The 72,089-nt window shown below is 41.6% G+C and overlaps 2 protein-coding genes and 1 pseudogene across 2 annotated transcripts; 1 reads left to right on the top strand and 2 right to left on the bottom strand.

Moving 5' to 3' along the window:
* Nucleotides 1-10,310: 10,310 nt before the first annotated feature.
* Nucleotides 10,311-10,419, top strand: LOC148666975 (5S ribosomal RNA; annotated as a pseudogene).
* Nucleotides 10,420-45,889: 35,470 nt separating this feature from the next.
* LOC148666974 (uncharacterized) lies at nt 45,890-51,544 on the bottom strand. The gene is made up of 7 exons (XM_088632931.1): nt 51,532-51,544; nt 51,341-51,481; nt 50,784-50,882; nt 50,249-50,320; nt 48,739-48,825; nt 48,188-48,274; nt 45,890-46,065 (listed from the first exon to the last, which is right to left on the bottom strand). The coding sequence occupies exons 1-7, from the start codon at nt 51,542-51,544 to the stop codon at nt 45,890-45,892; spliced, it is 675 nt and encodes a 224-aa protein (XP_088489057.1).
* A 903-nt stretch (nt 51,545-52,447) lies between these two features.
* On the bottom strand, nt 52,448-63,514 carry LOC148666973 (antigen WC1.1-like). The gene is made up of 6 exons (XM_088632930.1): nt 63,213-63,514; nt 62,383-62,736; nt 60,824-61,138; nt 53,529-53,834; nt 52,582-52,635; nt 52,448-52,461 (listed from the first exon to the last, which is right to left on the bottom strand). The coding sequence occupies exons 1-6, from the start codon at nt 63,370-63,372 to the stop codon at nt 52,448-52,450; spliced, it is 1,203 nt and encodes a 400-aa protein (XP_088489056.1). The 5' UTR covers nt 63,373-63,514.
* Nucleotides 63,515-72,089: the final 8,575 nt, after the last annotated feature.

The following is a 72,089-nucleotide window of genomic DNA, read 5'->3' as shown; positions in this document are numbered from 1 at the left end:
ACACGAAAATTAAGCTGTTTACATCTTCCGCCTGAGAACAGTCACCCGTTGCTACCCAACGCAGAAACATAGCCACTAACTAGCAAAGAGAGGACATTAGCTAGCCAATATGATAAAGAAATAAATGATTATTTTGTTTATTTCTTTTGCACATTTATTTGAACATTTCCATCGATTGTACAAGCACTTGGAAACTGTCCATTCCCTAGTTCATCAAGCATTTACCGGTCTGGCGCCGGTCTGTGTCTTCTAGGATATAATGCCAGCGAACTCTTGTTTTTATGTCCACTATAACTACGCTGGGCAAACGTTCCGAGGTCAAATTCTTCCAGCACGGGGGTACCTTTAAAGCGGAGACGACGGCACCAACATTTTTTGGCGCGCCTTCTCTTTAAAGCCCTGGCCAAATATGAAGACAGTACGTACAGTTATAATTCAAACGGAATTAAAAACTACACATCCCAGTTACCGTGGTGGTGCTTGTGATCATTGCGTTTAACCAACGAAACAGGGCGAAAAATCAGTCACATGACTTTGGGGCAGAGTTTCGAAAGCTTAACCTATCAGCAACAAAGCGAAATTTACACGATAGGCTACTTCAAACTGTCAGTTACACGACTGTGTATGTCGCTTAAGCCACTCCTATTTGGCATTTTAGTTATGGAGGCGAGAAGACGCCCCCCCCCCTCTCTCTGGGTGTCTGATTTGCCGCCATCTTTAACTGTTCGGTGTCCGAATCGGAGTAGCTACGCGTACGAAATAAAGTTAATCCCAACTACAAAACATATATTTTTGTGGTAAGAGGGCACAAAACATCAGTATTTACTGCTATTAATTACTGTACGATTTATAGTTGAAATCTGAGCCTAGATATAAAGTTAAAATCTCGACAAAGCAATGTAGGAAATACAGAGAAAATAAATCCTTTCTGACATCTAAAATCAGTTTCAATCAAGGTCTCTAAAACGAACAAGAAAAAGAGGATTTTCGGAGGGCAATTACGCTGTGTTTATATAGAATAAGTGATTTATGAGCAATCTAATTTCTTGTTCGTTTAAAACAGTGAAATGTCAGCTGCAAAAGATCGCACCAGAAACAGCACTCTCTCTGCCTGTCATAGACGTTCAGGAAAGGCTGAATGAAGTCATGTCAAGTACAATAATTCGGTGATCAATAATAACAGTTGTAGGACAGTATATAAGGAGGATAAGGATTTTGAAGTTGACTCGAAATCTGATAGGTAACCAGTGCAAGGACTTGAAAACAGGTGTAATGCATGCCTGATAGGATTCTTGCTGTCATATTCTGAACATATTGAAGATTGCTCAGTGTGGATTTAATTTCCCCAGTGAACAGGATGTGCATTTATTAATTCTAGAAAAAAAGCCTTTCTTGATTTCTCTAGTTCTAGGTTTCTCTAGTTCCCTGTAAAATAAACTATTATTCCACAATGCAGAGTATTACATGGCCAGTATTTACACATGATATTTGTGATTTAAAGAAATTAACACAAGCAGCTTTTGGAGATTTAAGTGTTGGCTGAGTTATTGCATGATAAAAGACTGGAGATGTTGGCAAGAAGAAGATAATTTGGGGAAAGCTGAGGAATACACTTATAACAAGAACACTTCCTAATGGGGTTAGGCATACTTTTGATGAAGATGATGAAGATAACAGACTATATGTTTACATAGATACTGAAATAAGGATTGTATTTTAGATTATGTGTAGTTGCTGGCATTGAACTGTGTGTTGGATGCACATGAATTGAAGGAATGGGCAAACATAGCTGATGCGGATCCACAGAGCCAGCATATTAAGATGTTTATAATTAGAGACAATTTGTTTAAATAACTAGGTTTGGATACTGATGTGCAAGACAGGTGGAAAGGCTGTTTCCTTAAGCCAGCACTATAAGATATTTTATTCTCAGTGAGATGCTGCCATTTCATAGTGGGTTTCTAACACTGTGTATACTTCCATCCACACAGTGCCTTTACTTCCATCCATTTCTAATCTCTTTATTCAGTACAGAGGATTTGGAGCCTATCCCAGTAAGCAACGGACACAAGGCAGAATACACCCTGGACATAGCGCCAGTCCATCACAGGAGAGACAGACACAAACACACACACACCAGGGCCAGTTTTCCCATAAACCAATTAACTTACCAGTATGTTTTGGAGTGCGAGAGGGAGTCATATCACACATATGGAGAAAAACCATGTAACCCAGAGAGAAACCCCACACACACAGGATGGCAGGAATTGAACCTAGGACCCCAGTGCTGTAAGATAGCAATGCTAACCACTTCGCCACCATTATAAATGGATGGATAGCTTAGTTATCTTTCTAGTTCACAGGTTTGCATGCATAATTTAATTTTGAAAGCCACTGAGACATCATGTACTACTGTTGTATTTATGAAAAATAAACAAAACAAAAAACATACTAACAACTGTGCCATCCTACTCCTTAGTTATTACATTTTATTATTCATAAACAGTTAACATTGTTAGCAAAATATTTTGAATTATATTTAACCCTATTTTTTCTTTAGTTTTGTATTTAACTTATTATATGATAGTCAGACTTAATGTATATTTGAACAATGAAAATATATTTTTACAAGATGCGGGGGAAAGTGCAACAGCTTATTACAGCGCTAAATTTAATATTATTGATTGCTAATAGTTTATGCTAACACCTAACTTTCTTAATTAGATGTATTTAAAACAGTGAACTAAGTGTAACATACTATTCAGAAATACAATCGAAAATAGTTTTGTGGTGTTTGTATGGATGAAACGTTTCTAAAATGTATAATGTAACAAAATTAAAGACGATTAAAATCTGTAATCTTTCCACTTGTAATGTCATTAGACAGAACAACACGTTTCTGGTTTGTATTAATTAGCTAGTATTAGTTGGTAGTTAGTAGTTTTAATTTAATTAGTATTGCAATTCGCACTGATTCCCTTGCGAAGATATGGACTTAAGAATATTCGTGCCTGGTCAAAAAATGGCATTAAGCACTTAAAATTAATATGGTTAATAATAGTAAACTGTAACATGCTGTAACAAGATCGGTTAAACTGCGAAGAAAATGCTTTCAGAGAAAATGTTTCAGGTGTGAAGAACATAGATCTCCAATGCAATTTCAACCAAACCTGTTCCCACACACCCTGCCCCCACTACCATTAGAATATACACAAAGCACTGAAATCTTTCGAGCTAATGATCAGGTGACCCGAGAGAGAGAGAAAGAAACACCAAGGGGTGTGGAACCAGGGAACTATTTACATGGAAAACGGGCGATCTCCCCAGACTGTCCGCCCGTTTCACTGTTACCTGGATACCTCTTTATTTAGAACTCACTAACACTGATTTTTAGTTTAGAAGGATTCAAGTAGGGTTTTAGATGAAAGGCAGCGACCTTAATCAAGCCCAAATCATAATTGAACCCATTCAGAGCCTACATGACATTTTAGCGTTTCATTCTGAGCAGAAGACCCTCACACCTGAAGAAGGCTTGCGTTTTCTCTCTTCTTTTTTAAGCATGTGTACAATGTGTAATACAATTACAATGTGTAATTACAATGCTGAAATACAATTTGAATCGTATGAGGGTGGGGGGGGGAGGGGGAGGTGTCTTTCGCTGGAAATCTCGCCTGCTTCTACTTTACGAGTACAACCCCCTCTCTACCGGAGTGCTGGCTGTGATGAATTAAACCAGTTTCACAGGTTTCAATCACAGACCATGTGACATGGGAGTCAGGAAACTAACACACAGAGCCACCGGATTTGATAACGCTATAAAAACGCTATAAAATAATGTGACTAGGCACAGAACAAGTTTACAGCACAGTACAATAATAAATGCGGACCATGACTTTAGAAGCATAAATTGCCTTACACTCAATTTAAACACAAGCTGTCTTTAGCCCTCTAAGCTGGTTCATACAGAAATGTAGAGATCCAGGTTCAGAACACACAGCTTCATTAGCGAATACATATGCAGGACAACTAGAGAAGACGTTTTACAGAGGATGGATTTTTAGAAACATCCCATCAGTGACATCACTGAAGTCAACTCCTAGGTACTGTAACTGTCGTGTGGATAGTTTCACAAGAATCAGACAAAGGTTTAAGCATCGCTTGTTCTAGATAAAACTGCAAAAAAAAAAACAACAACCCATGATGTACTTCTTTGCGGCTCTGTTTGCCCAAATCATATATTCACAACGTGAAATTTAGAAAATAATATTACGTAACCAAAAACCGCAATATGGAAACATAACCTGTGTAATTGTTGATAGATGATGTACTCGTAACATTTTTACAAGACGAACTACAACATTTAAAAAATGACTTGTATGTACTTGATATCTCTAATCAATCCACGGCGACACTGTTAAAGCAGAGTCCCAGTAAAACGAAACTAAAACGCCCTGTGCATGCCGTTTCGCGCTTCTTATTAGTTGCTCAAAAGTAATTTGACCGTATGAAATGCATAATATAAACCTAGAAACATATACGTGAGCAGTATTTACGTACTGTAGTATCGGTGTTAAGACATACCTCTCAAATACTGTAAATCAAGTTAAAAATATCTCAAGACCGATTCTGGTCATAATGAAACCATGTTTCGTGTATGTTTTCTTTAAAGTACCGAGACCAGCCATATACTGTATGTTTATGTTCCAAAATTAATATCGTTTATGGCCTTCACACGCGTTGCAGTATGCTCCTATTCTTTTTATGCTCAGCTGCTAAGATTTCCCTTCAGTGGTAAAATTAGATATGAATATTCAATACTTAAACGGGCACAGTTAAGACATTAAATATACATATACATACTGTATACAGTACAGTTTTCATACAGTAATATGTTTATGTTCCTAAATCAATCTCTTTTATGAGCATGTGAAAGGCATGGTGAATCGATTCTCAAAAATTACTGTACTTTGCGTGATTGGAAACAAATGTGTGATTGCGAAATGCTGTGGTGTTACTTTTACAAAGACGGTCAATGAAAAAAAGAATGATGACCAAGGCAATACTTTGAGTTTACACTTACAGCTTGTCCAAGGTCATTCATTATTAATACTATTAGTAATGTCTTCGTTAGAGACTTTGATGGCCACAGCTCAAACATGAGAGGTTGAGCTTTATTAGCTCCACCTTGCCGAAATTCCGGATACTATTATTTTGCTTGTCATATTATAGGAGAATTTACGGTAACTAGCAGTATATACCGGTAACTCGCGGTATTTACCGGTAGACTGCGTACAGCGTACCGGAAAATAATGCGGTATCGCCCACGCATTTTGAATGGCTGCATCTGTATGTCCCCCAGCTCTGAGCCCATTGGGCCTGCTGGTGTGACCAGAGCTGCAGCGTCGCCATGCTGGTGGGGGTCAGTTCGGCTTTTCTGTTGGAATGAACAGGGGGGTTACATGATGGTGCTGTCTGTGGTCTGGCTGTCCTGCTGGTCTGGATGAGGGGTGCGTAGTGTGGTGCAGGTTCTTGTCCCATCCTGCTCTTGGTCCAGGTTGGAGGGTTGCACCGATTCTGAGTCTTGTTAGCTGGTATGGATGGGTTTGGGGGTGTTGATACCAGAGTGGTCCGGGGGGGGTGCAGGTGTCTCGGGGGCATTCTTGTTTTTCTGTGAGTTCAGGTTGATTCTGTTGGTTTTGCCACGAATCTCCCTCACGCAGGCAAGTGCTCCCGCATTCCTACGAGCTCTCCCCGTACCAAACGTGCACGTGTCAATCAGTCCTCTGCTTAAACCCTCATCTGCCCCCCGGTCATTGCTCACGATTGAGATTCTCTCCCGGAGCTTACGTACTAACTACACCTTTGCCTTACTACGACTTCTCCCCTGGACCTCGACCCCGCTTTTCCGACTACCGCTTTAGCCACTCGATTTTGTACCTTCGCCAGTTTTACGCTTTCTCGGATCCTGACCCCAGCCTGTCTCTTTGTTTACGCCTCTGCCTTATGAATCCACACCGACGCAACTTCTACGCCTTCCCGGACTCCGACCCCTGCCAGTCCCTCGACTACACTTTCGCCTGTCGATTCTGTGCCTACGCCTGTGCTACGTGTGGAAGACCGAGTCAAAAGGTCAGGACAGTGACTATGCGTGGGAAAGGTTTTCTGTTCGCACCTAAGACCACTGTCTTAGGTGCAAACTAAAGCCTGTGATTCCTCACACCCATTCAACCAGAGAAAATTGAAACAGATTGTAGGATGCCAAATGGCACCCCCCTGTCCTGTTTGTTTGACTTCTGACACTGCCCCTTTCCCTGTATGTTCCTTTGATATGTTAAAGTATTGCCTACTTTTAATGTATAAAAAAGGAAAGTAAAACTTCAGTCCAGTGAGCATGTCTTGAGTGCTAGGGGAAACCCTTTCTCTGTGATATGCTCCCCTTCAGCTGATTGTATTAAAGATCTCTGTTGACAATCTCCCAACCTGAGTGAAGACTGAGTTTTCTTCGACATACGCCTTCCCGGACTCGGACCCCTGCCTGTTTACTCCGACTATGCCTGCGTCTCGCGCCAACCCTACCAAGGGCACCGCATTGGATCCCTATCCTCAGCAGTCAGCCCCTGCGTGACAGGTTCTGAGTGTCTTGGTTACATCCGTTTGTGTGTATAGATGAAAAAGCTATTGAAGAGCACCCCGACACCCCCCACCCATCTCGGTGGAAGTTGCCATGTTCAAAAAATCCTAAAAAGATAATTAAAGTTTCACACAACAAAGCATGACTGTGAAAGGTCAGGAGGCCTGCCTAATGGTGGTGCTGGCCCCACTAGCACCTCTTCCAGCAGCAACCTTAGTTTTTCCCAGGAGGTCTCCCATCCAGGTACTGACCAGGCTCACACCTGCTTCAGTACTGAAGGCTGCTGATTATGACCAGCAGCCATATCACCCTGCAACTCACAACTGGCAACCCACTGAAGCTAAGCAGGTGTGAGCCTGGTCAGTACCTGGATGGTAGACCTCCTGGGAAAAACTAAGGTTCCTTAGTTCCTTAGTGGGGCCAGCAGGGGGCGCTCACCCTGTGGTCCATGTGGGTCCTAATGCCCCAGTATTGTGATACTGACAATATCCCCAAATTTCCCCATTGGCCCTTACCAATCATGGCCTCCTAATAATTCCCCTCTTTGAATTGGCTACATTTCTCTTCTCTCCTCCTCACTGATAGTGGTGAGTGTTCTGGCGCACTATGGCTGCCGTCGCATCATCCAGGTGGATGCTGCACATTGGTGGTGGTGGAGGGGAGTCCCCATTACCTGTAAAGCGCTTTGAGTGGAGTGTCCAGAAAAGCGCTATATAAGTGTAAGCAATTATTATTATTATTATTATTAATGAGCACAACACTTGATTACAGTGAAAAAATCATTAAAAAATAAAGAAATGTTCCACAACTCAAAGCAAGGTTGTATAAGGTTAGGGGAGCTGTCTGATGTGTAAAACACCTGTTTGCAGCACTGTGGCTGTTGTGCTTGAAGAGCTATTGACTCGTGAATAGCACCCTCCTATCACCATGTACGGCCTGTCTAATGGTGCCATATTGAAAACATCATAAAAAAATAAAGAAAAGGGACACAGCCACAGCAAGATTGTATAAGGTTAGGGGGCCTGTCTGGTGTGTAAAACACCTGGTTGCAGCACTGTGGCTGTTGTGCTTGAAGAGCTATTGACTCGTGAATAGCACCCTCCTATCACCATGTACGGCCTGTCTAATGGTGCCATATTGAAAACATCATAAAAAAATAAAGAAAGGGGTCACAGCCACAGCAAGGTTGTATGAGGTTAGGGGGCCTGTCTGGTGTGTAAAACATATGGTTTCAGCAGTGTGGCTGTTGTATTTGAATTGCTATTGTAGCGGCAATGCTTGTTAATAAGACAGAATTAAGTGTTGGTATGCTGTCCTAAAGGAGGCCCCATCTCACCCTCCATCTCTGTGGTGCAGCCACAGAGAAAGTATTCATGCAGGCTGATTTAAGATGTTTTGTTTTGATAAGGAACAAGCTCCCAGACAGGGATGCACTTAGCTAAGCCTGGCTATCATGATCAATGGTCATTCATTGGCGCCTATCAGTCTAGGGAGTGCCGAATGGACATCTGGACTGCATTCCTAAGTGTCAAGAGTAAGTGACTTATATCTCATCTTGACCAACCAATCAGGGACTGGCAGGGCGTGGTAATACCATGTGGGTCTCCAATGCCCGCCAAACTCTCAACCAATCAGCACACATCTGGGTCTTGGTCAAAAAGGGAGCGCAAGCTCAGATCGGGGCTCTCCTTGGCCATTTTCGCGCATCCTCAGAGACAATCACGTGACAACTGCTGTTGTCTGCAAAAGGACTTGGACTTTGTTCTAAGCGCGAGGCCGAGGATCCCGTACGTACTCAGAATTCTACCAACGTGAATGCTCCGCTTGCTCAACGGCAGCCTACAGTTGGACCCTCGTCGACAACCTGAATAGCTTATTCAGAAGCAGCGCTGGACCGGGAACGAACCAGCTTCTTCCCAGGCAAAAGAGTGACTTGTGAGGACTCGCGGTCACATCTGTGCATAGAGACTTTTTACTAGCCAGCCGGACTGCTGGTAGATCCCCTCGGAGCAACGACTGCCCTGCGCGCCGCAGTCAGATTCCTCCGCCCGTCCTACTCCGAGCTGCACCTTGACTGGTTTGCCGGTAGCCAGAGAACGCCGACACAACGCCCATTGGACAACCGCTGCAACAGAGGCTGCAACAGAGCCTGTCAGCTGGTTTGGTGTTCGTGCCGGGAGATTCCAAAACCATACACAGTGGATAAGTAAACCCCATGTTCTACATTGCGGCTCGAGAATTCAATTGTACCTCAACACAAGTTGTTATCAATTTAATTCATGAATAATGTATTTACTTCCGAGTTTAGAGTAACAGTGGGTAATAACACTGATTAGCGATTTGGTAACCGAACGATATATATTGACATATATTCTCTGTTGTGTATCTCTTTGTGTTTGCATCTCTTCGAGATTATATACCTTGTATATTGATAACCCTCACAGTAAGGTCTGCCACTCGTATCCAGGCAGACTAGTATATGTTTGGTGCACAGTTTATATTAATAAATGTATCCCGTGTATTGAACCCGCGTGTGCGCGTTGTTAGTTATTCTGACGATTGATTTTCTAAAAGCCCCAACGAACAACCTCGTGATTACTGCTACAATTAATAATTGTCTCAGTAAACCCATCAAACCACTACAACATTCAGGTACATTCAGCTCCGGCGGGAACGAGTCATTTGTCGGTCTTTTCAAGTGCTGGGAGCCGAGTAATCCTTTGCTTGTATCGTTTCTCCCCGGTGACTAGATCTCAACCTGCGACTCTCGACTGGGCTCACCCATGGCAGCCCAGCAGGTGTGAGCCTAGCCGGCACCCGGATGGGAGATTCCCCCCGGAAAAGCTCAGGTTGCTGCTGCTCCTGCAAGAGGTGTGACTGGGAGTAGGGAGCGCTCACCCTGCGGTCTGTGTGGCTTTCCTGATGGCGACACTCTGCTGCACAAACAGGCGCCGTCCTTCGGGGGAGGCATAAAACCGAGGTCCCGACCCTCCTTGGCCATTAAGAAATCCCAGGGCGTCTCTCAAAAAGAGACGCCGGGGGTGTCACTCTGGTGTTAGTGTTCCCCTTTACCAATCAGTCGGGGTCTCCTCCTAATCCCCGTCTCATATGTAACAATCAATGACGAGGCCCCCCTGTCCCGCGATATTGTACTTGTCTCCTGGCCGCTGGCTGGCGCCGTGAGATTTAGTACTCGCACAAGAGACCGGGGGCAGAGCGCGACCGCGGTCCCCCGCCCCCCACAAAGTGTGCGCTCCAGGTTCCCTCTCGGGGCTCTGCAACACAGCGGAAAGGCAGCGAGAAGGAGCCTCTCGCTCTGACGCCGCAAGGCCACAAGAGGGCGGAGGCGCCGCGCGCCCGGCCGACGTGTTGGACTGGTGCGCTTTATGTGCTGAAATAAACACGCGACAGCCCAGAAATGTTTTGAGTGCTGTGCACTGGAGGTTTTTGTCTTGTGAAGACTTGCCTTGTGCTCCTCCGAGCAGTTTGTTTGTTCTCCTCCAGTGCGGGACAAGCCAACACAAGGGAGCACATTCGCCAACATCCAGGTACGCAATGCGATTTGGAAAGAAGCTCCTTTCCAAAGAGTTGCACACGAACGATCCTTCAGTCCCGCTCGGGGGGCACGGAGCCCCAGCCACACATAGCTTCAAGAAGCGAGTCAGGCGCCATGGCTTTCGCTTGCGGCCACACCACCTTGAGTGTTCCTGATCTCGGAAGCTAAGCAGGGTTGGGCCTGGTTAGTACTTGGATGGGAGACTGCCTGGGAATACGAGGTGCTGCAAGCTTTTGCTCTCTCGGCCAGCAGGGGTCGCCATTGGTACCATAGGCTTTGGGAGGAAAACCTGGAGGATGGAAAGGTGATCTATAGCCTCATCTCTAGAGATGTTTTGTTGCTATGGCATGTGTGTGACCCATATAAAAAAAAACCCGTTTGTAAAACGAATATCGAAGCTGCCTCTAAATCTGCAGATGAAGATGAGTTGATAAACCACTTGTTTTTCGTATAACTATACATATATTCATTTATTACTGATTTCATTCATTGAGCACGGATACAATAGAGGTACAGCCATTCACTGTTTGACATGTCTGCACTGGTACAGAACCTAGCAATCAGAAAATGGGTGCTTTCCAAAAGATCAGCACCGTGTACGAAGGAGCCGCATTAAAACTACTCGAACGTGCAAAATGTGCCGAAACTTCTCGCGTGTGAGACGAGCTGATCATCGCTGCAGGAGGTGGGAGGGTTACTCTGGTAGACAGGGCTGACCTTCGGCAATAGGATTTATACAAGATGATATTTGCACTTTCTGGAGAGGTGATTTTCTCCACTTCAGTAGCCCGATTTCGTCGATTGCGTGGAGAGGGCTGTAGAATGTGGCGCCGCCTTTCCTGCTCCATCCATGACAGGCGTGCCGGTCTCTGGAGAGAGAGCACGGTCCATCAGCGCACTCCAATAAAGGCACTGGAAGCAGCTGAATCGCATTGGCGAAGCTCAGCGCTGGGCCGCTGAGCATGTCTAACCACCGTTTCCGTAGTGTAGTGGTTATCACGTTTGCCTCACACGCGAAAAGTCCCTGGTTTGAAACCAGGCGGAAACAGGCTTCTTTTGTCGCCACGCACAAAAGGGGATTGGGGATTCGCCTAGTGCTGTGATCGAACAGACCCACTCACCTCTTAGTGTGGGGAGTTCTGCACAGTGCATGTCGCAGCGCATCCTGCTTTCACTTCAATGCACGTACTGATGTACCCCAGTCTCCCGCGTGACAGGTGGGGACAGGTGACAGGTCCGCGTGACAGGTCCTATACTAACGAGGAAGACATCGCTCTCTCCGACCCCCAGCATCGTGTCCCGACCCACCGTGCTGGAAGCCGACGCGTGCTGTGATTCCTTTACGGAGCAGAAATGACAACCGAGGAGCCGAGAGATCATTTCAGCATTTCGCGTCTGAACAGAAAACACAAACAACCAACTCGGAATGACTTGCCTTTGACGCTTCTCAAAGCGTTCTTTGTGCATCGAACTGACCCACTCACCTCTTAGTGTGGCGGGATCTGCACAGTGCATGTCGCAGCGCTCCCTGCTTTCACTTCAATGTGCTTCCTGATGTCGAGTCGTGTGCCGTGCGGAGGCTCTGAAAGCGAGAGCAATGAAAAGGTGCACGACGCTGTGAAAGAAAACAGAGAAGTGAAAGGCAGTCCTTTCTCTAAGGAGGAGAAAGAAAAGCTACTAAACGTCGGGGAATCGAACCCCGGTCTCCCGCATGACAAGCAGGGATACTTGCCACTATACTAACAAGGAAGACAGTGCACGCTCCGACCCCCGGCATCGTGTCCCGACCCAGCTTGCTGGAAGGCGACGCGTGCTGTGATTCCTTTACGGAGCAGAAATGACAACCGAGGAGCCGAGAGATCATTTCAGCATTTCGCGTCTGAACGGAAAACACAAACGACCAACTCGGAATGACTTGCCTTTGATGCTTTTCAAAGCGTTCTTTGTGCACGACGACTGCGCTGCCTAGCAGATACAAATGGGTTGTACAACTTTGAACTCGCAAATGGAAGAGGGCTAAGCCCCCTCTCTTTTAGCCCAGGTTCGATCTGTCTCCCAGAATCACCAGGGCGTGCACACACACACACACCCGTGCCGTTGAAGTGCTCTGCTTCATTTCTAAGGGCAACTCAACATTCACTCCTACCCCGAGTGCAGAAAAGACAGCATCCACAGCAACAACAGCTCAGGTCTCTGCACAGGAGCTAAGCTGCCCCCATCTCCTCTGCTCTGCGGCTCCTGCGGAGTGGAGTCCTGCCTGGAGCCGTGTTTGCAGGCGGCGGCTCCCCGCGCCCTGTCTGTGCGTCGTGTCCAAGAGCTCCTGGGAGGAAGAGAGAGCCCTCCCACTCGGGGGCTTTTCCACGGTCTGTGTGAGGAGAGGCGGGTGTGTCCAGTAGCTTATCGAGCGGAAGCCTGGGGCGGCGGAGAGCTGTGATCGTGCAGACCTTGAGGTGTCACCTCTTTGTCTGCTTTCCCGCCCCCCCTCCGCCCAAGCTCTGCTCCAAAGTAGCCCGGCAACCCCTCACACCTGCATGTGTCACAACCTAAGGTGTGGTCATGAGACACCCATGGGGTGTCGTTCTGTTCTTGCTAATTGTTTCCTGCCCGTCGCAGGCAGAAGTCCATGCGAGGAAGATGCGCTGGACAGAGCTCAGAGGGCGCAGCTGGGTGGCTTTCCTTCTGAGAGACGTTCCTACAACACTCTCCCGCTACTCTTGGTGCGCTCATGCCGCAACACAGGAAGGCTGGAGCAGGTGGCTGTGGGCTTTGCGCACCGCCGAAATAGCTCAGTTGGGAGAGTGTTAGACTGAAGATCAAAAGGTCCCTGGTTTGATCCCTGGTTTTGGCATTTTGTTTCATCGCGCCCTTTGTTCCTCTCTCCAGCACCCCCTGCCTAAAGTGACGCGTCCCTTTCTCAGCCCGAAACGCAAGCGAGACACCAGCAGCGGTCCCTGCAGGTTTCCGTAGTGTAGCGGCTATCACGTTCGCCTAACACGCGAAAAGTCCCCGGTTCGAGACCGGGCAGAAAAAGCCTTGTTTTGCACGCTCTTGTACTTCACAGAGGTCTTGAGCGACCGGTCATTTGTTCCCAATGTATTTCCGGTGCCTTCGTGCACTCTTGTACCAAACGCACGTTCCTTCTGTACACGGAGCCGATCATTTGCAATTGGGCTGTGCCGACAGACCAGGACGAGCTCTGTCGGCTCAAAAGCAGCGCAGGACCTGCAAGAACAACAGAAAGATTAGCATCCAGCGGGGGCCTCTTAGTGAGCCCAAGATCTCATCAAGAATCGGCTCCAGCAACAGGGCTGGGCGCATTGTTCCATTCTCCGCCCACTCTCGGTGTAAACAAGTCCCTCCTGGTCTCTGCTTGAAATGCACTTTCCTGCGTTTGCTTTGGTGTAACTTCACATTCGCCCTGCATGGGCGAATGTGAAGAAGATCCTTAGTAAGTCATTGAAGAAAACCGAGAAGAGGTCTGAGTGGCCTCTGTCGTTCATCAACGATCCAGTCAGGCAGTACTCCTCTGTAAAGCGCCGTTCGCTCACATCGATTGGCTTTTTTTTGCCTTCATTTGTGCAAGTAGTAAAAGCAGACGCCCTTATTCTGCCGTGACCCAGATTCGAACCGGGGTTGTTGCGGCCACAACGCAAAGTACTGACCACTATACGATCACGGCGAGTTACCATTACACATGTGGCAGGGCGGAAAGGGCTGTGCTCTCTTCGTGTGACATAATTCGGAAAAGTCCCGACGTTGCATTTCAACTGAGCCCCAGTATACATCGACCCTTCGACACTCTGAGTGACAACTCTCTTGCGTGTTTTCTCATATTTATGTAGTTTGCTTGCATGATACCCGGAACAGCAGGGTTGTGTGCTCCCATATGGTCTAGCGGTTAGGATTCCTGGTTTTCACCCAGGAGGCCCGGGTTCGATTCCTATGGGAATGTGTCAGTTTTGCCTCCTGCTTTGCCCTGACATCCCTCTCTCTCCACCTCTCTCCCTCTCCCTCGCCCGCCACCTCTCTCCTTCTCTCTACCGCTCTACCTCTCCCTACCCCTCCCTGCTCTCTCTCTCTCACTCTGGAGTTAATTTTCCAGACAGAAATCCGGCTCTGTCCCTCCTGTGGAAGTTGGTGATGCAGGATGAGAGCCCCTAAGCGAGAGCACTGCAGCAGCAGGTTCTGTGGTCTGTTTCAAATCCGCCCGCGATGAGACACCGAGGAGAAATGAAGAGCCCCAGTAGCGCTAGAAAATCACCCGGGAAAGAGACTTTCAATTTAGGAAAAAAAGTCATTAGTAACGGACATAATATGTTTGTTTTGTTTTTTTAATCGCTGCCATGTGTGACTAAGCTCATATGACTAAGAGTTGCCCCTTTTGTCTAGATCTGGTAACCTGCTCGTCACTGGTGGGCCAGATTGTGTCCCCCATCACTATACTGGGGCAATAGGACCCACACAAACCGCAGGGTGAGCACCCCCTGCTGGCCCCACAGAGAGGGAGAGGTAGAGGTAGGGAGAGAGGTAGGGAGGGGAAAAGGGAGAGGTAGGGAGAGAGGTAGAGAGAGGGAGAGGTAGAGGTAGGGAGAGAGAGGAGGAGTACAAATTCAAGCAGAGGCCTGAGTGGAGCACTGTCGTATGGCCCTGACATCAATCCCTCAACTCTCTGCATAAAGCAGTATCTTATGGCCATGACATCCCACCCCCACCACTCTCAGTGGAAAGCACTGTCGTATAACCATGACATCCCACCTCCACCGCTCTCTGCGAAAAGCAGTATCTTCAGGCCCTGACATCCCACCCCCGCCACTCTCTGCGTAAAGAAGTATCGTCAGGCCCTTACATCCCACCCCCGCCACTCTCTACGTAAAGAAGTGTCGTATGGCCTTGACACCCACCCCTCCACTCTCTGCATAAAATATTGTCGTCAAGCCCTGACATCCCACCCCCGCCACTATCTGCGTAAAGCAGTACCTTCAGGCCCTGACATCCCACCCCCGCAACTCGCTGTGTAAAGCAATGTCGCTTGGCCCTGACATCCCACCCCCTCCACTCTCAGCATAAAGCAGTGTCTTACGGCCCTGACATCCCACCCCTGTCACTCTCTGCCTAAAGAAGTGTCGTATGGCCCTGACACCCACCCCTCCACTCTCTGCGTTAAGCTGTGTTGTCATGCCCTGACATCCCACCCTCGCCACTCTCTGTATAAAGCAGTATCGTCAGGCCCTGACATCCCACTCCTGCCACTCTCTGCGTAAAGCAGTATCGTCAGGCCCTGACATCCCACCCCTGTCACTCTCTGCGTTAAGCTGTGTTGTCAGGCCCTGACATCCCACCCTCGCCACTCTCTGTATAAAGCAGTGTCATATGGCCCTGAAATCCCAACCCCGCCACTCTCTGTGTAAAGCAGTGTCATATGGCCCTAACATCCCACCCCCACCACTCTCTGTGTAAAGCAGTGTCATATGGCCCTGACATCCCACCCCCACCACTCTCTGTGTAAAGCACTGTCGTATGGCCCTGACATCACACCCCCACCACTCTCTGCGGAAAGCACTGTCGTATAGCCCTGACACCCACCCCTCTAATCATTGAATAAAGCAGTGTCGTCAAGCCCCGACATCCCACCCCCGCCACTCTCTACGTAAAGAAGTTTCATAAGGCCCTGACATCCCACCCCCACCACTAACTGCGTAAAGTAGTATCGTCAGGCCCTGACATCCCACCCCTGCCACTCTCTACGTCAAGCACTGTCGTATAGCCCTGACACCCACCCCTCCACTCTCTGCATAAAGCAGTGTCGTCAAGCCCTGACATCCCACCCCCGCCACTCTCTATGTAAAGAAGTGTCGTATGGCCCTGACACCCACCCCTCCACTCTCTGCGTTAAGCTGTGTTGTCAGGCCCTGACACCCCACCTCCGCCATTCTCTGTGTAAACAGTGTCATATGGCCCTGACATCCGACCCCCACAACTCTCTGTGGAAAGCACTGTCATATAGCCCTGACACCCACCCCTCCACTCTTTGAATAAAGCAGTGTCATCAAGACCTGACATCCCACCCCCGCCACTGTCTACGTAAAGAAGTGTCGTATGGCCCTGACACCCACCCCCACCACTCTCTGCGGAAAGCACAGTCATATAGCCCTGACACCCACCCCTCCATTCTTTGCATAAAGCAGTGACGTCAAGCCCTGACATCCCACCCCTGCCACTCTCTACGTAAAGAAGTGTCGTATGGCCCTGAAATCCCACCTCCACCACTAACTGCGTAAAGTAGTATCGTCAGGCCCTGACATCCAACTCCCGCCACTCTCTGCGCAAAGAAGTGTCGTATGGCCCTGACACCCACCCGTCCACTCTGTGCTTAAAGCAGTGACGTCAAGCCTTGACATTTCACCCCCTGCACTCTCTGCGTAAAGCACTGTCGTATGGCCCTGACATCCCACCCCTGCCACTATCTTCGTAAAGCAGTATCGTCAGGCCCTGACATCCCACCCCTGCCACTCCCTGCGTAAAGAAGTGTCGTATGGCTCTGACATCACACCCCCACCACTCTCTGCGGAAAGCAATGTCGTATAGCCCTGACACCCACCCCTCTACTATCTGAAGAAAGCAGTGTCGTCAAGCCCTGACATCCCTCCCCCGCCACTCTCTGTATAAAGCAGTGTCATATGGCCCTGACACCAATCCCTCCACTCTCTACATAAAGCAGTGTCTTATGGCCCTGAAACCCTCCCCTCCACTCTCTGCATAAAGCAGTGTCGTCAAGCCCTGACATCCCTCCCCCGTCACTCTCTGTGTAAAGCACTGTCGTATAGCCCTGACATCCCATGCCCACCACTCTCTGTGTAAAGCAGTGTCATATGGCCCTGACATCCCACCCCCACCACTCTCTATGTAAAGCACTGTTGTCTCGCCCTGACATCACACCCCCACCACTCTCTGCGGAAAGCACTGTCGTATAGCCCTGACATCCCACGCCCACCACTCTCTGTGTAAAGCACTGTCATATGGCCCTGACATCACACCCCCACCACTAACTGCGTAAAGCACTGTCGTATAGCCCTGACATCCCACGCCCACCACTCTCTGTGTAAAGCAGTGTCATATGGCCCTGACATCACACCCCCACCACTCTCTGCGGAAAGCATTGTCATATAGCCCTGACACCCACCCCTCCATTCTTTGTATAAAGCAGTGTCGTCAAGCCCTGACATCCCACCCCCGCCACTCTCTACGTAAAGAAGTGTCGTACGGCCCTGACATTCCACCCCCACCACTAACTGCGTAAAGTAGTAATGTCAGGCCCTGACATCCCAATCCCGCCACTCTCTGCGTAAAGAAGTGTCGTATGGCCCTGAAACCCACCCGTCCATTCTGTGCTTAAAGCAGTGACGTCAAGTCCTGACATTCCAGCCCCTCCACTCTCTGCGTAAAGCACAGTCATATAGCCCTGACACCCACCCCTCCATTCTTTGCATAAAGCAGTGTCGTCAAGCCCTGACATCCCACCCCCGCCACTCTCTACGTAAAGAAGTGTCGTATGCCACTGACATCCCATCCCCACCACTAATTGTGTAAAGTAGTATCGTCAGGCCCTGACATCCCACTCCCGCCACTCTCTGCGTAAAGAAGTGTCGTATGTCGTATGTTCAGGTGAGGTGAGGTGCGACACACTGGAGCCCCGACGCTGCTAATGCGGAGCACTTGTTGAACTGGCATTGAAAGGACGTGTGCGCACGGAGCGAGCCTTCCCTGTGGCGGAGCGTGGAAACTTTCTCCCCGCGCTGCAGGAGTTGTGTGCGCTGCAGCGGTGCCGAGAGAACAGCACAGAAGGCAGCAGGCTCTGGAGAGCGGGTAAGAGACGGAGCCTTGTGGGCAGGCGAGCAGGCCCGTTTTTTGGAAATTGCTGAAAAGGCTCCAGTGTTTGTTCGGTGTGTGGCAGGCGCACGACGCGAGCTTGCGTAGTGATCTGCCGGTCTGGTGTTATGCAAATGAGGCCGAATTGCATCCCGGGACATGCTGCGAATGCGCAATGGCGACTGCAGATGTGTAGGAAGCGGCTCGCCCGTTTTCTCGTTTTGCCCACCCTTTTGAGTGTTAGTGTGGCGTGTGAGTGTGCGAAAGAGTGGGCCCAGCAGGAGGCGGTGGTGTGCGGGGCGAGGAGCTGGCCTAGGCTGCGCGCTTTGTGCTGTGGGTGCGGGCCGCTTGCAGGGGCTTGTACAGCTCATACTTACCTGGCAGGGGAGATACCTTGATCAGTCTGTAGGTGGAGTAGTTGGATTGTTTTCTTGTTTTGTGGGAGCAGTGTTTGTGCTGCAGTTTACGAAATGGCAACTTTTTGATCCCACAAGAATGCTGTGCGTTTTGAGCTTTTGGATGACCTCTTCATGGATCGTATGCAGTTCAGCAGAAAAGTGTTGCAGAAGGAAATTGGCTTTGAACCTCGGCACTTGGATTTCATCTTCGCTCTCCCAGGTCAGAAAGCATTTGAGGTTGTTTTTGCTGCCTATTCTCTGTTTGAACAATGTGTGGATGTGTTTGAGGCAAAAAGAGGGAAAGTTCCTGCCCTTGAGAAGATCAACTTGCAGCCTCTGACACAGAGAGAGAGGAAAACGGTGCATGTTGTTATGTTCTCGGAACTGGCAAAGACGGAGGACATTCACACCTGGCTTAACCAGTACTGCACCGTCCACCATGGAACTGAGGTTAGAGATGTTGACGGTATAAAAACAGGAGCAAGGAAATTCGAGGTTCGCTTGCTACCGGACAATGTAAATGGAGGCTTAAGGCACCTGCCCTCTACAATCCGGCTGGGATTTTTTTTATGTGGGACAACCAAAGGGGTGTCGGCGCTGTGGTGCTGTGGGACACCTGGCATCGTCCTGCACTGTGAAATGCTGCAAGACCTGTGGCAAACAGGGACATTTAGCCTCTGACTGTTCAATGCTGCCAAAGTGCAATTTATGTGGCTCGGAAGGACACGTTTTTAAGAACTGCCCTCACGCCTACGCCAATAAACTCAAAATGAGAAAGGATGAGGCAGTGCTTGTTTCAGCCAAACCGGCCGGAAAATCCAAAGCAAACAACAAGTCAAACAAAGAACCCTTGTTGGACAAAGACTCTCAGCCTCCAGCCAGGATCAGTCCTGCTGTGGCTCCGGGGCCGGTGGAAGAGAGATCCACTAAGCCCCCACAACCGCAGACTGCACCAGACAAGCACGAGGGTTTGAAAACCCCCAAGAACAGCGAGGACCCCTCCCCCACTCCTGCTCCTCAGAACGAGGGCCAGTGTGGGGCCCCCCGGTGGAGCGGGTCCAGCGAGGATACCCAGGATTCAGCGGAGCTGCTTTTCTCAGACTCTGCAAGTGCTACAGATGTCCTCCTCTCCTCCATCCAGTCCATCACGGAGGATCTGCAGCAGCTGGTGGGTGAGGGGGAAGAGGAGACTGGTGCATCGGCTGCACCCCTTTCCCCTCAGTGCTCCCAGGAGCTGGACTTGAGGAAAAGGAAAAATGACTCTTTCTCCCCGAGCGAGGAGGAAGGAGAGCATGGTGATGGGGACAGCTGGAACCCCTCCACCCCTCCCTCTACCCCCTTCCTTGAAATGGACTCCGTGAACGCTTTTACTGCTGCCACCCTGATGAAGGCTCATTCAGAGGATGGCTGGCAGGAAATTGGTAAGAAGAAAAAGAAAAAGAAGAAGGTAACAGGTGAGACAGAAGAGAAATGTGTTTTGTAAAGACTGGTTCCACTTTCTTATGTAATATGGCTCTAAACAGAATTTCTCTTAACACCAGAGGTATCAATGACAGAGTTAAATGCCAGTCTGTCTTTGATTACCTCCAGCAGAGAGAGGGAGATGTGTTGATGTTGCAGGAGTGTGCTTTAGCCTATCAAGAGAGGTATAAAAGCTTTGAAGATAGGTGGGATAAAGGGCCTTCTGTTTGGTCAGGGGACAATAACAACAGAGCCTCTGGCGTGGCCATTCTTTTCAAAGGATGAGCTTTAAAATTGAAAAGTATTCAGAGGGTCATAGATGGCAGGTTGCTGTGTGTGGATGTGGAATGGGGGACCGTTAACCTGCGGCTAATCAATGTGTATTGCCCTACTGACGTGGGAGGAAGGGTGGAGCTACTCAAGGCACTCTCTCCCCTATTGTTATGTAGCACAGACGTGATAATGGGAGGGGATTTTAATTGTATCTTAGAGCACACAGACAGGCAGTCTAGCTCTCCGATAAAATTGGATTCCAGCTCACTGGCCCTGCAAAACTTAGTTCAAGACTTTAAACCCTCAGACACATATAGATGTATATATCCCACAACAGCAGGATATACATGGTCAGGGAGGAATAGCAGCTCCAGAATTGACTATTGCTTTGTCTCAGAGAGAGTGAAAGTTGTTGGGGTCACTCTTCAGCCTGTCTTCTTCTCAGATCATCAGGCTTTAGGGTGTAGAGTGGAACTCCAGGGCGGGACTGTCTTTGGCCCAGGCCTCTGGAAACTCAACACAAAGCTGCTAGAGAACGAGGGGGTAGTATCCCGCTACAAGGAGAAACTATCACAGTGGCTGTCCTTGCAGTGTCTGTACGGGTCAGTAGGAGAGTGGTGGGAGGAGGTGAAGGTGAGGACAAAGGCCTTTTTCATGGCTGAGGGAAGGAAGGCTGCTGCCAGACGGAGAGGAGTGCTAGCCAGGAAACAGAGGCAGCTGCAGCGTCTCTACACGATGCTGCACAGTGGCTTCGATGTGCTCGAGGATATCACCCTTTTAAAAAAGGACATCCGGAGCATAGCCGAAGAAAGTAGTCGAGGAGTGCTGTTAAGAAGGAGAGTGCAGTTCTTGGAAGAAAATGAGAAGTGTACTCGCTTCTTTTTCAGGAAAGTGGTAGGCTCCAAGTCTGTCATGGAAAGTGTAGTTGATGAGGAGGGACGAGAGAGAACAGAGCCGAGTGCTATCCTCTCCTGCACCGAGGCCTTCTACTCAAGACTGTACAGCTCTACAGAGGTAAAGGATGAAGAATTTCATTTTTTTACCTCAAAGCTAGAAAACATTTTGAGTGAAGAAGATAGGGAAGTACTTGAGAGGGATTTGACAGTAGAAGAGCTGAGACAAGCTATGGAGAGCTTACAGAAGGGGAAAACTCCGGGTGCTGACAGGCTCCCTAAAGAATTTTATTGCACCTTTTGGGATCTGCTTCAGGATTCGCTACTGCTCCTATTCGAGGAAAGCTATAAGACAGAAGTGCTGCCTGACTCCTTAAGAGAAGGCAGTATCTCTCTCTTCTTTAAGAAAGGAGCAAAGAATGACATAAAGAACTGGAGACCCCTCAGCCTATTAGGGGTGGACACTAAGATCCTGTCCAAAGCCCTTTTCCTGCGCCTACAAAATGTAGTGGCCTCACTGGTAGGGAAAGAACAGACTTGTGGGATAGCAGGACGCCTGATGAGCGACAACCTAGCCTTGTTGAGGGATGTCTGTCTGTACTCAGAGGATCGCTCCCTCCCTCTGTGCATTTAAGGTGTAGACCTAGAAAAGGCCTTTGACCGCCTAAACCAGCAGTACTTAACATCGGTACTTGAGCACATGAAGTTTGGCCCCATCATGAGAAAGTGGATTAACCTGCTGTACACAGGTAGCAACAGCAGAGTAATGGTTAATGGCAATAGATCACGCCCCTTTGAAGTCTGTTTAGGGGTGAGGCAGGGCTGCCCATTATCCCCCTTGTTATTTGTTTTGGCTATAGAGCCCTTGGCTTGTGCCTTGCGCCAGGATCAGGCCATTAATGGGATACAGATGCAGCCATTCAAAGTGCGCGGTACAGACACGTACCGCGGGTAATTGGCTGCGGTATCGCGTATCATGACGCAAGATGACGCGGTACGTGATTGGTTGACCGACAGGGGCACTCGTGGTCCGTTGGTCTGTCGTAGAAAGACTTATTGTAAACGTCTTTACTGTGCCCGTTGTAGATATTGAATTTTACCACTGAAGGGAAATCTTAGTAGCTGAGCATAAAAAGAATAGGAGCATACTGCAACGCGTGTGAAGGCCATAAACGATATTAATTTTGGAACATAAACATACAGTATATGGCTGGTCTCGGTACTTTAAAGAAAACATACACGAAACATGGTTTCATTATGACCAGAATCGGTCTTGAGATATTTTTAACTTGATTTACAGTATTTGAGAGGTATGTCTTAACACCGATACTACAGTACGTAAATACTGCTCACGTATATGTTTCTAGGTTTATATTATGCATTTCATACGGTCAAATTACTTTTGAGCAACTAATAAGAAGCGCGAAACGGCATGCACAGGGCGTTTTAGTTTCGTTTTACTGGGACTCTGCTTTAACAGTGTCGCCGTGGATTGATTAGAGATATCAAGTACATACAAGTCATTTTTTAAATGTTGTAGTTCGTCTTGTAAAAATGTTACGAGTACATCATCTATCAACATTTCACTGTTTTAAACGAACAAGAAATTAGATTGCTCATAAATCACTTATTCTATATAAATACAGCGTAATTGCCCTCCGAAAATCCTCTTTTTCTTGTTCGTTTTAGAGACCTTGATCGAAATGGATTATATAATTATACGAATTACACGAATATAATTATATCTTATTAATTTCTTGAGATACGCAATTCTTTTAATACAGTCTTTGCTGTGCTCTAGAGGATCCTTGTGATATTTCGAGCTCTGGTTGAATGATAAGTGTCGCAGTTTAAATCATTTTCGCAGTTAGAAATTATGGAACGCTCTGTTAAAAGCAAGGGAGTTTTTATGTCCGTTGCAGTTGTTTTGCAACATGAATATAATTATATCGTTATTAATTTATTGAGATACGCGATTCCATATTATATTCCCTTTTAATCAAATTCTAAAAGTATGCTTGTTGACTCCGGTATCGCGTTAGTTAAAGACTTCGATGCTTAAAATGTTTAGGGAGAAATGGAATACTGGTGTGTATGTTTTCTTTAAAGTACCGAGACCAGCCATATACTGTATGTTTAAGTTCCAAAATTAATATCGTTTATGGACTTCACACGCGTTGCAGTATGCTCCTATTCTTTTTATGCTCAGGCACTAAGATTTCCCTTCTGCTTTGTGTAAGGATGGTATCAAAAGCAATCTTAAGTGGTGAGAAAGCTGTGCTCAATGTATTTAAGGGACTTTCGAAACTCTGCCCCAAAGTCATGTGACTGATTTTTCACCCTGTTTCGTTGGTTAAACGCAATGATAACAAGCACCACCATGGTAACTGAGATGTGTAGTTTTTAATTCCGTTTGAATTATAACTGTACGTACTGTCTTCATATTTGGCCAGGGCTTTAAAGAGAAGGCGCGCCAAAAAATTTTGGTGCCATCGTCTCCGCTTTAAAGGTACCCCCGTGCTGGAAGAATTTGACCTCGGAACGTTTGCCCAGCGTACTGTTAAACCAATGCATTAGCATGTTAAAGCGATTCTATTGAGGGAGTAGCCCAGCTACCACTTATCACTGTACTTCCTACTTTGAATGCCTGTGAAACCGGTTTAATTCGTCACAGCCAGCACTCCGGGAGAGAGGGGGTTGAGTACAGTAGTGGAAGCTGGCGAGATTTCCAGCGAAAGACACCTCCCCCTCAAAAACCCAGTAAGCAGTAATGCTTTAAGTTGAAAATCGAGGTAGATTTTCAGGATGATAAAGAGGGTAAACTGGGATGGGAGGAGGGTTTGGTTTTGCATAAGGGTTTTGCATAAGGGGCAGAAGATTTCCCTTCTGCTTTGTGTAAGGGAATTGAGTGTAAGTAAAATTACCTTACACTCAATTTAAACACAAGCTGTCTTTCTGTATGAACCTCTAAGCTGGTTCATACAGAAAATGTAGAAATGCATTAGCTTGATTATGATTAAAAAACACATAATTAAACACGCGTTTGCGATTTAAATCAGAACACGATTTAAATCAATATAAATGTTTATATTGTAACGCATACTGTCCAGCCTCCATTTCTCTATAAAAATTTACTCTGTTGCACACACACACACAATAGAAGCAGGAACCGCTGTCAGAAAGGAAGAAGGTGACTATTCATTGTTATCAAAAATGACTTAGAATCGATCATGTTGCGATATTTTGAAATATAAAAGTCAATTGATTGTCCATAATATCGCTATTCTATTTTTTCGAAGAAATGTTTGTTAAAAGAAAAGTCCAGCACCAGCTGGATTCGAACACACAACCTGTGCCTTGTTAGTCATACACCTAGACCAGTAGGCTACAAGACAACTCGCATGAACAGGGAGGCGAAACAGCCTTACACAGCCCTGTCGCAGTACACGAATATAATCATACCGTTATTAAATTTTTTAGATACGCGATTCCATATTATATTCCCTTTTAATCAAATTCTAAAAGTATGCTTGTTGACTCCGGTATCAAGTTAGTTAAAGACTTCGAAGCTTAAAATGTTTAGGGAGAAATGGAATACTGGTGTGTATTTTTTTCTTTAAAGTACCAAGACCAGCTATATACTGTATGTTTATGTTCCAAAATTAATATCGTTTATGGCCTTCACACGCGTTGCAGTATGCTCCTATTCTTTTTATGCTCAGCTACTAAGATTTCCCTTCAGTGGTAAAATTAGATATTAATATTCAATACTTAAACGGGCACAGTTAAGACATTAAATATACATATACATACTGTATATAGTACAGTTTGCATATGGTAATATGTTTATGTTCCTGAATCAATCTTTTTTATGAGCATGTGAAAGGCATGGTGAATCACTGTACTTTGCATGATTGGAAACAAATGCGTGATTGCGAAATGCTGTGGTGTTACTTTTACAAAGACGGTCAATGAAAAAAAGAATGTTGACCAGGGCAATACTTTGAGTTTACACTTACAGCTTGTCCAAGGTCATTCATTATTAATACTATTAGTAATATCTTCGTTAAAGACTGATGGCCACAGCTCAAACATGAGAGGTTGAGCTTTATTAGCTCCACCTTGCGTAAATTCCGGATACTATTATTTTGCTTGTCGTATTATAGGAGAATTTACGGTAACTAGCGGTATTTACCAGTAACTCGCGGTATTTACTGGTAGCTTGCGGTAGACTGCGTACAGCGTACCGGAAAATAATGCGGTATCACCCGCGCATTTTGAATGGCTGCATCTGTACCAGTGCCTGGAAGTGGGGGAGGAGAGGTAAAGACATCTCTATACATGGATGACGTCACCCTGCTCCTCTCTGACAATGCCTCAATTAGCAGAGCTCTGCAGTGCTGTGATCGGTTCTCTTTGGCTTCCTCCGCAAAAATGAACAAATCTAAGAGTGAGATTTTTTATCAGAACTGGAGGGAGCCAAAAGAAGGACATGATCTCAGGCTGCAAGAGAGGAGAATTAAGGTCCTGGGGGTGTATTTTGGAGAAGAGATGGGAACAGTAAATTGGCAGAACAAATTGCCAATCTTAAACAAAAAACTGATGCAATGGAAGGACCGAGACCTAACCATGACAGGGAAGGTGCTGGTCATCAAAGCCGAGCTTTTGGCTGTCTTGAATTTTCTGGTTTCTACCTTCCCAATCCCACACCGTGTTGCGGCGGTGCTGAGGAGATGTTTCAATTTCTATGGGGTGGGAAGCAGGAAAGACTCAGAAGGGAAATAATGTACAGGCCGCTACCCTCAGGGGGGAAGTCTGTCCCAGATATTGCTATGAAGCTGCTGTGCATTTTCCTGGCCTCTGTGCTGAGAGGCTTTGCAACAGCACCTGCAGCGCGTACCTGGACTTATTTTTCCAGGCTCTGGGTAGGTAGGGAGGTGTTCAGAGTGTGGGGTGTCAGACCCAAGCTGGATGTCCCACTCTCTGACAAATGCCCTGCAATTTATGGGACAGTTAAAAGTTTTCTAAGATCTCACCCAATTGGCCATATTCCCCTCTGAGATGTCAGCGTCCAAAAACTGGAAGATTTCGTTGCACCCCAGAACAATAGGCAGACCCCTGTGGGCATTTTAACATCAGCCCAAACAAGGAAGGTGTGGAAACACACATCCTCTAAGTTTCTGTGCAACATTCACAGAGATTTAGCCTGGAGTGTCGTCCACCAGTGCTTACTGGTACAAACTTTCTTGTACCGTAGGGTCCTCACCCCCAGCCCTCGCTGCATTAGGGTGGGCTGCGGCGAGGAGGAGACTGTGACCCATCTTCTGTGGTCCTGCTTTTTTGCTAAGGCCTTCTGGGCACAGTTTGAAGATTGGTTGCAAGCTCTCTCGCCCCAATTTACCCTGACCGCTGCTTTCGTCATATACGGCATCTATCCTGTCAAACTTCCTCCTGACGTGTTTGACATGATCTGAGCCGAGGTGAACAGTGGGAAAGACGCCTTGTGGAGTGTGAGGAACATGGGGGTTTTCAAAGGCATCGAGGTCCCAGTCAAGGCAGCAAGTAGCTTGGCCCTGTTCATCACCCGAGAGAACTATTACCTCAGAGATCTGTGGAGAGAAGTGAGGGAGGAAGCAGAAAATCTGTGGGAAATAGACAGCATTGGACAATATCTCAAGAAGCTGTGAAAAACATTTTCATGTTTAAGTAAAGAATGTGTTTTGCACCAGAACAGGAGGAATTGTTGCTATGTGATTATTATTGCGTCAAAACGTAATAAGATGTAATCATATATACTGTTTTAAGTATGTATATTAAAGTAAAGCTTTCTATTTTGTGATTCCCTGTATTTTTGTGAAAAGAAAATAAAGTACTTAAAAATAGAATCGGTTTACCCAGGTTGAGGCTCGGCCATTGCACTCCAGCTGTCCTGAACCCTCAGATTCCCCAAATGTGGGAATCTCGACCGCATAATTTCTGCTCCAGGGGAACTGCGTTAACGATCTCCCCTGATCATCGTGCTGCACAACAATAGATCAGAGACATGGGCGTTTGCTGTCAAGGAGCGCTGCCACAGTGGTGTTTTGGAGATGCAAGCGCAGCAAACTCCGCACAGAGCCAGGAACGAGCGTGCAACGCAACAGGAGAAAGGGCGCTACAGGGGATCCCTAACCCGGTTGGGTTAGCCGTGGAGAGCTGCTGCTGTGCTTTGATGTCTGAGATCTGTGGAAAACAACCTCAATACAATTCTGAAAAACGCGGCTCCCAGAATGCCAGCTGAACAAGTCTACACAGCGGAAGCGCTGTGTCTCCTTTCAGCTGGCGATGAACCTTTACTCGATCCTTTGCGGACTTGTAAAACTGGCGACATATATATAAGTTCAGGTGGATAGCTGCATCAGCATGCGTAGGCTGCAAAGGAACAAGTTATAGGTTTATTCCATGCCGAAAAAAAGAAGAAAGAAAACACAACGTTTCGGCCGTGGAGCCTTCTTCAGGTGTGAGAGAGACAAGTCAGTAGGCAAAGGTAATGTAGCAGGAGAACAAAAGCTGGGAGAGGGGAGGAGTGAGAGGTGGGAGCAGGGGACAGAAAGAGAGGCCAATCAAGAGGTGTGAAGTCAGAATAGGTGTAGAGAAGTGTGAAATGAAACTTCCAATGAATGGAGAAAATTTAGAAGAAGAGTAGTCCGTCGTTAAGAGAAGGGGGAAGGGGTGATCCTAGCTGCAGGATAAGTTTGGTTTCGGTAGTCTTTCTGATGTATGAGTTCGGAAAACTGTCTTTGAGAACACAGACTGAGAGATTAGAGTGGCCATGGCCATCAGAGGTGAAATGAGAAACAATGGGCTTGGAGAGATCTTTAATCTTCACAGCCCTGACGTGTTCTCTGAAGCTGTCTACGAGTATCCTTCCTGTTTCTCCAATGTAGATGACTGGGCATTTACTGCAAGAGATACAGTAAATAAGGCTGCTGGAGGTACAAGATGCCATCTGGGTGATCCAGAATTGTCCTGAGGGGCCTTGTGTGGTGTTGGATGTGTACTTGCAGGTGATACAGTGAGTTCTGTTGCAAGGGAAAGTGCCTGGTGTGGATGGTTGTTGAGGGTGGTCAAGGGAGCTGTGAACAAGGAGGTTAAGCAGATTAGGTAGTCGGCGATATGAGATGATGGGGCGATCAGAAAAGAGGGCCCCAATGAACGGATCATCCTATAGGATGGAAAAGTTGTCGTTAATAGTCCTGGGGATAGGAAGTGTGTTATGGTGGTAGGGAAGCACCAAAGGAATGCAGTTGTTATGGCGGGAGTTCCTGATAGGGTTGATGGTCCGGGGGGTGTTTTTGGCTCGGGCAAGGGCCCTGTCAATCACACCGCTGGGGTATCCCCTGTTGATGAAAAAGGAGTACATTTTGAGAGCTTGGTTCTCGAAGTCAATGTGGTCGCTGCATAATCGTCATAGCCTAAGGAACTGTGAAAAAGGGAGAGAGTTTATAGTGTGGTTGGGGTGAAATGAGCTATACAGGAAGTAGCTGTGTGAATCCGTGGGTTTGTAATAAACAGAAGTGGAGAGTCGGGGGTAGTTGATGGAGAAGTTGATGTCTAGAAATGGAAGAGCAGTGGAATATATGTTAACCGTATATTTGAGGGACGGGTGGAAGTTGGTGAAATGATGCAGAAAGAACTCAATAATAATAACAACCGTTATAATAATAATAACCGTTTGTAATAATCTTCTATATAAGAAGATTGAGAAGTGTGTCACTAAGTAGGCTTGAACCACCAACCTTTTAGTTAATACTGTAAAGGTCTATTGTGACATTCCACCATATTTTCCTTAAGTTTAATATAAATGTAAAGGTAAATGCTGTGCAATAAATTGTCATTTTGTTGTAATTTTAAACAATATTCTAGCAGAGTATGCAAGGGGAAAATACAAGACAACTGTATAAGAGGCTGGTATCTGAATACAATTGACAATCAATATTAAACCATAATTTGTACAATATTATTGTCGGTATCCCTCAATATTGATGATCAGTTCAAGGATTTTTCAAAGAAGCAACAGCAATAGCAGATGATTTTGGTTTTGAACACCTCAGTAATCCATTTGTCCTTGAAAGAAGAAAAGACAGGTATGTTCTTAGCTTCATGATGATCCTCTTCTGGATCCAAAAGAAACGTGTAAATTTGATTGTTTCTGTAGTAATTTGGACATAGTTATAACTTCCATGGAAGAGAGATATCATCAGAGTCATGCAATCGAAACTTTCAACTTTTTGTATGGTATTGGACATATTAAAATATAAAATAAACAGTTTTCTAAAGGAAGATCTCATAAAGTAATGCCAGGACCTACATTTACCGCTCAGTACAGATAACACTGCTTGACATTGATGGAGTAGAAATGTATGAAGTATTGACAGCTTTATCTGAATCAATATGTATTAAAACACCTCCTATAAAAGTGTTAGAATTAAAAGCAAGTAATATTTTCCACCCCCAAACGCTACTATTACATTACACATTATGTGTACATTACCAGTTTCGGTAGTTTCTGTTGGGCGCAATTTTTCAAACTGAAACTTATTTAAGATGCACCATGTCTGAAAATCGTAAATCAGGACTAGTATTACTATCAACTGAAAGTACTACAGAAGAAAATCAAAACCTTTGAAAAAAGCTCTTGGAAATTGATCTTCTTCAATAATGTGTCGCCTTAAGGCAAATTTTAAATCAGCTGAAAAATGCTGTAAAATGAGGGGGCATTTCAGGCCAGTGGATTTGGATTTGGGTTACAAGAACCACTAAACCGCGACTCGTTATACTTATAACTTCACGTTAAATGACAAAATTGAGAGTTAAGCCAGCTGAACAGGTTTTCTTACAACTTTTGTCCTGAGTCAGTTTTGGAATACAATTTCTGAACGCTACACTATACAACATAGGCAGCCAAAAGTCTCCAAAACAAAATTTACAGATAGAAGAAAATTCTTATATTGTCTTATAGAACCCTTGGGACACAAAAACCAACACTGAGTGTAAAAAGTGTTTAAGTACTTTCTTTTTTAATATATACGCACTGAGCATTGGTGGTTCAGTGGTAGAATTCTTGCACACATGGGAGGCCTGGGTTTGATTCTTGGGCAATGCAGTGAGTTTTGCAGTTAGCAGCTACATCACCTTCCAACCCACAACTGACAACCCACTGAAGCAACACTGGTCAGTACCTGGATGGGCGAGACCTGCTGGAAAAAACAAAGCTCAATTTTTTTTTCTAACAAAATTCCATTTTTATGTCCAGACGAGGAGACTATCAGTCCAACTTTAAGCCCCCCTAAATCCTCTGAGGTGTGTCTGTCTGCTAGCATGTATTTTGTAAAGATTTTTCTTTAAGACAGAGAGGGACTTTGAAAAGGGTTTCAGACGCTGCCATGCGCACCATGTTATATTGTAGCAAGAATGTGGCGGTAGCAGCACTTGCTGTAGTCGGGACGGAGTGCTCAAGGCGATGAACTAGAAACATATTGGGGTCTCCCCATGTGGGTTTGAATCTCACTTATTATAGTGACCTTCTTATGTCATCGTGTTTCTGCACAAAAAAAGATAAAATGCTCTTTCCTTTTTCCTGGTACTTTTAAAATGCTAAATCACTTGGACCCAAAGCCTTGGCAATAAGTCCTTCAGTGTCCACAAATGACATTTCGCAGATGGAAGCAGATAACGATGCTCTTTCCATCCTCATGTCTTGTGCCCTACTTCCAGCCTTTGAAAACCTAATTAGTAAAGCTGAAAGAACCGACTCCATAGGTGTTGGTCGTGCACAAAGAGGAGCTGTGATTACAGAAGAGGAGGAGTGAGAATGGTGCAGATGGAAACCTGTTTTCTTGCGCTCCTCTGGAAGAAATTAAAATAAAAGCTGAAACCCGAAACAGCAGTAGCCATGAGAGGAAATGCCTCCAAGCAACAAGCAAGCACCCCTTGTTCGTATAGTGGTGAATATCCCCGCCTGTCATGTGGGAGAACAGGGTTTCATTCCCCAATAAGAAGACTGGTAGCTTTTCTCCCATCAGATTCCATCTCTCATGCAGTGTGAGAAAGCTTACGTAATATTCCTTTCCTGTCATTTTCTGACGACTATTTTAAAGGGGCACCTTGTCAACTCCTAAATGCTTTTTATCAAAATCTACATATGTGTCTGATTAATTTAGCTTTTTCTTACAAAAAAGTTAATTATTAATAACAATCTCCAGTGAACAAAGAAAGTGCCAAAACTGTGAGTTCTTGAATCAGCTACATGGGTATCTGTTCAGTAGTGGTCAGGATATATATATATACGAGAAACCAGGAGGTATCACTTCACTCCTATGAAGCACACAGGATAGGATAGGGACGTAACAGGAAAGGAACGGGACATTTTGTGTGTTTGTGCATATGTCAACGCATTATCTACATCGTACTGCCTTTCTCATTTGCATGACACCAGAAAGACCACAGAGCAAGCTATTCCTCACGAGTGAGATTCAAACCAACGCCTCCAGGGTGACACCATTATAAAAAGCTTTGGAAAATGTGTTGGCTTTTATAATTCATCTTCTTTGTGGAGTGAATGTTGTATTTGAGATAAAAGCAAAGATGCTCACTAAGGTATTGATAACACAGGTTCTGGCTATGCAGGAACTATGAATCATATTCATATGAGGTCATCAGAAAATAATATTTAATTGCACTTAGTTTATGAGGCTGTTAAAGTGTATATATATTGCTTATCCTGTCTGGTTTAAAAAATAAATAAAAAAGCTGCACTGAAAAAGAATGTTAAAAAACATAAAAAAATGGAATTATTAGTAAGGGTGCCAAAATAGATTTTTTTATCAAGAGAGATTCATACAATATCTCCAATTCCTTATTATTTACCCTTTATTGCATAAATATTTCTTGTATTTAATAAAATTTAGATTGTGCAACAAAGACTTTGAGCTTTTTGATAGAATTTAATCAGATGTCTCTTTTTCTTAAGAGTTACAGTTAAGAATCCTAATCTGTTTTATACACATTTCTTGCTTTACATGGTAAGTTAAAAGATGTTACACAATTAAAAGCCTATCCAATGAGAACAGTCTTAATTGGAAATTAAACAGGACTTAACATTCCAAGACTATAAAGGAATAAAGAATTCAATTTAGACTTACATTTTATTATACACATAAAGTAAACTGCATGACTAGAACTAATTCTGTTCTCATCAACTATAAGTAAGAGTAATTATAGTCAACTTTTAGATGACTAGACTAAATCAAAAGTGGGCGACTACAAAGTGACTAATAGACATTTTAGGAACAAGTAAAGGTTTATTCCTCTGAAAAGAGAACAAAGAAAACACAATATGTCGGCTGTGCAACCTTTTACGGATGTCACATGCTGATGCAGCTACCTACTTCAACTAAAAGACATTTCAGTTGACAAGACTAAGACTATGATAAATTAAAAACTGGTGACTAAATTGGTGTGTTTTAAAGTCCCCTGACAAGATAAAACTCTTCCCACTCTGACTGTAGCTGAATGATCTCTCGCCTGTGTGACTGCACTGGTGGACAATGAATGTCTCCTGTGTGAGTGCGCTGGTGGGCTATTAAGGTACATGAGTCACTAAAACACTTCCCACACTGACTGCAGATGAAAGGTCTCTCTGCTGTATGAATAAGGGCGGTGTGTTGGCAATATGGCTAAGGATCTGGGCCTGTGGGTGCCGGTTCAAATCCCGAAGCTGACTGAGGAATCCTACTCCATTGGACACATGAGCAAGGCCCCAAACCCCAACTGCTCCAGGGGTGCTGTACAAATGGCTCCCCCTGCGCTCTGACCCCAAGCTTCTCCCTCTATCTGTGGGCCTCATGGTGTGCAACCTGTGAAAAGACAAATTCTTAATACAAGAAATTGTATATGGCCAATAAAGTGATCTTAATCTGGGGGCTGTTCAGGTGATTCAGTCACTAAAACTATCCCTACGCTGACTGCAGCTGAACGGTCTCTCTCCTGTGTGAGTGCGCTGGTGGGCTCTTAAGGTACTTGACTGACTAAAGCTCTTCCCACATTGACTGCAGATGAATGTTCTGTCTCCTGTGTGAATGTGCTGGTGGCTTTTTAAGTTGCATAACTGACTAAAACTCTTTCCACACTGACTGCAGCTGAATGGTCTCTCTCCTGTGTGAATACGCTGGTGGTCTTTTAAGTGGCTTAATCGACTAAAACTCTTCCCACACTGACTGCAGCTGAATGGTCTCTCTCCTGTGTGAATATGCTGGTGGGCTCTTAAGGTACTTGACTGACTAAAATTCTTCCCACACTGACCGCAGCAGAATGGTCTCTCTCCTGTGTGAATATGCTGGTGGGCTCTTAAGGTACTTGACTGATTAAAATTCTTCCCACACTGACTGCAGCTGAATGGTCTCTCTCCTGTGTGAATGTGCTGGTGTCTTTTTAAGTTGCATAACTGACTAAAACTTGTCCCACACTGACTGCAGCTGAATGGTCTCTCTCCTGTGTGAATGTGCTGGTGTGATTGTAAGTGGCTTTTCAAACTAAAACTCTTCCCACACTGACTGCAGCTGAACGGTCTCTCTCCTGTGTGAAGGTGCTGGTAGGGTTTTGAAATGCTAGACTGACAGAAACGCTGCTCCTCCCTGTGCCATAATATCAGTTTGTCCACTCCATCTGAGCAAGGCCTTGATTCTTCCTCATTCTCTGATTGTGCTGGGGTCTCTTATTTTGCAAATGCTCCATGGAATGGTCTTGCTCTGTGTGCTGAAACTGAGATTTGTTTTCTCCAGCCTGTCCTTCAGTGTGCTGCTCAGCAGTGTGAATCATCGGGGGCTCCTTCTCCAGCTCTCTGAGACTAAAACCATCCAGTTCATTCAGTTGTTCCTCTCTTTGCCCAAGAACAGACATACTCTCCAGTTCATTAAAACTTTTTAACAATTTGCTCAGTAACCAGATTACTAAACCTGTGTGTAAAGTCATCAGATACTAAGGGATCATATGATTGTTTTAGACTCTGCAGTGACAGTCTCTCCACTTGAACAGAACAGGGCCTATTTATTATCAAGCTCTGTAGGAGCTGCCGTTGCTCCTCCCTGTACTGACCCTTCTCTGTGTGCTGTGACTCAGTACTGTTCTCTTCACAAGGTACATCAGTCTGCTGCTGGTCACTGAGTTTCTCTTTCCCTTCTACAGCAGTGAGCGCTGTCTCCTGCATCAGACTGGAGCCCCACTCCTCCTCACTGTGCTGCTGTTCAAGAGGAGCCCTTTCCCCAGCGTCAGAGAGAGCACTGGTCTCTGAGCCTGTAAATACAGGACAAGAGAACAAGACCTTTATAATAATAATAAACTTTATTTTATATAGCACCTTTAAAGGTGACTTCTCAAAGCACTTTACAGAAGGCAAACAACAAAAAATACACAATATAAGCACGATGAGAATACAGTTAGACGAGTCAGTAGATGGTGGTAGTAAGTACAGTAGGGACAGAGGGGTAAAAAACAGATAAAGGCTCTTCTGAAGAAGAAGGTTTTGAGTCCGGATTTGAAGGAGCTTAGAGAAAGTGACTCTCTGATATCCTTGAGAATAAAAGTTCCAGAGCATGGGGCAAAACAGGAGAAGGCCATGTCACCAATAGAGTGTAGAAGGACTGGGGGAAAATAGTTGAACACAATTAGAAGAGCGAAGCTTGTGAGGTGGAGAGTAGGGTGATAACTCAGACAGGTACTGAGGTGCTAAGCCATGGAGAGCCTTATAGGTGAGCAGGAGGATTGTTAAGTTGACATGAAACTTGACAGGAAGCCAGTGTAAGGACTCCAGGATAGGAGAAATGTGAACACTTGCACTAGACAAACTGGACATTACAGCATATTACACTGCACTGACAGAGAGGTGTAAATACAGACACACTGACTGGACACTGTAGCATATTAGCACTGCACTGTACTGTAAGGGGATACTACAGACAGACTGACTGGACACTACAGTACATTAACAATGCACTGAGAGAGGGGGTTTTATACAGACATGGACAAACTGGAAATTACAGCATATTAACACTGCACTGACAGAGAGGGGTAAATACAGACACACTGACTGGACACTACAGTACTGTAACACCACACTGAGACAGAGGCATTTATACAGCCATGCACAAACTTGAAATGACAGTACATTAACACTGCTCAGAGAGGGGGGGTAAATACAGACAGACTGACTGGACACTACAGTACATTAACACTGCACTGAGACAGAGGCATTTATACAGACATGGACAAACTTGAAATGACAGTACATTAACACTGCTCAGAAGGAGGGGGATAAATACAGACAGACTGACTGGACACTACAGTACATTAACACTGTACTGAGGGAGAGAGGTGAATACAGACAGACTGACTGGACACTACAGTACATTAACAATGCACTGAGAGAGGGGGTTTTATACAGACATGGACAAACTGGAAATTAAAGCATATTAACACTGCTCTGACAGAGAGTGGTAAATACAGACACACTGACTGGACACTACAGTACTTTAACACCACACTGAGACAGAGGCATTTATACAGCCACGCACAAACTTAAAATGACAGTACATTAACACTGCTCAGAGAGGGGGGTAAATATAGACAGACTGACTGGACACTACAGTACTTTAACACTGCACTGAGAGAGAGAGAGGTGAATACAGACAGACTGACTCGACACTACAGTACATTAACAATGCACTGAGACAGAGGCATTTATACAGCCACGCACAAACTTGAAATGACAGTACATTAACACTGTTCAGAGAGGGGGGGTAAATACAGACAGACTGACTGGACACTACAGTACTTTAACACCACACTGAGACAGAGGCATTTATACAGCCACGCACAAACTTGAAATGACAGTACATTAACACTGCTCAGAGAGGGGGGTAAATATAGACAGACTGACTGGACACTACAGTACTTTAACACTGCACTGAGAGAGAGAGAGGTGAATACAGACAGACTGACTCGACACTACAGTACATTAACAATGCACTGAGACAGAGGCATTTATACAGCCACGCACAAACTTGAAATGACAGTACATTAACACTGCACTGAGTGAGAGGTTAATACAGACATGCTGACTAGACACTACAGTACTTTAAAACTACACAGAGAGGCGGATTAATACATACGCACTGACTGGACACTACAGTATATTAACACTATACTGAGAGAGAGGGTTAAATACATACACACTAACTAGACACTACAGCACATAGACACTGCACTGAGAGAGAGGGGTGATGCCCCACACAGACTGGACACTAGAGTACATTAACACTACACTGAGGGGTTAATACAGACACACTGGATTAATATTCCAGAGGAGTTAATACAGACAGACCCTGGAGGACGGTAATACTTAAACCAATCAAAACATTTTTTATATACACAATCATTAGTATACATATAAAAATTTAGACGAATACAACGTAAATACAATATTTATAAATGTTGTTTCCTAATGACGTTGGATTACAAATTGATTCAGTGAAACAATTGTTGAATCTGAACGAGGCGTTTTCAGCACCGTAACTGGACAAAACAGCTCAGTTTCCAATAAAGAATCCCGTTGCTACATCACACAAGTCTTTCCCACTTCAGTCTGCATCTCTCCACTATATTCTCACCAGTGAGGAAAGTACTGATAATGAGAATGTTTACTATTCTGGGATGTTTTCTTTTAAATAAATTTTGTTATTTAAAAAATCTCACCAGTGCGGAAGTTACAGACACTGGTTTTAAACACACACACACACTCTGACTCCATACAAGTCACCACACTGACCTGACAGCTCCAGTTTCGTGTCCATTTCTTCTTTTATTTCTGCAGTGACTTCACAGAGAAGCGTGTGTCCAACACGATCTGTCTGTCCCCGATCTCCTCCTGCTCCCAAATCCTTCTCCCACAGCTGCAATCTCCACTTCAGGCTCTCGTTTTCCTTCTTCAGCTGCGCCATTTCACTCCCGACACTGTCCTCCACACACTGTGTGATTTTAAACACGGCCCGTCTCACCAGGATCTGGGAGACGCTGCGGAGCTTGTCTTCAAACTCGTTCTCAGAGTCAGACATCCTGTTTCCAAAAACTTCTGACACTTCATACACGATCGATTTGAGCAAAACCTGCATGAAAGAGTCAAGCTGGGTTTGCAGATTTAACAAGCACTCCGCCATCCTTCTTCAGAGTCAGTCAGAAACAAAGGCTGACTTGCGGTTTAAACAGAACAACTTCTTTATTTGTATTCTAAACAGATCCTGTTGTCAGGGATGTACTCTGTTCAAGCATAAACATAGCCGACAAAATGCTACGTTTGCAAAAACTGAAGTTCAAAAGTTTAAAAAACAACTTTCTTCTTTATTTAAAGAAAATCATTCAATCACCTACACTTGGATGAAGTGGATGAAATACATCCAGGGTCGCGCAGTATAATGACGTCATTCGTTAGCGAGGCCGCGACTTCAAAATAATCTAGAAGCGGAGCTGAGAAAGAGGAGTTTCTGCAGCCGGATATAAACTTCACTGCACCTCCTAGCGCCACCTAGTCAAGAGGAGTGAATCACCTGCGACTTGCACCGTTCGTAAGTGTAAATTTTGTGAAATGGAACAGATTTATTGTTTTTCCCTTCCACAACGAAACGTCTCCCTATGCAGGTTTTTGGTTAAAGAAAAAAAAATGCTGTCATATTCTTTCCAGCTGGCAGTATTTATTCTGCACCACAAGATAGATTTGTATTTCATATTTCGCAAATTGTATGAATTTCTCGAAAAACACGTTGTTCCAAGAAAGGAAAGAAATACTTCCATTTAACAAAATCAAGCCATATGTGATTGTCCTTAATGATACATTCTGTATGACAAGACAGGAAGAAAGGCACCTCAGGATTTTGGACACAGGATCTCTTGTTTACTTTTTAACAGTTGAAATATGATCGATGAAAATTGTTGAACTGCTTTTTGTCATAAATACACAAGCTCTTTACGTCATGTGTTGGAAATAAACTGCATTAAATTCGCTAAAGCAACAAAACGTAAGCGCCACAAAGAAGACAAACTTTTGCGTTTATGGTGCAATGTGTCTTTAAAATGACTTCAAACGCAATTTGTTTTTCTCTGTGGCTCTAAGGCTTTCTTATTTAGCCGTTCTGTTTTTGTTTTACATATTGTTTTTTACATATTGTAAAATCATACGAACCATAAAAATTTCAATTGTAAACAATTGACCATTCATAATTCTGAATTTTAAACCCTTGCAGTATATCCTTTGTCGTAGTATTTGTGAATATTGCAGAGCTCCTTTTCAAAAACTGTCAGCAATATTGTTAAGGTGTTTTTTTTTTTACATTTTGTTACATATTGTAACGCATACGGCCTCTATTGCTTGCGAGAGCTGAGCTGGTTTACCAGAGCGGTGACGTCACCGCCCTTCCCTGTGAATAGCAAGGACCGCAGCCGCAGGGTTGATGGGAGATTTCCCTTTGGCTCAAGAGGCTGGGTCCCTGTTCGAGTCCCCGACGGTGGGGTGGGGGGGCTTTTCATGTCTTTTTAAATCATTTGTAATCTCTAAATCACCCAGGTGGTCTGGGTACAACTCCTGGTATAGGAGCGTGTCTATGTTGCCTTTTGGATTTCAAAAGAGCAGCTCAGTGCAGAAGTAAAACAGCATGCAGAGTGCAAAAACATGTAATAATAGCGATCGCTTTGGTGTGTTAAGAGAGATACATTGTGCGAGGAGGGGAGTTGTGACTGGCAGACAGTGTTGACCTTCGAAAAAAGGACTCGTCTCGGTAAATATGTTTCCACATCCTGAAGAGGAGGTTATCCCCATTTCTCTAGTCAGAACTCCTCTATTGCTAGAGAGCTGTAGAATGTGGAGTCTCCAATCCTGCTCTGAGAGTAGGATGTACTGTCGTTTCCGTAGCGCGGTGGTTATCACATTCACCTCAGAAACTACTGTATAAAAAATAGAGAGGAACTAAGCTACCAATAATGGTTGCGATAATGAACAATGTTTTGCTCAAGCAATTTCATACTATAATGTGGCACGTATTAACTGCGTTTATCTGCCCTAGTGTCTGGTGAAAATACGTTGAGAGCAGAGTCCTTGATTCATCTACTAAAGCAGGGAAAGAGATTTGCTTCTTGATAATCTTTAGCTGGACCAAATACATGCATTGCCATTTAGTGCTAGGTACCATTAAGGTGATTAAAGATGAGCGGGACCTTGTGTAAGAGAGTGACATGGCTGGAAACCATGACGCTGAGATTAAGAGTTGCATGCTCTACCGATTGAGTTAGTCAGACGCTGACGCCTGAGTGGCTCTGCTGTCGTCACTTTGAAGAGGTAGCTGGCTTATAATTATGTGGTGATCAGAATTCTAGTGTCTCTCTCGGTGTGGTGTGTTGACTATTCAAAACAGAGCAAATGTCAGTAGTCATTGAAATTAATGGTTGTAATCAAAAGATAGGGGTGTACCCCGGCGTCCTGGTCAAATTTCCCATCGGCCTTTATCAATCATGGCCTCTTAACAATCCCCTTCTATAAATTGGCTTCATTACTCTGCTCTCCTCCCCCACTGATAGCTGATGTGTGGTGAGCGTTCTGGTGCACTATGGCTGCCGTTGCATCATCCAGGTGGATGCTGCACATTGATGGTGGTGGAGGGGAGTCCCCATTACCTGTAAAGCGCTTTGAGTGTCCAGAAAAGCGCTATATAAGTGTAAGCAATTATTATTATAATTAAAAGTGCTTAATTCTTTCACACAGTAACAGATACGCATATAACATGGGAAGGTCCTCATTGTGTTTTCTGTGTCCGATACTGGCAAAACACCAAGAGGCAGCAGGCAATACGAGAAATAAATTGTAAATACCGAAAGTATTACCCGGGTCAACCTGGTGAAATCGAGGAATACTAACCGCTAGACCATACGGGAGCATGCAGCCTCGCTATTTCGTGCATAATGCAAGCAAAGTGTAATTTCTGTCTCTACAGCGCGCTTGTTAGAGAGCTAGCTGGCACCCAGAGCGCTGCAGGGTCTACTTACTGAGACTGACAGTACAAGTTGAAGTACAATGTCAGGATTTTCTGGTTTTCTGTTGAAATGAGATGAGGAGATCACAGCCGTTTCTACGCAGGAATGAGACAGCATGTGTACAGTATTTCGGAAATCTTAGTTACGTGCAGAAATAATAAAACCGTAAATATTTTTTGTACGACATACCTTTAAATAGGTGTAACTGAATATCAATGGTGTAGTGAAAGATTTAAAGCACACTTGATAAAAAGTGATATACTAACTCAGCATAATTAAATACGGTAAACAAATAAGTTTAAAATGAATAATAAATTATTAATTTTTTTATCATGGGTGGTGTTTGTGTTTCATGCAATTTATATTAAAAACAATCATTGAGAAATATGTTCAAAAGACAATATTTTTATAAAAATATATTTTTTAAAAGTCAGCAGAATGCACAAAACAATAAAATTATGTAACAGAAAATGCTCACAATTTGTAAAAACATATTCACAAATACTAATACAAAGTATAAATATTCTGTGGGTTTAAAATTCAGGATTATGAATGCTCAATTGCTTACACCGGGTGTTTGTCTTCTATACCTGAACCGATAGAAACACCTATTTCTCTACAAGACATAGAAATAAAGAAGAGTGAGCAACTTTATCCCAGTCCCACTGCCTGATTCCTACGCAGATGACTTAGTAAAACAGAGCACTTTTGCTGGAACATCATTTAATCATAGGATTTGATCGCTTGAAGATGGGCACACAAAATGTTTTTTTCCAAAGCTTTTCATACTGTCATTCCATGACCCCATTCCAGCTTCACACAGCAAAAAGTCTCACCTTAACGCAATTTTGTAGAATTTGGTTTACTGTCATAAAACCAGTAAATGTGCTAATTGTCAGAAAAAAATTAACTTAGGCACATAGAAAAAAATTATACAATAAAGTTTCAATTAACAATAGCTCTCCTCTTGTACTGTAGAAAGAAAAAGGAAAATATTAAGACACATTGTGAAGCGCGACACTTAGGCTTGTTTAATTAAAAGAAAAAAGGGTTGAAGCAGGCTGAAGTGGAAATCTAATAAGTAAATTGATTCTTAAAATGTAGAGAGCTATGCAAAAAATATATTGGTGCTTTTAGAAAATGTATTTCAAGGATGTAACTGCTGTGCTACAGTACGTGCAGATTTTTAGAAAACAGTGCGTCAACAAAGTACACTGTTTAGGTTACTTTAGAAGACAATGTATCAAAACAATATATGCTGTCTGGGTCATTAGAATTAGCTGAAAGTAACTGATAAGCTTTGAATAACAAATCTAGTGCTTCTTCTCTCGCTCTATGATGTAATCTGTTTTGTCTTAGGGAAAGGGGAAGTTTTGAAGGGACAAAGCACTGAGCTTTTTTACAGCACAACGTCTTATAAAAACCCTGTACTGCTTGTAACAAATGGAGTCTCTGGTTGCACTTTGCGAAGTGGCAGCAGGGCTCCCAATATTGCAATATTGAAATAAAGACCTTACTCAGGTGAGAACTCTCTCTTGTGGCTTCCTTGATAGTTATATTTCCATGACAAGGCGAAATCACAACAGGGCCAGCCTATCAGCTGTGTTTGGTGTTCATTCAATTCAGCATTTTTACTGCATATTGGATCCTTTTCTCCTACTCTTCTCTTCTTATATTCTAACGTAGTGGGTTAATATAAGCTTAAGTGCATGGAAGGTTTCTTTCTTGTCAACTTCTCTTTAAGCATATTTTGCTGTTGAAAATTAACCTTGTGGATTTCAAGGCTGTGTTCCTGTTCCATTAGTGTCACCCAAATTGATATATTGTGTTTTGGTGATTCTTCAGACTATCACATTTAGAGGGGGTCAGTTGAATAAGTTGAATACGTTTTTTTAAAATACCACGTACTGTATGTAAAATCCAGAAACATAGAATAGGTGCTCGTGTTTTTACTGCTATAAGAACAGTTTTGCACAAGAAATAGTTATAAATAGTTATTTAGTTATATAAAATATTGTAATAACAACAGGGAGCTATTGGCCACTCTGACACAGTATAAACAACACAAACCTTCTGCCTTACTGTATGCACTTCTCCAGGACCAATTTCAGCACACGATGATCCTCGGTCAAACGAAAACTTTAATTTATATCACGTTGGCTTCTGGAAAAGCAGTTGATCTGACATCACATTTGCCACAACACACTTCGTCCTCACTTTGAGTGTAATCTTGGGATTTGAGCACAGAAGCAAGACACACCCCACCCAATATAAGACTTGAGCCCCAAATTCCTGCCTTAAAAGACTAATAAACTTCCACTCAGACACACTTTTTATATCTAAGTTCTCTGATTGACTATCTTCACCTAGGTAATGAGGCAATCATCTGGTTCTGAGACTTAATAGCCTGGATTTAAGCATCTTCACAAAGAGATTATTTGAAAGCCTCATTTTTGCAAATAGTGACACTCTATCTTTTCTTCACATATGAGATTTTAAATATTTGAGCACTTTCCTCTTCGCCTGCGACACACTTATCTATCTATAGTAAGTGGTATCTTTGCATCATATTTCACCATGGAAAGAAAGATCAAGGCTCTCGTGGCCCATATGGGAACAAGCAATCTTGGTGTTATTAGCACCACACTCTAACCAACTGAGCTAACCAGCCATAAATGTCTGTGCAGCATAAAAATTTAATTTAGAGATTTTTTTTCCTACTCTGAATTGAAACCCTCACATTAAGTGTGTGGGCTCTCTGGAAGTGGACAAAACAGTTTTAGTAATTGATTTTCTATCCCAGTCCTCCTAGGAAGAGGGAATGATTGCTCACTGTGCAGCATAGAAGGTATTTTAGAGCTTTTTTTAACTAAGAATTGAAACCTATGCAAATAAAGTATGTGTCCTTACTTCCTGGAAGTGGATACAAGTGGTCTGAGTTGCTTTCCTGTGAAGTTTCTGGAGCAATACAAGAAAAAATGGACACAAAACTGGAGCTGTCAGGTCAGTGTTGTGACTTGTATGAAGTCAGTGTGTTTGTGTGTTTAAAGTGTCTTTAACTTCCTCACTGGTGAGAATATAGTGGAGAGATGCAGAGTGAAGTGGGAAAGACATGTTTGATGTAGCAACAGGGTTCTTTACTGGAAATTGAACTGTTATTGTCTGGTTTTGGTGCTAAAAACATCTGTAAATAACAGTAACATGACGAAAACACCTTTTCAAACACAATAACTGTATCAGTGATATAGAACTCAAATCATTAAAGAATATTTTGCATATGATATTCTTGTGTTGATATGTGGAAATATATTCTGTTAATAATAATTTCATTTAATTTGGAAAACTCCCTTTCCCCCAAAAGCAGGCAGCCTTACATTTTCTGCAGGTTAAATACACTGTTAGAGATTCAGAGTGAAAGTATATAGAAAAGTGTTTTACACAATCTCTTAGTGTTTCACAAATTATATTTATTTTACAGGTGGTACTGTGTTTAACATTGCTACCATGCAGTGCTGGAGCCCCATGTTTCATTCCTGACCTGTGTGCTATCTGTGTGGAGTTTGTATGTTGTCCCCATGTTTGTATGGGTTTCCTCCAGGTGCTCCAGTTTCCTCCTACACTCCAAAAACATTTTGATATTAGTTTAGGAAGTGAGCTTAAAAAGGGCAGTTCTTTCATGATCATAAGTTTTGTAATGTCAGTTTCTTACCCTTGTCAAAGTGCGTATTGTTTGAGCAAACTTTCAACTCATTTGTGTTCCTGTCATTTGAATCCAGATTACTTTCATGGATGTCTGTAGTTATCTGTAGTTCTAAAATTTCTGAAGTTTTAGATTTTGGGATTATGTGCCTTCTTCAGTGTCCTTTGTGTGGATCAGTTTATATGAATGATAAACATTTACATTTCCTCTTCCTGTGGGGTTGATATTATCATTGTGAGTGGCCAAGGGCTCCTTAATGTTTTATTGATACATTTAATATCATGCATTAAAAATTGTTTTAAAAAATTTATTGCAAAACTAAATTCTAATAACATTCATAAAAAATGGTACCATCAAAAGTGGTACATTCAGAATTGTACATCAATGATTGGTTTTATTTCTAATTTCTAAAACATCAAATTATAAAAAAGAAGAAAGACTGAGCAGAAATGGGATGTTCAAGCCTCCCTTTCTGAAACACGAGCTGCAGGCACTGTAGACACAGACACTGATGACAATATTGAAACATGGGAGTGAAGTGGACTCAGGTCACAGACAGTGTCAGTGTGGAAACAGTGGAGCGAAGTGGACTTTCTCTGTCTCATTGTCCTCAATATTATACATGAATCCATGAGCACTGGCATTGTACCAACGGTCCTCAAAACTGCTGCCATTACCCCCGTGCCAAAAAAGCCTAACATGGCTCTCGACAATCTTAACAATTTTCGCCCCATGTCCAACTTACCCTTTCTTGTTAAAATTCTATAACGTGCTGTCACACTTCAGTTACATAATCACCTCATGACTACCAACCTTTTTGAACCCCTCCAATCTGGCTTCCGTCAACTTCACAGCACAGAAACTGCCCTGGTCAAAGTCACCAACGATCTTCTAATAGCTTCTGATTCTGGTTCTCTTTCTATACTCATCCTTCTTGATCTGTTTGGAGTTTCTGACACTTCTCTCAAATGGTTCAAATCTTACCTCACTGATCGCTGTCACTTTGTCTCTCTTAATGGGTATAGGTCTAAAATTAGTCTAGTGAAGTCTGGTGTTCCTCAGGGCTCAATACTGGGCTCTTTGCTCTTCAGCATTTACATGTTCCCACTTGGTCAACTTTTAAGATCACATGGCCTCAGCTTTCATTTTTACGCTTCCAATACTCAAATATACATCCATACCAAACCTGACACTGACATTCAACCCACATATGCAGCATACTGTCAAAACATCTTTTTTTTCACCTTAGAAATATCGCTAGACTACGCCCTCTGCTATCATTAACTGTGGCTGAAAAGCTGATCAACACATTTGTATTCTCTCGAATTGACTACTGTAATGCTCTACTCGCTGGGGTATCTAAATCTACTCTGAACAAACTGCAGTATGTCCAAAATTCAGCAGCCAGAATCCTGACCAGGTCTAGTGCAAGTGTTTACATTACTCCTATCTTGGAGTCCTTGCACTGGCTTCCGGTCAAATTCCGTGTAGACTTTAAAATCCTCATGCTCACCTATAAGGCTCTGCATGGCTTGGCACCTCAGTACCTGTCTGAACTATTATCACCTTACTCCCCACCTCACAACCTTTGCTCTTCTAATTCTGCTCTCCTTACTGTCTCCCAAGCCCATCTACATTGAATGGGTGACAGGGCCTTCTCCTGTTATGCCCCTAAGCTCTGGAACTCTCTGCCCAAGGATATTAGAGAGTCACCTTCTCTAAACTCCTTCAAATACAGCCTTTACTTAACTTGTTCCATTCTCCACCCCTCTGCTTTTCTTAGTACCACCATCCATGTCTCCTCTGTATATTGTAATTGTATATATATCTTTATCTTGTGTATTCTTTTTATTTATTGTTGTTGTCATCCTGTAAAGCGCTTTGAGAAGCCACCTTTAAAGGCGCTATATAAAATAAAGTTTATTATTATTATTATAGACAGTCTCAATGCTCCCAGCTTCTCTAAGACTGTGTGACTCTGTTGGTGAAGCTCTTCTGTGTCTAGACCTGCAGGAGGAGCTTCTTCCAGACAGCCCTGTCAGTCTCACAGCACCCATCCTCTCCCTGAGACTCATCCCCAACATCATCGTAGTCAGTCCTGTCAGGAGCAGGGGCTCCCTCTTCAGAGGGCAGTTTGGGCAGGACCCTGTCCACTCCAGGGCCAGTGTGGGGGACACCTGACACAGAGACACAGAGTCAGAGACAGGCAGTGGACAGCTGATGGACAGGGATGACTCTAAGCTGATATTTTTGGTTTAGGAAGTCATTAAAATTGGACCCATGAATTTTTAAACACTATGCATTTTTAAATTGTATTTGTGTGATTTTAAATTCTATAAGAATTAATTGCTTATAAACAATGCTAGAAATAGATAGTATCACAAAATTAATGTTTTAGTTAAATCAGGACTTGAAATACGGTTTGTCAAGTGAGTCAGGTATTGAAATAATATTTTTACAAATATGGGTTTATGAAAATGGTGAATATCAGAAATGACAGAGTAGATAACTTAATAATTAAAAAAATCATAGCCCCCAGCTTGTAAAAATTTTGCTAACAATATACCCAAGCTTTTGGTATAGTTAAAGGCAGATGAGGTCTTTGTTCTTTGGTACAGCATTGGGAGAACAAGTAATAGTTCAGACACAATGAGTTAAATATTTGTTATCAATGACAATACACACACTAAACAGCACACATAATAAACATACAGCACACATGTATTGTACAAATTTACTAACAAGGTGTTTTAGACAATTACTTCCTAACCACCCAGAGAAACCACACACTGCCACCAAGTATTCAACTTTTACAAAACACCTACACAGGCCAAAAGAAGAAATATAACGGCTTTTTTAAAAATCAAACAGAATACGACCTACAGTTGAATCTCTTTCTTTTTGAACCTGGATGCTACAAAAATGAATGGTAGGCTATACCCCTGTACCCCTATACGTTGTAAAAAATGTTCCCACTAGTTAGGAGAGGGTGTTTTTAGCCAAGGAAATATCTAACCAATTAATTAAAGTTTCTAAAAACAACAGAATGAGGTTCAAATACTAAACTCCAACCTAGTCCTTCCAGTTGTTCTGCAAAGGATTTCTCGCCTTCTGCCTTTCCTGGACTGTTGATTGACACTTAATTATTTTCCAGGAACATAGTTAACAAGGTAAACTTTATGGTTGATTTGATCATTGAATCTCACACCCCTATATCTCAGCATACAGTACATTTCCTTTCTTTGAAGCCCCTGAGAACTGGAAGTGTTTTAAAAAATCTATATACACCTGGCTATTGTCAACATTTCTAGGGTCACAATAGTATAGTGAATGGATGTAGTTAACTAGCTGTAACAATTAATTGTAACAGTAAATTGCAAGAGTACTTGCTAACTTTTATTAATCAATCTAAATAAACAATATACAATTTATTGATATAACCATAACATGCAGAACAAACAACAAGCAAAAAGCAACAATAGAACATATCTGAGAAGTGATCTGCTGTGATATAAATGGCTGTTAGTGGATTAACAGTTGGAGCATACAGAATAGTTGTTAGAATATTTTAGTCAAAAGCCTCGAATAGGACATTTTTCAAATCAAATTGTATTTTTCTGGAAGAATTGATGATTCAGTGCAGATTTCACTTCTTCTTATGAAGTATTAATGCTCTAAAACCACAGTGAGCAAATCCTTTGACACTATTTTCTGGACTTAATAATTTTATCAGCAGTCAGAGAACATAATACATTGTCTTAGGGAATCCAAAACTCTCAGAATTGAAAACCAGCTGATTAATTTAAATCATCTGATTGACTGGGTGTGTCAGTAGGTGGGATTCAATGAGACTCTGATCTATGAGATCTAACCTTGTACTAGTACTGTCTCTCTGCCTGTATTGATCCCTGCACTACAGGGCAGAGTGAAGCCTCTGCTACTGCAAAATGCCTGATGTCCCCTTGTCCTGGATGAGAGTAGCAGAGAGATTAATTACTGGGGTCATCTCCCCATCCTTGAACTACCTCACCCACACCGAGCCCCCTGGCTGTAGTCCCATTTACCTGAAGTGGGGTCTCCCTCACTCTCCCCCACATCACTGTATCCAGAGGGTGTCTCATCAGAGAGGAGTCTCCCTGTGAATAGGAGACCAGGTGAGTAATGTCTCTGTTATTCTAACAGGCCTGTCACACTTCTTTCCAATTGTAATTAAGCTAGTGTTTAATTGCAGAGTATTACTATGAAGTTTGTGCAGGCTGGTATAAGGTGTACTCATGAGTCTTCTGTACAGTAACTCACCTGACACAGTCTCTGGACTCTGAGGCACAGTTACAGCATCATTATAGTATTCTGGAGTCTCTTCTTTCACAGGGGACATCAGTTCTCCTGAAACACACAGAGCATATCTTTACTGTCAAACAGAAGAACACTGATTCATCCAGAGCACAGGAATGCTGGAGTTCAGTTAATCAGCACATTGATGAGCATCTTACTGGAACTCCAGAGTTTAAGTACAGGAGATCACGGAAACTGTTTTCCACTCCCATTCACTTCTGCAATAAAAGTAAAATTAATCCTAGATTTTGAACTAAGATGTTGAAGGACAACAGAGTAGTGAAGGATGGCTGTATTTGGACAGAGAGAGTGGTGATGTGGACACTATGAGATACTGAAGAGGAGCTTGACATAACCCAGTGTGTAGGGCTGAGAGCTCAGAGCACAGACAGTCAGATTCATGTGACTGGTACAGAATAACACACAGACTCAGTATCCAAAGATAGAGCAGAGAGAGTCAGACTCACTGGGATTGGTGGAGGGTTTCCCCATGGAGCTGGACTGAAATAATCTACCTGGCAAGGCATCTGGGCTTTGAGGTGCAGCTACAGCATCGTCATAGTACTCTGGGGCCTCTTCTTTCTGAGAGGGTACTGACTCTTCTGAACCACACACAGACAGACAGAGAATTTGCACTTCAGGACTTAATTGAGCACAGAGTTGCAGTAACTTTAGCATTTTGGTCTTCAATAACTGTAGATACCAAGATACCAAAAAAATCAACAATTGTAACATTTACCTCTATAACAATATACCTAGACCTAAAAGACTTCTGGATTTAACCCTTAGGTCTGTCTATATACTATCATTATACTAAATTATTCTTTAGGAGCTCAGCATGCTTAGTTGCTTATATACTGTAATGGCACAGACAGTGAGACATTGTGTGTGATTAACACAAAGGAAAGACAAGAATTATAATATGCACACAGAAATGCTTAATCCCTATCATGCAATATGTATGAGCAGTTATCCAATAAATAATTATAGAGCACAAAAGATTTGAACAGAAGAACAGCAGAAACAGTTTCCCTGCAAGACCACAGCAGTGAAATGTTTGTGCATGCAAAAATAAATAATCCTGAGAACATATAAGTATATATCTCAAGGGGCAAGCATAAGATCATCACAAAGTCACACAAATATTCATGTGAACTGTACTCTTACACCAAATTATTTCTGATTCTAGATATGTAAGGTAATTAAGCCAGATTGACTCATAAACAAGTGTCCCTTTAATAATGTTGGGTCATTGGTTTAACATCTCATCTGAATGAACAAATCATTGTTTAACATTTCTACAGCACCATCACCAGTGCAGTGACCTGTCATCATATGGGAGCATTGGTTCTAAATTCTGGTCCTGAGGGAAAGAGCACCACCTTTTCTTCTATCAGCACCAATTAGAGCAGCATCCTAACTGATCTAATGAGGCAACACTGAAGAGTTTATAAGGTATCACAAACACATGTGGTTAAATTTGTAAGATTCAGGATTTTCTGAACAGTTCTAAACAAATGTTATTTGTCATATAATTCCTGTGAAATGGACTTCTCTATTTTTCAGGTAACAGATCAACACCTAATATCACTGTCACCTTGAACATTATCATGGTGGGGTAAAATTTGGAAGACATATTGACACATCATCCCTGTATGACAAGTTTATAATTTGGTGATTTAAGACTCACAAAGTCACGAGTGACCCATGTCATGTACTAAGATTTTAAATTGTGACATTGAGGTTGGGGGTTGGGATTATGACTTTGATATAGGGGTTGCTATAACAGGTGAAAAGCAGTGTTCAAAATAAGGTCAAGTGATTTGTGCTCAATGAAATTCCCTAATGTATTTGTAGCAACTCACTAATGAAGTCAGCATTAACATACCCAACAGCATTATGTTACCGCTGCCCAGACAATACATGCATGGCACAAAGACATCAACAAGCCCATTGTATTTATACGAACACATGTTGGAGCAACAAAAAATATGTTGATCACATCTTCAAGGGAACTATTTTTACCTGGGATGGGGTCTCCCTCACTGTCCTCCACATAATCATATCCAGAGGGAAGATCGTCAGAGCGGAATCTCCCTGTGAACACGAGGATAGATCAGTAATATCTGCAGTCATACAGCAGTCTCACTACCCCCTACGGGTGTTCCCACTGTGAATTTGGGACTGGTGCAGGTCGAGAGCTATATTTTTGTTTGCTCATTGCAAGCAAAATAAAACTTTATATCAGCATGATATGGGCATGAGGACATTAGCTGTACTTCACAGGCCAGACTAGGTTTCTCCTGACTCTCTCTTCTGCTCGTTTCGAGAGAGTGGCTGTAGAACTGCTGTGAGGGATGTGTAACTGAGAGGAAGAAGCAGAGAGAGACTCAGCACCATCAAAATTGAAATTATTACTATCTGCAGGGGAAATCAGTTCACATATGAACATGTGTAGTTTGAGTATTGAGCAGATTATCCTGTGTATGTCCAGTATACCTCTGTGCATTAGTGTGCTGTGTGTCTGGAGACTAATCACACCTGAAGACTCTCCACTCACCTCTCTGGAGGGTGTTGTAGACACCCTCTCCAGTCAGTTTATACTCAATGTCTTCATAAACAGCTTCGTGCATTCTGTAGATCTGTGTTTTTTCTAAACCTTTGGATGAAAAAATAAACAGAATCATGCAGCTGCATCGGTCTTCAAAACCAAATACCCACCTTCCTACTTTCATTTTGTCTTTCTTCAGACAAGTATACGAGGTGGGGCTAAATGACAGTGGAGACTCAGTGAACCACTGTCTGAGCAGAACAGATTAATATTTCTATACTTTTGTTATAAATAATTTTTCATGTCTCTTATAATGAGTTAGCACTAATAAATGTTTTTACATTGTTGTTCTTTTTTATTATTTTTTGGTCCGAGTGTTTTGTAGTGCAGGTGTTGCCTCTGATTGCTGTAGGACCTGCGTGTTTGGAACCTAATCTATTGGAAGCAACATTTGCCTAATAATAAAGGTATTAATACTGTGATTTCTGTCAACAATATCGATTAGTTCTATTCCCAAGATAAACATTGTACAGGTTTGTTATTAGCACAGCAGAGTCCCTCCCTACCTTTCTTCAGCTTCCTGTTCTGGATCAACTGCCCCACTAACAGCACCAGCAGCACAAACAGCAGAGCCCCCAGCAGCAGGAGGACCACTGCAGGGATGGATGCTGCTGGACACTGTGTCTGTACTGGAGGTGTGGAGACACCTGCCAAAGAAGGAGATGACACGGTATGCTCTCAGAATGGAGGAAGTAACCTTGGCCTGGCATTGTCTCATAGTCAGTGACAAGCTGTGTCTCCTGTCAATGAAGCGTACTAGAACCCCTTCCCCAGCCAGTGATGCACTGACATTTACACCAACATCAGGACATCTACAGTCAGAGACCAAGGTGGCACAATCATTTAACAAGGAGGTTTAATTATAAAACAATGAATTTTTATTTATTTATTTTATTTTGTTTACCTGGACCCACTGTTAGATTGATAGTTTTCTTTGGAAAATCTAGAAAATAAAAAATGAGCATTAACTTTCTAATTCTTTTTAATTTTAAACCAAACAAACCCAGAGTCTGACTATCTGACAGAGAAAATATGTAACTGGTCATGTCAAGAGCAGGAGTTCGATTCTGACCAGTGTTATTTGCACATTTAGCTCCAGTATAATGCAGAAAGGCTTCAAGTGTGTTTGGCAGATTATCCCTCTCTTTTGTTAACCTGCTAAATCAGATTTAATGTAGATATAATGATAATGAAATGAAGACAAAAGCTAAGAAGAGCAATTATCCTTTCCAGAGATGCCAAGCTCTTTGAAACCAAGATTCCCTCACCTGCACAGACAACCCCAGCATCTTCCTTGTGTCCACAATTGCCCTCATTCAGAGGAAGGTGCCAGCAGTCCCACAGGTAGAGCTCACTGCCCCTGCAGTTCACCTCGTCCAGCCAGATGGCGCCACTTCCTGGTCCAAATGAGGCCTCTATTGCTGCACTCACTGCGTCCCCACAGCCCAGCTGTCTGCAGACCACCTGGGCGTCCTGCAGGTCCCAGGAGTCGTCACAGACTGTCCCCCAGGAGCCCTCGTACCGCAGCTCCACCCTGCCAGAGCACTTAGTGCCTCCAGCCAGGCGCAGAGCCAGAGGGACTGAAAAAAGAATAGTTAGGTTAGAGCTTCAGTTCAGCTCAGAGTTTCTGGAACAGAAGACCATGGCAGACCTAGAGTAGGAAACAGATGACATGAAGGCACTGAGGATCCTGATGTCATCTTCTCAGGGTGGTGGTGTGCCTGTCAGTACTATTCAGTGAACTAACCTGAGCACTTTTCCTGATATGGGTCCTCATGACAAGGTCTAGGAGTTCTTCGGCCTGTTAAAAAGCAGCAGGTAATGAAAAAAAAACTCATTCACAATATGTTTAGTAAATTATCTTCTATATTTACATTTATACCTTTAATGCTCCCATTTACTGTAAATATGGTTATGGTTCACATTAAACACAAGTTTTTTTCTTATTAAACATACATTTTAAATTTGTTTTTTCACCATAGTGAGCAAACCAAGTATTATATCAATAAATCATTGCATAGCTGCACAAGGATATTTATTTTTGAGCAGTAAACAGATTTATTTATTGTATGAGTAGCATTAACATAACACATAATCTCTAAAATATCTGAAGGTTAGTTTTTAGTATTTAAATTAAACTCATGTTAATAAAAATGAGTCAAAAAGGTGCAATTTTAAGAAAGGAATGTAGAATGGTTAATAAATGAATAAGCCTGTTGTCAGAATGATGTATTTCATTGAAGACTCTTTTACAGACAACCTTAAATTTATAAGAACATTTTGGTATGTTTAGTATAATGTCTTTAACCAATAAGTGAACTAATATGTAACAGTGACAGTTTTTTTATTACATTTTAGTTTTATGTGCATTTTAGTTTTCAATTTTGGTACTGTGGTCAATCGATTTCTTAGCAAAAAGTTGACAATATTAGTTTTTCAACATCAGAAATAAAATAAAGTTAACTTAATGTATATATCTTAATATAAGAAAATGCAGTATTTCAAGTACCATCCTTGGAAAACTTCATTATAATATAAAACATAATATAAAACATGACAATGTGAAAATTATTTGACACAGTTCAGAATAATGAGAAATTCACAGAAGAGGCCTTTTGGTATCTTCCTCCCTGACCATCACTTAACATTTATTTCTGGATGTATAATAATAATGTATTATAATAATAATAATACCTGAGCAGGTGATCTCAGCAGCCTCAGTGCTCCAGCAGTCGTTCTGACCCCAGGGTGAAGACAGACAATCCCACAGTATGTAGTCATGTCGTTGACACTTAATGTTATCCAGCCACCGAGGGGCAGTAGTAGGCAGCCTAGATGCTGTTTCTTCCAAAGTAATACTTTCTCCACAGCCCAGCTGGCGGCAGATGATTGTAGCTGTGATGTCTGTCATGTCGTTGGCACAGATGCTGCCCCAGGTGCCATTGTAGTAAACCTCTGCCTGTCCTGAACAGCCTGCAGACAGCCTCAGCTGCTTATGCTCTGTTGAAGAAATGGGACACTAGAACTTGAAGTTGTATATATATTCTTGTTATAAACATACATTATATGTACCCCCGCACTATCAAACTGTTAAATTCCCAGCCACTCTCACTCTCACCTCACTTCTCACCTATGATCTGAACCTCACAGTGCCTTCTTCCTTTCTTTCTTACCAAAAACCCAAACACACATTGAAAATCTACCTCTACCATACATGTCAAAAGCTCACTCCCCATAATTTCTATTCCTTTATTTTATTCTGTTGATGCATATTTTTGCACATAACTGTTACCTTTTTGTTGTTTTGCACATTGCCTGTTGTTGTTTTTTGCACATTGCCTGTTGTTGTTTTTTTTTGCACATCGTCTGTTGTTGTTTTTTGCACACTGCCTGTTGTCTCTGTCTTTCTTTTGCTACACAATTGTATTGTTGTTGTTGTTGTTGTTGTTTTGTTTTTTTTTCTCTTTGTACTACTTATGTCCGAGAGCTAGCTAAATAGCATTTCGTTATACCATATACCTGCGTATGAGTGTAATGACAATAAACTTGACTTGACATTATAAAACTTCTTCCAACCTGAAGAAGGCTCCACAGCCGAAACATTGTTTCTTTACTTCTCTTTTCAACATGGAATAGGCCTTTGCTTGTTCCTTTGCAGCCTACCTACAAATGCAGCCATTCAAAATGTGCAGTACAAACCCGTACCACATGCAATTACCCACAAGTCACTGCAATGTACCGTGGTACGTGATTGGTTGGCCAAAATGACTGACAGGGGCACTCGTGGTGCATTGGTCGTTAGTGAAAAGATTTAATCATTTAACCTCTTTACTGTGCATGTTTTAATCCACTTAGTATTTAAAATTTATATGGAATTTTACAACTAAAGGGACATTTTTGTAGCTGAGCATAAAATGAAGAGGAGCATAATGCGTCTGATGGTTAGGAACAACCTTAGGAACATAAACATATTATGTAAACTGTATATAGCTGCTATATGGATGGTAGTTTAAAGAAAAATACACACCAGTATTCCACTTTCTTCCTAAACATTTTAAGTATCAAAGTCTTACATGTGGTTATTTTGGAAATGGTTTTACGTGCTTCTTCTGACCATATTAAGTTTATATACTCTGTGAAAGTTCTAATATTTTAACCTTTTCTGTGAATATGCTTATTATCGGAGTAAACAAAAGCATATTTTTAGAATAATATGGAATCGCGTAACTAAAGAAATAAACGATATAATTATATTAATGTACTGTAGCTCAAATAGTAGTATAATACACTTTCTATAGATATGTGTGCTTCAGTTTCACTCCCTTTCACCTAATTACATCTGTGGTGTGATGGCTTAAGTTTGTACCTTAAAAGCCTGGGGTCCAGCATTTGAGTTTTCTTTTAACAAATAAACATTTCTTTGAAAAACTAAAATAGCAAGTATTATGGACACTATATTGACATTTTATATATTTCTAAATATCACAACATGTTCGAAGTCATTTATTAATAACACATATAATTTCAAACTGCTACTGATATTATTACTGAAAATAAATATTATCGGCAATATATTGAATGTGTTGGTATTCTAAATATCACAAAATGTTCAAAGTTAAGTGAGTTAAATGATTACTACTTTCCATGAATACTTTCACTCGTTATCGCAGTAAAAGAAACTAATATTTTTCCTAATTAATTATTAGGGAATATAATATGGAATCATGTATATAAAAAAAATTATAATGATATTAATTTAACTAAATATTGTATATGTATTTATATATCTGCCAGTATCCACCTTTTATTTAACACGTTTTATTAACACCCGAATCGCAGCAGGTGAGAAAGAGACAGAAAAAAGTGACTTTTAATGTGCAGAAAATGGGTGATTTTTCTTCCTCGTGATCAGCTTAGAATCTGAATCTACCTGAACATAAATCAAGTGGTCGTAACTCTAGGAGGTCTCATGAAAATGCTACAGGCATGTCAAAATAATTTTCGAACTTCAAGCTATCTTTACCGTGGTTGAAAAGCGAAGAAAAAAATGACTCTGAAAATGTTACAAGAAGCTTGAAATTATTATTATTAGATTAATACTATTAAGAATGACCAGACACATTATTATTGTTTCAGTGGTATTTTTAATACTGCTTTGTTATTCTCGATTCTAATGACAATATATCCAATTTCATTTTAAGGCTTGAGGCGTCTGTTAAATTGCACCACTGAATAAAGTGTTTTGAATTAAACCAAATGTACAGCTGTTAAGCATACTGTATTTTTTGTTTACACAACACAGCTTTGCAGTGAAAAAAATGAACACCGGCACTTTTCCTCCCCCTCTTCATTCTCTAAGTATAGTAGGCGAACCTTCCAATCCCCCTTCTCCCCATGGACAGACTGACAAATCTTTTTACGGCATTCACTCCAATCACCCAGACTGTAAGGACGGGAATAAAGCTCTGTTTTATTTCTGAAACCCTTTCTGTATGTCCTGTTTTAATTCAGGTAAGGGTCAACTATATTCAAATTTGTATATATATAGTAACGCAACGGGGTTTAGGTTGGCCACCCACCGTCGGGGGCTTGAACCCGGGACTCCCGCGTCACTCAACAGGGACCCAGCCCAGTGAGCTAAAGAGAGATATCTCCACAGCCTAGGGGCTGTGGTCCTGCTATTACAGGGAAGGGCGGAGACATCACCGCTCTGGTAAGCCGGCTCTTACACAGTACCTGTCAGCCATATGCGTTACAATATATTTAATACAGTAATACTACCAGCTATATAAATACACCTCGAACTGTAATACAGTTTAAAATGATTAAAAGTCTAAACAGTATACAACTTGAATTCTTATCTCTATTAATATAACTAAAAAGTGGTATTAAATAAATACAACTTTTTTGTATAGATGAATAAAAAAAATGATAGTAGTTCAGGTGGGTAGCTGCGTCAGCATGCGTAGGCTGCAAAGGAACAACTTCACGGTTGAAACGTTGTGCTCTCTTTTTTCTTTTTCTCAGCATGGAATAAACCTATTACTTGTTCCTAAAAAGATGATTGCAATCTAATCTTTCCACGTACAATCCCATGAGGAAATACAATATGCTCTGGCTTTGTTTAACGATGGTATGAAAAATAAATCTAAATGGTGAGAAAGCTATGCTTAAAGTTTATTAAGGGACTTAGAAGACAAAGATAACGATTTACATTGCATTGTCAGATTGTGAATCAAAAAAGGCATTTAATTAAACACACATTTGTGATTTTAATATAAATGGGGGTAATGGGGTTAGACCATTAGACATGCAAAACACTTCCTTGTGATCATCTTAGAATCTTTGTGTAAGCTGTAAGTTTTTTAAAACTTTTTAATTAAACATTTTAAACACTTTAATTTTGTAAACACAACACACATTTCCGTACAGATACAGTACAATCACATTCTCCTGTCTCACCGTGGTGTAAAACGAAGTAGTAAGTGATTGAGTTAACAATGCACTGCCCACTGAGTGGAATGTTCTTTTTTTACAAGTGTAAAAAGAGGCAATACGTGTATCCTTCATAACATTTCAGTTTACAGAAAAATTCTGCCAGACCCTCACAACATCCAATAATACTCTTCTTGTGTCTAATTTTTAGTTTAACAGGGTTTGCGGGATAAGCACATTGTTTAATGGGGATGACATTACCCACGTCTATTATCACTGTGGTGCAGCCAGAGAAGGTCCTGTTACTCACAGAATGTAGATATTCTTGAGGACAGCTAGAAGACCAGAGTCAGACAGACAAAGGTGGGGAGTAGGCAGATAATAAGCCAGATAAGTAGTGAATGAGGATGAGGATTTTGAAGTTGACTTGAAACCTGATAGGAAGCCAGTGCAAGGACTTGAAGACAGGCGTAATGCATCTCGATCAGGATTCTGGCTGTCAAATTCTGAACATATTGGAGATTGTTTAGTGTGGATTTAATTGCCCCAGTGAACAGGATGTGCATTTATTAAATCTAAAAAAAGTCTTTCTTGATTTCTCTAGTTCCTAGTTTCTATAGTTACCTTTAAAATAAACTTATTCCACAATGTAGAGTACTGCAAGGCTGGTATTTACATATGATATTTTGTGATTTAAACAAATTAACACAAGCAGCTTTTGGGGATTTAAGTGTTGGCTGAGTTATTTCATGATGTAAGACTAGAGATGTAGGTAGGAAAAAGATAATTTGGGGAAAGCTGAGGAATACACTGATAACAAGAACACTTCCTAATGGTTTTAGGCATACTTTTGATAAAATGACAGAGGATGTTATATACTGCAGAGGAAGATGATGGAGTTAACAGACTGTATGTTGCATAGATAGTGAAATGAGGACTGTATTTTAGGTTTTGTGTAGTTGCTAGCATTGAACTGTGTGTTGGATGCACATGAATTGAAGGAATGGGCAAACATAGCTGATGCGGATCCACAGAGCCAGCATATTAAGATGTTTATAATTAGAGGCAATTTGTTTAAATAACTAGGTATGGATACTGATGTGCAAGAGAGGTGGAAAGGCTGTTTCCTTAAGCCGGCACTATAAAATAATTTATCCTCAGTGAAATGCTGCCATCTCATAGTGGGTTTCTAACACTGTGTATTGTTCCATTTAGTTTTGAAAACCACTGAGACATCTGGTACTACTGTTGTATTTATGAAAAAAACATACAAAAAACATACTAACAACTGTGCCGTCCTATTCCTTAGTTAATACATTTTATTTTTCTTAAAAGTTAACATTGAAAGCAAAATATTTTGAATTATATTTTACCCTATTTTTTCTTTAATTTGGTATTTAAGTTATTTTCTGATAGTCAAATTTAATGTATATTTGAACAACCAAAATATATATTTTACAAGATGTGGGAAAAAGTTCAACAATTTATTACAGTGCTAAATTTAATATTATTGATTATGAATACATATACAGTATTTAGATTCCATACGTGATAGTAGATCTTGTTTATATTAAAGTTATATCACTGGGAAGCACTACTAGCGCACAACAACTTTGTAACTCTCGTTTTTCCTTACTGTAGTTTGAGTCTTTGTGTAAGCTGTAAGTTCTTTTTACTTCTTAATTAAACATTTGACAAAATAATTTTGTACTGGATACTGGTGTGTATTTTTTCTTTTAACTACCAATTCCTGCCATATACAGTTTACATAATAGGTTTATTTTCCTAATTTAATATCGTTTATGAGCATGTGAAAGGCATGGTGAATTGGAGATACTTTGTATGATTGGAAACAAATACATGATTGGATCAACAAAATGCTGTCGTGTTACTTTTTGTCAATGAAAAAAAAAGTATTTTCATTTACAAAGACAGTTACAAAGAAAGTGGACCATGGTAATACTTTGAGCTTACAGCCTGTCCAAGGTAATTCATTATTAGTACTATTAGTAATATCTTCCGTAAAGTCTTTGATGCATAACATATTTCTGCATAATTAAAATATTTATGATAAAGGTGGTAGGTTGTGTACTTTTTTCCAACTGAGCAATTTTAGTTTATAAATGTACCAACTTTTTAATGTTTAATGATTAACATGCTGTTATATACAGTTTATAATTATTAAAAGTCTGAAGAGCATTCAACTTAAATTCTTAATTGGAAAAGGATTGTCCTTCAGCAGTGACCGGGATTTGAAACCACGCATTTTCTGGCGACAGCTCAAATGCTGTACATGAGAGGTTAAGCTTTATTAGCTCCATCTGGTGGTGATTCTGGATACTATTTTTATAACTGCTGTATTTTATGGATTGACGCAATATGACGCGTTATGACGTGTTGTGATGCGACACACCCACCGTGTTTTACCACAGCGTACCCCATTCGTTTTGAATGGCTACATCTGTACTTCAACATTATGAACATTGACACCCAAAGAAGGCTCCACAGCCAGAACTTTGTGTTTCCTTTCTTCTCTATTCAGTATGGAATAAACCTTTAACTTGTTCCATTATAAACATTGCTATCTCTTTCACTGCTACACACCTGCCTGGTAGAAATACCACCAATTTGGAACCTTCCCATCCTTAAAAAACCCAGAGTCTATTCACATAGTTGCAGTTCCATTACTGTTAAAGCCCATCTTCTGCTGGGAGGACATCCAAGGCTTTTAAGGTTCTTAGGTGACTATATCAGTATAATGAACTTAAGGAATTAAACATTGTGTTGATTTAAAGTATACTTCCACTCAGAAGAAGAAGCTATATAAAATTCCTGTGTGGATATCTTTTCAATTGGTCTCAGAACCATGATTAGCACTGAAGATAATATGCACATTCTCTTTTCTTTCCCACATTAAAGAGAAAAGCCTTTTCTTTCTATTTTCCAACTGTTTAACAAGGAAATAAAATACTACCAGGAGGACTCCTTGCAGATGTCCTGTCTCCTGTCTAAAATATTGACCCAAGCCAGTGATCACCACAGCTGTATATTTTACCAAACCAACATCTGTTACATAAGCCAAAGAGCTGCTGTAAAGACAGGATGGATGGTTTCTGTAGCTCTTAAATATTTTCAAACTGTTTTAACTGCCTTTGACATTGTGATGGTGAGGAAAATGAATTTTGGAGAGAGAGTTTCCCTGTTCATATTCAGTCTGGGTTACATGCTTTGTCTCTCCAACTTTGTTTCTAACACAATAAAGTTATTAATTAGCCCACATATTTGAGGAAACCTAAAGTTATTGATCAGGTGAAATAACACACCAACTGTAACCGCTGGTACATTGAGCACCTCAGCCTTTGTCCTCTGGTTGGTAGTTATAATGTGTGTGTGTGTGTAGCTCCTAAATTTTATAATATGTTATTAATTGAGCATGACTCTGGGTAAATGCTATCAGATACTGCATTTTTTTCTGTGCCATCAATTACCAATTACTTCACTGATATATGTTATTCATTGAATACTTTGTTTCTATTAGTCATGTCATTACATACCTGAACACACCACTCCCACATCCTCCTTGTGTCCACAGTCATGTTGTCCCCACCCTGCTGAGGGACACTCCCACAGAGATGACTCGTGCCCCATACAGCCCACCTCATCCAGCCAGATGGGTCCAGTCCCCTGGCTGAAGGAGGCCGGAACTGGGGCACTGAGGGCCGTCCCACACTGGAGCTGCCTGCACACCACCTGAGAGTCTGCCAGGTCCCAGGAGTCATCGCAGACTGTCCCCCAGGAGCCACTGTGATAAACCTCCAGCCTCCCAGCACAGTCGCCTCCTCCACCAACCAGCCTGAAGAAGCTCTGGGCTGGGAGAGAGACAGTACCCAGTGATACAGACACATATCTATAAATATGACTGACACAATCCCCTCCTACCTCAACCAGCCTGAGGGAGGATTGGGGCAGGAAAGAGACAGTATTCTCTCCCCTTTTTTTGTTCTTTTGGCTGGGATGCACTGGAGAAAATTCCAATCAACTTTGTCGACACGGCAATAAAGAATAAATACTAAATTTGTTCAATCAGACTCCCTTTATACACTATTTTACTGGGAACGAAATTAAGCTCTAATAACAGTGGTGAAAATATGCAAAAATCCAGAATATCTGAAAGGGGTGAATACTTTTACATGGCATTTTGTGATCTTTCACCTGGTGTAAAATACACAACTTGAAATAGAAATCAGGGCACAAATCTACATCTATGAAAATTAAAAATTCTAAAAGTTTTTTTCTCCCACATAATCATTTGAAATTAACACACAGTAAAACATGCAGACATTGGGATCAGTTGATTAGTTTATGTATTGATAGTTGAATGTCTTCATAGTCACAGAAAAGGAGTTATGGAGACTATTGCATCTTCAAAGGCTCTGGATGATAATGATGAAAAAAGTATATCTTTCCATCAGTGATAACTGTATTAGGTAACACCAGAAAAATAATGAATCTAGGCAGCCAACTGTAAAATTATAGATATCAAACTACAACTACAATTGCTATGAACCACTAGCTAATCCTTAGAATATGTTCTGATGTTTTTTTTTGTTTCATGCACTCATTAAGACACACATAAGACATGCACTCTATAGGTAAAATGTAAGTGACATACATTCACATGAAAACATGAACATAAGTTAAGATGCCTTTGTTTTTAGTCAAAGGGAAAGTTCGAAGGCAAAATTAATTTGATGTCAAAGAATTGATTAAAGTGATCAAACAACTGTTACTGAACTCTGACTTGAGTTGATCCACTTACTTAGTGGGTAAGGACCATTTTTTTAGTATCTCAGTATGTTGGAGCCTTTGTTATGTTGTACATTTCACTTTTAAACTAGGCCATAATACATGCAATGTGAATAGCTATTCATTAGCTATTTTACAATCATTAATTCATTGTAACACTAGTATATATATATATAAACGTAATATAAATAATTAATATGTTTAGTTGGGTTGTAGTTATCTATCTATAGTTGAGTTGTGGTGAATCTCACACAGCATCTCTCAACCAGAGATAAAGATAAAATCGGATAAAATTAGGTAAACTCACCTTTTTCATAGCAGAAGAAAGGAAGACTGGCAGTACAAACATTATCATCCAGCTTTCCTTTATTATTGCTTTGTAAGTACATAGCACCACAGTACTGGTTTCCACCAGCATTGTTCGGTTCACCTGTGTTCCAGTTAAAGAACGAAGAGTTACTGCGGTCTGACCACTTCCAGACATCCTTGAACAGACCGATCCACACTCTGTTACCCTGTGCTATCCTCTCTGCCTCTGCATTCTCACTCTGGTTCCTCATACTGGCCAGATCTGTGTGTTTCTCTCTGCAGTATCTCTGAGCTTCAGTCCAGGGCTTTTTTGCCTTAATCAGAACATATCTCTTTGTGGGGTCACTGCTGTCTGTGAAGACAAAGAGCAGGTCTGAAAATGAACTACTCAGTCTCCATCATTGTAGCAGACAATAAATCATACAGAATATAATACAAATAAAAAATCCCAGAAGTTAAAATGACAATTAGCAACATTTCATTATTTTATTCATTAATTTGATTTGAACTGTTTTATTTTTAAAAAGGGTGAATGATCCCTCTTCTTGTGTACACAACTACTGTGAAATGCCCATTCATAAAACTAGAAGAATTCGCCCCTTAGCTGCTGTCGATTAATCAATTCTCAATCCAAACATGCACATTTCCCAAAAAGCTAACTGCCTCTAATTTGATTAATATTTATGAAGAACTTTTTAAAATGTCTTCTGAAAATCTAAAAATACCATAACATATGTTCCATATCTGTCCATCAATGCTGTTGCTTTTTCATATTTACTGAAATACATCTATCCATGAAACACATTCTTATGTAAAAACATTGGTTACCTTGATAGCAAAGGAAGTAATGGTGTGATGAACAAGCGTAATCCATCCATTTACCCCCAGTGTGCAACACAGCACAGTTCTCATTGTCACCTACATTGTTTGGTTCTCCTTTGTTCCAGTTGCGAAACTCAGCCTGTCCATCTCTAAAGAAAGTATCCATTTTCACAGACCACTGCCACTCCCCTTTATTTCTCCTGTACAGTCCTATCCAGGCCTGGGTTTTGTCGTGACTGTCTGCAGTGCTGAGGAGCCTCTGCAGCTGTTCAGGGTTGTCAGTGGAGGCCAGATCAGTGTATCTCTCTCTGCAGTATGTCTGAGCTTTAATCCAGGTTAGCGGTGTGCTCACAAAGTGATATCGATGAGTGTCACTTAAGGACAATTTCCTGACCACTGCAAATCAAAGGACACAAACTGTTTAAAGTGATTGCAATAGCTGTCAATGTGTGGGCAAGTGAGAGACAAATTTTCTACTTGTATTTTGAGTGTTATAATGTGATACGCTGATACATTGAGTGTCCTATTAATTGTTCACAGATGTCTGTGTCTTGTCTTCAACATTATTTTAATCTTACATTGTCCATTTTAATTTAAACACATATAACAGTGTAGGTCTCTGGACTTCCTTTTCACAGGCGAGAAGATCCCCAGAGAGGTGTGTAGTTGCTCAAAAATTAGGGATCTTCACTAAGGTGAGATAAAGGTATTGCTTAGGCTTGAGAGAAAAAATTGGAAAAATTCTCTAAGTGTTCTACAAATCAAAAGAATGCACCTTAACTGTGTATCCAATGGCAATGGTTCTAGGACAAACGAAGACAAGTCATATGAGAATGTAATATAGGGTTTTTAATTAGAAATCATTGTGGTGCTGATGATAGACATTCTCACATGATAATAAGGGAGAGAGAAAACTTATAGGGCTGGCTTAGTGGTATTAGGGGCCCTCTAATGGTGAACAGGGGAAGATTGACCTGAGGAAAGCAGGATGATCGATCATTACAAATACACAGAAAAACAAGATAGAATTCCAAAGGCACTTGATCAAGTTTATGATTAGTATTCTTTCACTTGTCCCTTTCACTGTACAATCTGGGTAACATATGCCTCTCTTAGGATTTTATTGAGCATTTCCTCACAATGTGTCTAAAAAGCGATTTTGATTGATTATCAACTGTGAAAACTGCCTATTCTCTAACTGGTTAAGGTGAAACACCTCTATCCTCTAGGACACACTTTCCCTTGAAGAATGTATTCCCTTGAATAAAAGGCAGATTGTATGGAACCAGGACCATGAGGGCATCAAAGCAACAAGATGGCTCTTTTGGCGGATATAATCTGTTGAACTAACTGTTGAACTTTGGCTTTTCAGAGGATCCTATTAACATATTACAAAAACAACTTAACAATATGGACTCGATCATTAGTCAGCTGCAGGGACTTAGGATGTGGGTTTGCACATGTGAATTCTGATGGTTTCAACACTTAGTTAGACAACACCTCCCTTCGTTGGTCATAATTTTCCTCTTCTTTGTCTTGGTGTCTCTAACATCATGTCTTGAAATGTGCCAGGATGAAATTCACCCATCAAAAGAATTGTACTTGTCAACGATTTATACTCCCAATTTTTCTGATCAGGATGCCCTTAGGATCAATTTCTTTCTGACAGAAATATTCATTTAATTTTAACAGAATTATCTGCAAAGAAATAAAGCTTTCTTTCCAGATAATTAATTCTGCTCTTATACATAAGAAACTTTGCACCTTGTCTGGGCCAGTGATTGAGGTTCTTCCTAGTGATATCCACTTCACACATTACAGTTTCACAGAAAAAAAAAGTTTCCATGCTTAGAGTACTAATTTAGTTTTCAATTTTAGGTTTTAATTTAAGTTGTTATTGCTTTGGAAATTAGTTTTATTATAGTAAGAGACAAATACTGCTGGAGAAGAACATTATTAGGGATGGAGCAGGTGTTGAAGGAAGTCCCAGGTGGAATAAAGAGAAGAGGCATGGGTAAGTAGGGCACCAGCAGTTACACAGGTGTCCAAAGGTTAGGGGACAGTGCTAAGGGCAGCTGGTGACAGATTAAATGACTTCACAAATTTCTGCGGTACCTGAACAGACCCTGACAAGGACAACAGACAGAAGAGAGGTGTATAGAAGACAAACATGTAGAGGCCATTGCTGTATGATCGTGATAGGTGCAGAGAGACAGTACAAATGGATATAGAATGGAGCAGGAAGAGTCAGAATAGTCAGGGGAGAATGAAAGTGTAAGAGAAGGAATGGGTGAACTGTGCCAAGCGTGAACCATGGTGCATCATGGGGACTCTGGCACATACTCAGCTCAGTGAGTGGAATGCAGTAACTCTTACTTGATGTGATGGAAATATGTTGATTTTATCCTGAAAAATAGGAGTTATACTGTAGCTATGAAAAAAAAAGTTTTCACCCCCTTTGGTATTTTTCACATTTTATTGTCTTACATTATGCAATCAAAATGAATTTATTCTGGAATGTTTACCACTGATCAACACGGTGGTAGAAGGCTATTGTCATGACCGCCAACCAGCGGAGATCAACCCATAATAGAACTAATCAGCACCAGCAGCAGGTTAATAATAACAAGCGCCGCCACACGTATTAACCCACCAGCACATGCTTTACCGTGCAGCACGCAGCGCTATTATACCATTCAAACCCGCTTCCCTCTGCTCGGTATTGAGTCTTCTCATAGAGAGCTCTACCTCACGGTTTCTGTACTTCGCTTACTCTGGATACTGAACTCCTCTTTGCCTCTCAACCTTGGACCTCGCCTTTCATTTTGGATTGTTTGCCTCATTTAGTATTTGCTGGATTTAGAACCATCTTTCGCCTTTCAACCACGATCTTGCCTGACATTTTGGATTGCTCGCCTGTCTCGACATCTACTTACTCCTGCGTCTGCACTGCACAGGATCCGCACATCTCTTCATTGGGGATTCCTCACAGGTATAAGTACCCATAGCTGCAATTATAGCTGTGAGTGTACTTGGATTTCTACTAGCTTTGCACGTTTGGACTCTGCAATTTTCATCCATTCTTCTTCACAATATTGGTCATGCCCCATCTGTCGGAATTGGGACTGTTGGTGAACACCAGCTTTTGAATCATTTCACAGATTATTGATGCAATTGAGATCTGAGTTTTGACTGGGCCACTCCTGGATACTGATTTTTTTGTTTTTGTTAAACAGCTCAAATTTGCTTTTGCCATATGCTTTAGGTTTTGAGTTTTTTTCAACAAGTTTTCATCTGCCACCCTCTTATAAGGTGGCTCTGTGGCTAAGGATCTGCGCCTGTGACCGGAAGGTTGCCGGTTCAAATCCCGCGGCCGGCAGAGGAATCCTACTCCGTTGGGCCCCTGAGCAAGGCCCTTAACCCCAACTGCTCCAGGGGCGCCGTACAATGGCAGACCCTGCGCTCTGACCCCAAGCTTCTCTCCCTGTCTCTGTGTCTGTGTCTCCCTGGAGAAAAGCTGGGGTATGCGAAAAGACGCATTCCTAATGCAAGAAATTGTATAGGGCTAATAAAGAAACATTAAACATTAAACATTATAAAGCACAAATGTGTGAAGTGCCTGGGCTATTGTTGTCCCATGCACACAGGCAAGTGTCCTTTTCACATGAATGCTCAGTTTTGGAGGACAGCTCATTCTTGACAAATTCACAGTTGTGCCATATTCTCTCCATTTCTTTATGATGGACTTGACGGTGCTCCTGGGGATATTCAAAGACTTTAAAATCTTTTATCCTTCCTGTGATAAGTGCTTTTCAGTAACCCTTTTCTTGGCTTTTTCTTCAATGTTCTTTGATCTTCATAATGAAGCTCATGTTTGGAAATGCACTTACCAATCAATTGATAAACTTTAATTGTACAAAAGTGGACTCCAATCAAATTATTATGTGACCCGATTGCACAATTGCACCAGGGTTTACTAAGGTGCATAGTAGCAAAAACGGTGTATGCTTATGTAATCAATTATTGTCTGTATTTGTTTATTTATAATTGATTAAGAAAAAGCTTTAGTGTTGTTTTTTTTTTCTGATTTGACATTAAAGAGTATTTTGTGATGATCAGTGGTAAAAATTCTGAATATATCAGTTTTGATTTCATGAAAATCAAAATGAAAATCAAATGTTAAAAATGCCAGATGGGGGCAAATAACTTTTACAGTCACTGTATCTACTTAAATCTTTTACAAAGAAAAAGATATCTGATGATATAAGAGCAAAATGGAAAAACATTCTTGTAATATATGGAAACACATTAGGTAGAATAAAGAGGTTAACAAAGGTTGAGGAGTGTCCCAATGTGCAGGAAGTGTCCCAGCGTAATGTCATGGCAGAGGTTGTAGAGAACAGAAAGGGATGCTCCTGGACAAGTCACTCAATAAATAAGAAAGGCACTTATAGAAGCTTGTCAAATTTGAACTGTGATGTATTTCAGAAAACATTTTCCTTTAGTACTAAAATGCTAAAACCTTAATCCTTGTTCATGTACAGTACGGGCTTTTATTTGAAGTCTGAAATGCATACTTCCCTTTAATAAATGTCACAACATAATATAATTTTCTTATTAATGTCATTCAGAAGTTTTTGAACTCACTTCAGATTATTCCTATTTAATGTGAATAGGAAGAGTATAGACTTTATATTTATGTGATAAGGCTTAGATTTTGTGTTTAAAATGGCGATTCTTGCTTGAACTACATTTCCCATAAAGCTATAGAAATTTACTGGATCATAGCCACCTGGTCACCTGACGAAAACATAGAAGACGATTGGTTAGAAGACAGTTAAAACCAGGAAGCACTGGCTTCCAGTGGTGATTTGCACTTGAAAAGTGCAGAGTATCTATTATACTGTTTCAGAGGAATAAGGAGGCTAGGAAGTAACTGATCAACCAACAGACAGACCTTTTGGGAAAGAGTTTTGTGCAACCTAGCTCAGGTGCCTAGTTATGTCTTGAGAAATGTAGAGCTCAAAGAGGACAGCTGTGTCTGTGTGTCTGCTTCTATGGGACCCACCTGTTATAAGGTGTAAGAATAGCTACTGTCACACCTCACCCCTGGCTTTGTCCCACTATACATCTAGAGACAAAGCCATAGTTGTAATAACCATATTCTAGGATTCTAAGAAAATGTCACTTTAACACTTCTTTGAAGAATCATGTTAGAATTCAAGCTATTTCATCACATTGGATACAAGACCAAGAAATTGCAACTAACAGTTGTTAAAGTTGTACAGTATCTAAGATGATTTTTTCTGTGGTAAAAAGAAGCTTGAAATGCTTCTAATATTAATGGCCCTATTATAGCTTGGAAAAATTAAAAAGCTCTTTCCAATGCCAGTTGTACCCTGGTGCCTCATTATTTGCTGGGATTGGGTGGTTTTGAAGCATGTTTCTCATTGTGAACTGATAGCTGCATCTCATTGATTTGTGAACTCAGAATGTATGAATCAACACATTTTTAAATCAACACAATGGTGTAAACATTATATGAATAATATTGTTCTATAACATTGTTGTATTAATTATAATTATGTAATATATAATATTATATTAATATAATAACTGAACCATTATCTGAATAATATTTCACATACTAAAAGGAATGATGTGAATAATTTAAACCTTGTAAATGGCTTTCTTTTCATTTCTTAATTTCTTTTCCTAACTTACTAAGAGCCCAGCACAAAGGGAGGATAGAGCATTACTAATTTAATCAGCAGGAGATAGTTACTGTATTCTGAAAGAATAACCATTATTTACTCTAAACGTGGATTATAGAATGAGAGCAGATTATATGTGGTTTAAAGAAAAATAATATCATATATTCCAAATCAAACAATTACTTTAATCATATATAAAATTATAAGGATGGCACAGTGTTGCAGTGGTTAAGCAGTGCTGGGGCCACACTTTCAGTTTTGCATGGAGGTGTTTCTATGTTCTCCCCATATTCACGTGAGATTCCTCAGGGAGCTCTGGTTTCCTCCCACAGTCCAAAGATTGTGGTTTAAAGGGAGTTCTAATGAAAATTTGCGAGGAATTAGGGCTAATTAAGCTTGACTGCTACAGCTCAAGACTAATCCTGCCGTAATTGCCTCAGTTCCCATATGTACCACTTGTCACCCTCTCCTCTTTCTTGCTCTTTTAACATCTCTCGTCCACCCCATCTCCACCTTTGCAGTTATAAATACCAGAGCAGAAATAATGGGTCTTGAATAAGCTTCTTGTCAAACACTAAAGGGTTTATTTTAGATCATTTACATTAAAAACAAACACCAGACATGATGCGAGGACAGATAATTAAGTGTAGAATTTAATTCAAAAGTTGTGCTGCACACACCCCTTAACTTACTGCTCAGGGTGACCTGCTGGAATTAACCCCGTAAGCTCTGCTGTGATAAACCTCTATACCTTCCTAATCTTTTCAGCATCCTACTGGCCTGTACGGTTCCCCCTTATATCTTAACCATATCAGGGCTTCATCAGCCTGTCTTCAGTGTCTCTGTTCCCCACTCCTTTCCTAGAGGACCACTGGCTAAACTTGTTCCTTAAAGAGATTTTTAACCTGAGGTGATGAGCCATTTTGGTGTTGGCACTAAAAATAACCTAAATAAAAAATATTTTTCCTTGCACAAGAATGACGGCTTACCAAATGGACTGGAATCACCATAAGAGTAGTCTGATCTTGTTGAATCTACTCAGAAACAGTTTAAGCTAAATACTCAAGCAGATCAGTAAAACCTTCAGTAGCCCTGAGGATTCAGGGCACAGCAAGTCCAGCAGTGGCCAGGCTTCACAGAGGAGGAGCTGCTCTTTGGTCTTTCTCCACTATTTTGGTGAAGGACTGTCTTTGTCATCTGTTCATAATTCATTGTTATCCTGGATCATCTCTGAACTTTTCTTAATAATATTTTAATTATATATTCTATAAACAAACATCATACCAAGAATTTAATATTATAAACAAAATTTGATATTTACTGTCATAAAAACAGTATTCAAAAACCAGAACACAACAGCCCTTCCTACTGACCTCACCCATCCACTCCTACAACAGTAATCCCACCTGAAGAAAAGCAACATTTAATCAAAAAGTCCATGACTGCAACAATGGTTGGAATAGGAAACATATTAAATACATACTGCCCATATTAAAACAAAAATCATGATTTCACCAAGATAACTGCTTATTCCAATAATAAACAATTACGATTGAAGCTGGAAATACTAACTACTACTATGATGACTACTACTACTACTACTACTACTACTACTACTAATAATAATAATAATAATAATAATAATAATAATAATGGAGGAGGTCTTCATTATTGAGAAGAAAATAGATTTTGTTCCAGACCCCCACTAACAACACAGCCCCCCGCCCCACCAATCACACACAGTATTGCCTTTTCAGACTGACAGCAGGAACCTCTCACACAGGCAGGACGGCCAATCAGACAGGGCCCTTTCAGTCTTCTCCATATATATCAGAGTCACATCACTGTTTCCTGTCCCTGAAGACACTCCCAGCAGTGCGTAGGAGAGGAGAGACAGGAGCAGCTCTGTGTCTCACTGGAGGAAACACACACAGACAGCGGGGTTGCAGGTGCTACAGTATTAAGATCACTTATAGAGCTGCTTTTGTTACCGAAGTCACTATTATCATAGATTAAACTAATATCGTTAATGTGAAACCATCCATTACTATAAAAAAAGTGAAATGTAAATTTCTAAAATCTTTAAAAGTGATGATTTTAAAAACTATCACTCTATTATAAGAGTACCTTTGATTAAATTAATAAAATTGCAAAATAATGATGATATTACTAGTTTTAATTTAATTGTGTGAAAAACAGCTGCACGAAGTTCCTAAACTGACATTTCAAAGTATTTTTTCTGGTTGATATCAAAAGAAAGTACAACATTTGTTGTAACTTTCTAAAGAAATAGGCATTTCCTATTCCATTTGAATTCAGACTCTTTTTTTCCCCATGAAATACAATTTTACACTTTTAAACAAAATATACCATTAACATGATATACCATCAAACATAGAAGTACAGTTTTGACAAAGTGAGATTATAAATGCCTTCAGGTTTGATGTTAATAGTCACACTGAACATAATTCACAACAGTCCCTTAAATTCTGTCCCTCAAATTACTTTAAAGCTCCAAAGCTGGTATAGGACAAATATATATATATAATCAGACATGTGTGGACTGTATTGGGATTAGGGGTTGCAACACTAGTACACATCTGCATGACCTTAATTTAATTTTATAATTTTATGGTAGGAAACTGGAATAGCCACAGGAAAAAAAACACCAAGACAAGTGAAGAACATGCAAATTCCACACAGAAGTTGCATATGGCAAGATAACCTAATCTGATACAAGAATGTGAAGCCCACATAGAAGGTGAACATTCCAAGAAACCCTTTTCTAGCTCAAGATCATGCAAACTCCACACAGAATGAAAGTAGTCTAGAATCAAACACATAGCCTTCAGATTACAGAGGCAGCAGTGTTAATCACAGGGCAAAGCTTACTCTTTTAAAAAAATAACAGCAGTTGTTTATACTGTATGCAAAGAGTGCAAGAATTCTGTTTGTTTCAAGACAACAAAGATCAGATAAACAGTAACCTGTACCCTTAAATTAAACCAGACAGATGCACACAGTTACATACTACTATGCAAAGATAATATCTTGAGTTAATCCAAATACAACAATATCATATCTATAATGCACAATAGTAATATTTGAAAAATGTTTTGAAAATATAAGATAAAATGTTTTTAGGATAATAAAGGTTGTCACTACTAAA

The sequence above is a fragment of the Lepisosteus platostomus genome, chromosome 5 (genome assembly GCF_059453375.1).
Source record: "Lepisosteus platostomus isolate fLepPlt1 chromosome 5, fLepPlt1.hap1, whole genome shotgun sequence".
In the NCBI taxonomy this organism is placed as follows: Eukaryota; Metazoa; Chordata; class Actinopteri; order Semionotiformes; family Lepisosteidae; genus Lepisosteus; species Lepisosteus platostomus.
Note: the sequence above shows the minus strand (reverse complement) of the source record. Positions and strands in the feature narration are given on the sequence as shown.

Coding starts and splice junctions, on each gene's coding strand:
- LOC148666974 (XM_088632931.1), bottom strand. Junction 50,321..50,783: donor CTACAACACCCTCCAGAGAG/GTGAGTGGAGAG, acceptor TCGTGTTCACAG/GGAGATTCCGCTCTGACGAT. Junction 46,066..48,187: donor GAGTCCAGAGACTGTGTCAG/GTGAGTTACTGT, acceptor TCTCTGTGTCAG/GTGTCCCCCACACTGGCCCT.
- LOC148666973 (XM_088632930.1), bottom strand. CDS start 63,372: ATGGATACTTTCTTTAGAGATGGACAGGCTGAGTTTCGCAACTGGAAC. Junction 61,139..62,382: donor TTTCTTCTGCTATGAAAAAG/GTGAGTTTACCT, acceptor TCTCTCTCCCAG/CCCAGAGCTTCTTCAGGCTG. Junction 53,835..60,823: donor TGTGGGAGTGGTGTGTTCAG/GTATGTAATGAC, acceptor TTTCTTCAACAG/AGCATAAGCAGCTGAGGCTG.